Source organism: Budorcas taxicolor, chromosome 6 (assembly GCF_023091745.1).
Source record: "Budorcas taxicolor isolate Tak-1 chromosome 6, Takin1.1, whole genome shotgun sequence".
Taxonomy (NCBI): domain Eukaryota; kingdom Metazoa; phylum Chordata; class Mammalia; order Artiodactyla; family Bovidae; genus Budorcas; species Budorcas taxicolor.
In genome coordinates, this window is record NC_068915.1 from 3,067,152 (window position 1) to 3,139,240 (window position 72,089).

Consider the following 72,089-nt stretch of genomic DNA (forward strand, 5'->3'; position numbering starts at 1 on the left):
TTCTGAGGGACTGTATTTTTGTATTGAATGGCTTCTCTGGTGGAGCCAAGGCTAAAGCGTCTGCCTGCAATATGGGAGACCTGGGTTTGATCCCTGGGTCGAGAAGATCCCCTGGAAAAGGAAATTTTGCTTTGTCTGGCAGCCATGTGGTTTAGATCTGTTGCCATTTTGTTAAAACTTGATGTTCTTTCCCTGTGCCTGAGACCAGGGCTCTCAGGAACACTTATCTAGACCATCTCTAACTCCTGACACTGAGGAAAAAGAAAAAAAAGAGACTTGAAGCTAGATCTTACATTGTGTCTGTCTAAATATGTCTTGGTAATATTTTTGTATATGAGCTCTATTTATTTGGCTTAAAAAAAGGTAAGCGCTTCCAAATCAAGTAATTCTAAATTAAACAATAAATTCCCAGTTTATGTGAACTGGGAAATATTCAGTGTTAAATACCTGATATTAATGTTTGTTTGTTGACCTATTTAATATAGACATGTCTTAGAGTACTTAACATTAAGTAAAATATTTTCATTGTACCTAGGTTTAATATGAGTTAAATATTATATCTGTTACAAGTTTGTCAACAAGAAAATTACCTCATGTAAAAAAAAAAAACTTCTAAAAAATGTAAATGAGATATGAGTTTTTATATAAACTCTATTAAGAATAATTATTCTTTAAAAATATCCGTCTAAAATAGTCTCTCCAGATTGGTGTAACTTAAAATCTGACCAAATGTTCTAAACCCTTTTAATTGATCTCTTTGATAAAACTTCCTAAATAGAACTCTTTTGAAGTTCTTTTGATCTCTAGCTAACTTTGGGATGTTTCAGAGGGCCCCTGGAACATCCCAAAGAGAGATATTAAACTGTGCTTATTTGGTTGGTTAAATTACATGGAAAAGATTATCAGATGAGTAATAAATCCACTCAGGTTATAATGTATGGTAAAATTACTAATACAGATATCCTAAAAATTATATGGAGTTTTTAACATTCTGATATGTCCTGGTATTTTAATGGAAAACCTGATGACTTCACAAAAGTTAGCAAAAGGACTGAATGAACCAGTGAATATGCTTATAACTTTTATGGTTTCTATCTGAAAAATTATGGGGTTAAATCTTATGTTTTCAGGGAGTAGGGGAAATCTTCCTCTCAAACTAATTATGACAATACTTTGGTAAAATTAAACGTTATAAACAAAACAGTTATATTTTCTATCTGACTCTTCCAAAAATTGGAAGTTCTTAGGTTTCCAGTAAGTTTATCAAATGAGTTAGGAAGGTGATCTCATGGATACAAAAATCTCAAGAAATTTTTGAGACCTTAAAAAGGGAAGAATTCACCTAGATTTGTTAGGCAAAATCTGTGATAAGCCTCTGGTGTGAGTTTCCCAGCCCTGTTTCATTTTAAAAGTTTAGTCTGAGACTCTATAAATGTTTCAGCAAAATAAAAAGCCTATAATCAATTATGGTTATAAAAGTCATCAGACCAAAATCAGTGAGAACAGACCTATTTTGCAAACAAACTAGCTTTAATTTGGTTATATTTCATAAAAATAAGGGTAACTTTAAGGAGAAAAAGATATTTCAAAATGTTAAATACCAGTTTGTTAATGGAGGTCTGCATCTAGTAAGACTCATCTCTTAGATAATTCTTTGCTGTTATGTGATGTTAATGTAAAATTTAATTGAATTCTTGAAGAACACCCTAAGTTTGTTTCTGAAGCTTATCAGTAATCTATCTTTGGATGAAGATCAGATGCCTCATGACCTGCAACCAGGACTGGAAAAAGACATAATTTAAGGGACTGTCTCCAACATGAATGGAAGGGCTTTTATATCAGGAGAAACTACACTACACCAGGATGAGAAGACGACGACATCAGAGGTAGACAGCTTCCCCAAGATGCTGGACCTGATTCGTATGATCATTTATGTTTTCTTGGCTTCTTAGACCTTTGCATATAAGTTAAATGCTTTTCTATCATACGCCTGATCCTATGCTAGTTTCAAAAATCAATCCAATTGTTGGGTTTGTGGCCAATTACCTGTGTCTAGTTCTGGGTTACCTTGGTAAATTTCTCTATTACCAGACTCTAACTGGTTGGCCCTGAGAAAATTTACTTAAAAAATTAAATCATGCTAAAGATAATCAGTCTAGTGACACTAGAAAACTGGGCTATGTTCCTTATAGATGGTGCCAATATATAATTTCCCTGGAAGATAAAGATTCTACAGGGCAGACTAAGTCAGATAACCTGAAGATATACTGGGCTACATCTAATGGAAGTTCTTAACATAAGTCTTACTTGTGACTTTACTAATACTGCTGGCTATGTTATTTGTATTTCACCTGTTTTACACAATTGCTGTTTCTTACACTGTATGTGTGTGAGGCCTCTAATAGAATAATATATAGTCCCATATGAGATCGATGATGATAACAGTGTAACTCTAGATATGGCAAGAAGCAACAAGAGGGAATATTTTCCTGGACCAAAAAGCTAGTAAGACAGGTGCTCCAGAGAATTTTAGATACTGTTTTATGGCCTAGTCCAGTAACAGCACATTGAGTGGCCTGTTTACCTGAGAATGGACACTCTCAGCCCCATGGGATAAAATGGTCATGAAGTGCCTCCCTCATAATCGTGGTCAAGTTTATGAGCAAAAAGGGGCTCTGCCAACTGAAGACTGACACTCACAATCTGCATCTACAAAGATTAAATCATGGCTGCTGCAACTGCTGACTTTCAACGCCCCTGAAAGGAGTTCAGGGTGAAAATCAGGAATGAGGCACTCTGCTCTGAGAAAAACTGGCAGAACAGGCCTTCAGATAGTTAGATCTTTTCAGGAGAAGATTTTATGAGTCCCAATTCTTGCATCTTCTCATACCTAGAGAAACACTGACGTCATTAACAGTGAAATCTGCTTTGGCTATTAAGGAAAAGTTTACAATTAAAAGTCAAAATAGAGTAGCTATGGTTCAGATATCCTGGGAAATAACTAGGTGATGCTATAGGTGTACTTTCAGATTAGACCTTGTATTGCTAAACACTTGAGTTTTCTGAGTCATGTCAGGCTTGGATGCCACCATTTTCAAAACAATGTCTGCTGGCAGCTAGTAACCTTACTTTTTATAAAACTAGGCAACTGGCTACATGGCTACAAGTCTCCCTGAAGTGCCAGGTCCAGACTGGGTTTCAGACCTATTCTTCTAAAAAGAAATGAGATTAGGATTTTAATCATATAAGACTCAGATCTAAACTTGGAACTCAGAAATACTTCCAATTCAGTGTCTATACTCCAAGCTGGGGCAGTCCTATGCCCCATTTTGACAGGAAGTTATCACAGTCATAGTTGCCTAGTTCCCTAAAATTAAAAATGAGCGGGATTCTGTGGGGCTCTGGAGTGCAGATCTGTTCTGTGTTCTCCATTTCTTATCTGTAGGATATAGACTTTGTTCAGCCTCCTTGGCCTTCCCTGAATTCCAAAGCATGGATTCAAACAATTGCTAATCAGGGAAGGGAGGGGATACAAAAACAGAAACAATCAAAGGTTGGTACAGCCTCTAGACAGAGTCTTGGTTTCTACTCAAAGAAATATGCATAACAATGTCTTTGAGCCCCCACCCAGGTAGAAGATGGTAACTTCAGACTGAACACAAGATTCCTGGAGCACAGCTCTGTTGCCTCACCACCAACCCATCAGAAGGGGTCACAAAGCCTGCAACCCTCACCCCAAATGTTGCCTTCTGTTTCCGGGGACCAGAGATGACCATCCTGTTAGGTCTCCTGTTTGGCCCTTGTCTATTTCATCTCTGAGAGGGGCCAACTAAATTGCTGTTACTACGAGGGTAAAAGCTGGTTTCAGATGTGGAAAACCCCAACTTACATCAGGTAGAGAGAGACTTCTGCTCTATTAGGCAGGCCTACGCCCATGCACAGCAGGAAGAAGTTACAGAAGAAAGAGACCTCTGCCCCAATTCCCAAAAAGTATCTTGAGTATGAAGTCTCTCAGAGGGCCTATGTGCTGCTTTAGGGGAAGAACGTTGTTTTTATGTGAATCACTCAGGGGTAGTCAAGGAGTCCCTGGCCAAGATAAGAAAAGGGCTGAGTCAAAAAAAAAAAAAAAAAGAGAGAAATGTCTCAAAATTGGTTTGAATTCTGGTTCAACTCATCCCCCTGGTTCACAATTCTCATATCCTCCTTGGTGGGGCCCCTGATTATCTTGTTACTGCTACTCACCCTCAGGCCATGCTTACTAAACTAAGTAGTGGCCTTCATTAAAAACTGCATCAACACGGTGCAGCTCATGGTACTCAGATCCCAATATGCGGCCCTACCAACAGTCCCCTTAGCAGGAGACAATATAGAGCTGATCTCAGACCCTGATTGGGTCTGTCCTGGATCCTAGAGAAGGGAATGAAGAATCAAAGCTACTCCATTTTGTAAGTTTCCGGGAAAAGAGCCTTTGGAAATCCCCTGACCTCACCCCACCACCTGCGAACCAATCAGAACCCTTGGCCAGCCCGGGAAATTCGAGTCAAGCCCGGGAAAGGAGAACCAGTCAGAACTCAACACCTAACCCTTCACCAGAAGGTGACCAATCAGACCCAGAGACCCGTTTTTTGAATTTTTCACGCGATAATACCCTATATAAGCAATGTAACCCAGAGCTCAGGGCTCCTCCCTATAGCTGCTGCGTTGATATCGGTGGGAGCCCCAGCTTGAGCTTGGTAATAAAAACTCTCTTGCTTTTGCATTGGATATTGGCTCCCTGGTGGTCATTGAGAGATTTTGTGACTTGGGCATAACACTCACTTCCACTGTATAATCATAAGGGATTTGATTTAGGTCGTGCCTGAATGGTCTAGCAGTTTTCCCTGCTTTCTTCAATTTAAGTCTGAATTTGGTAATAGGGAGTTCATGATCTGAGCCACAGTCAGCTCCTGGTCTTGTTTTTGTTGATTGTATAGAGCTCCTCCATCTTTTGCTGCAAAGAATATAATCAATCTGATTTTGGTGTTGACCATCTGGTGATGCCCATGTAAAGAGTCTTCTCTTGTGTTGTTGGAAAAGGGTGTTTGCTATGACCAGTGCATTTTCTTGGCAAAACTCTATTAGTCTTTGTCCTGCTTCATTCCGCATTCCAAGGCCAAATTTGCCTGTTACTCCAGGTGCTTCTTCACTTCCTACATCACAAAACTCATTATCTTGTTCCATGTCCTTCATGTTTATTAGTAATGCCAACTTCTTGCCAGTTTACTCAGTTAGACAGTTTAGAGTACTTGATTCTTCTGATGCTCTGGATTTCCTTTACTCTATTTCACTGACTGTGTCATTCATTAAGACTTTCAACACTCAATTCCTGGAAAAATTCAAGACTTTTTTGGCTAACTGGAGGATCCCTCTGACCCAAATTTGTTCTCTGCTTAAAATTATACTGTATAGATCTGCAAGATCATTGTCACTGAAGCATCATTTTATTCATATCCATGTATTATTCTATTTTCCATGGGATTTTGTACACTAAACATGTATATGACACATGCTATTCTTTTGTATAAAACTTTAATTAAAAATATTCATATGAACTAAATGAGATACTTGAGTCTTGACTGTGTGGATTGAAAGGTTGTTCTTGAATCATGATGCTGGGATTCTTGGCCCCTGGAGGAGAAGAATTCAATCCGGGGCCAGAGACAAGGCTTGATCACTCAGAGCTTTTGTGTAATAAAGTTTCATTAAAGTATAAAGGAGATGGAGAAAGCTTCTGACATAGGCATCAGAAGGGGGCAGAAAGAGTACCCCCCTGCTAGTCCTCAGCTGGATGTTATATAGTCACTAGCAGTCTGTCAGTCAAAGAAAGGAATGTCTTAAAACTCAGAATGGCACCAGGCCCCTAACCCATAAGATGCATTTTGTGATAATCTTGGCACAAAATCGTTCAACTTGGGCCGTAAAATGATTAACTTGAATCTTGAAGAAGGACAGATCACCATACAAATAGTTTCATTTACATAGATTAGAGGAAAAATATCTGAGTATAACATACTGGTTTGTCAAGTAGGTTCTGAGCCAAAAGGCGAACGACTTGAAGACAGAGTTTGGGGTAAATGCATAGTACATTAGCATAGCTTAAGATAAACATTTCCATAAGAAAAAGGCATTGGTTAACTTCAGGTGAAACCAGGTGTCACTATGGCAACACAGAATTTTAAGAGAAACCTCTTTTTAAATTTGTATAGAGAAGGAAAAAATATCCCTAGTTTGTTTGCTCCTGCAGCTTGAGAGAGAGAAAAATGTCTGACACTTGCAGGCTATTTCCTCAGTTTGGAGACCCCTGGCCTTCCTGCCTGTTACCTTCTTAGGATCACAACAAACTGTGTAAAATTCTTAAAGAGATGGGAGTACCAGACCACATTACTTGCCTCATGGGAAACCAGTATGCAGCTCAAGAAGCATCAGTTAGAACCAGACATGGAACAACAGCCTGGTTCAAAATTGGGAAAGGAGAACTTCAAGGCTGTATTATTTAACTATTATTTAATTATTCACCCTGCTTATTTAACTGATATGCAGAGTACCTCATGCAAAATGCCTGGCTGGATGAATCACAAGCTGGAATCAAGACTGCCAGGAGAAATATCAATAACCTCAGATATGCAGATGACACCACCCTAGATGGCAGAAAGCAAAGAGGAACTAAAGAGCCTCTTGATGAGGGTGAAAGAGAAGAATGAAAAAGCTGGCTTAAGAGTCAGCATTCAAAAAACTAAGATCTTGGCATCCAGTTCTATCACTTCATAGGAAATAAATGGGGAAAAGTTGGAAACAGCAACGGATTTTATTTTATTGGGCTCCAAAATCACTGCAGATAGTGACTGCAGCCATGAAATTTAAAGATGCTTGTTCCTTGGAAGAAAAGCTATGAGGAAACTTGACAGCATATTAAAAAGCAGAGACATCAATCACTCTGCCCATAAAGGTCCATTTAGTCAAAGCATTGGTTTTTCCAGTAGTCATGAATGGATGTGAGAGTTGGACAATAACAGAAGGCTGAGAGGGGAAGAATTGATTGCTTTTGAACTCTGGTGCTGGAGAAGACTCTTGAGAGTCTCTAGGACTGCAAGGAGATCAAACCAATCAATCCTAAAGGAAATCAACCCAGAATTTTCATTGGAAGGACTGATGCTGAAGCTGAAGCTTCAATACTCTGGCCACCTGATGTGAAAAGCTGACTCATTGGAAAAGACTCTGATGCTGGCAAAGACTGAGTGCAGAGGAGAAAGGGGAGATAGTGATGAGATGGTTGGATGGTATCACTGACTCAATGGACATGAGTTTGAGCAAACTCCAGGAGACAGTGAAGGCCAGGGCAGCCTGGCCTGCTGGAGTCTATGTGGTTGCAAAGAGCTTAGGAACGACTGAGCAACTGAACAACAAAATTGAGATAGTGTTCTTACCTCCATTTTAAGGAGGATAAGGAAAATGAAATTTAGTTATGTCAGGCTTTCTTTCCCAAATCAGTTACACCAGCATGGCAATGGTAGAGCTAAGATTCATACAGGTCAATTCAGCTGGACATACTGAGCTTAATTTGTGCTTAATCACTGTATTAGCAAGTAGTACCTCGACTTTAAATTCCTGCTTCTACTTGGAAGACTTCTATGATACATCATGTCAGTCTTTAACTTTCTATCACTGCTGAACTAGCAAATTTTATTCCGCATTTCAAATATCTCTATCTCCTGTGCATGGACCTTTTTATTTCAATTAAATGGTAAATGCCTTAAAACTAGCGGCAATGTATTATTCTTGTCATAATTTCTATGAAGGTCTGGCACTGTGGAGGTCACATAATGAGACTGTGTAAATACTGATAGTGTCTTAGGCATAGTCCTTGACACATATGCATGCTTATTAAATGGTCACAATGATTACTATTTATTATTATCTGAGGGGCTAATGCCTCAAATTTAAATTCTAACAGGAAAACAAGAAAATTTTTACCTCTTCTTCAATCCTAAGAACTTCTTGCTTGCCTTCCTTAAGACCTAGAGTCATGGTTTCTCAAGCCATTACTCATTTCAGTCCCATTTCACCCTTTCTACAAAAGCGTCAACTAAAACACTAACAGGCAGCAACATGTTTCCCTCACGATTCAGTTCAGTTCAGTCGCTCAGTCGTGTCCGACTCTTTGGGACCCCATGAATTGCAGCACGAACTGAATTGCAGCACGCCAGGCCTCCCTGTCCATCACCAACTCCCGGAGTTCACTCAAACTCACGTCCATCGAGTCAGTGATGCCATCCAGCCATCTCATCCTCTGTTGTCCCCTTCTCCCCAATCCCTCCCAGCATCAGGGTCTTTTCCAATGAGTCAACTCTTCACATGAGGTGGCCAAAGTACTGGAGCTTCAGCTTTAGCATCATTCCTTCCAAAGAAATCCCAGACCTGATCTCCTTCAAAATGGACTGGTTGGATCTCCTTGCAGTCCAGGGGACGCTCAAGAGTCTTCAACACCACAGTTCAAACGCATCAATTCTTCGGTGCTCAGCCTTCTTCACAGTCCAACTCTCACATCCATACATGACCACTGGAAAAACCATAGCCTTGACTAGATGGACCTTTGTTGGCAAAGTAATGTCTCTGCTTTTGAATATGTTATCTAGGTTGATCATAACTTTTCTTCCAAGGAGTAAGCGTCTTTTAATTTCATGGCCCCCACGATTAGTGCTCTTTAAATTGGGAGCGCTTCGGAGAAAACAAACAAAAACATGAGTTGTAATTTTGAGGATGGATGGTCATTGTGTTTGTTGCCTATCCACTGCTGTAACTCCATTTAACTTTATAAAAGTTTCCTGTAAGTGCTGGTTCAAGGCTTCCTGACTCAAGTTTCCAATGTGCAGGGCCTCGCCCCATCAGGCGTCTTCCCAGTCTTGCCATCCCTCCTTCCCATCTCATCCTCCGTGTAACTGCCCCAGATCTAGCAGCAAGAAAGTCTCTCAGTCTGGCCTCTCACAGTGAGCTTCCCAGGATGCAGGGAAAGCAGCGGCTTTAGGACCGCTCGGCTCCGTGCGCAAACGCCTTCGGACCGCCCCGCTCCAGGGATCGCCGTTGCGTCCCGTTACGTCACACGCTGCCCGGAAGTGCCGCTGCGTCTGCTGCGGGGGCGTGTCTCCGGACGGCCCCGCGTGGGATTATCGGAGCGGCGTGTGAAGCGGGCCTGTGCTTCGTTTCCGCGGCCGCTGTCGGCGAGCGTCCGAAGTTTGCGCCATGGAGGTGGTGGAGGCCGCCGCCGCTCAGCTGCAGACGCTGAAATTCGGGGGCGCCGGCGTCGGAATTAGCCAGGAGGTGGCCGCTCCGGCCCCGGACCCCGCTCCGGTCGCAGCGCCGCCGGCGGACCAGGGGGCCCCGGAGTCTGCGGGCGAACCGTCGCCTCAGCTCCTGCCGCCGTCGCTCCCGGGGCCGCCTGCGGGAGGGAGCGGCCTGGAGACGTCGGACTCGGACTCCGACTCAGATTCGGACTCGGACAGGTCGTGCCCCCGGCGATCGGGCGCGCGGGGGAGGCTCTGGTAGCGGGAGGCCTGGGCCGAGGAGGCGGGAGGGCCCGGGAGCCGGGGCGCGTCCCTTGCCGCGTCTGCAGTGTCCCCGGGAGGGAGCGAGGCCGTCGGGGCCCCTCCTCTAACGCTGAGGGTCCGAGAGCCCTCTATGGACAGTTTGTGGTTTTCAGTTAGAACGTAGAACACCTGAGACTGGGGGCTTATCCCGTGACCACTCGACGTGGTATGGCCGTGGGGGTTATAATTTAGTTTGTGGCAAATCTTTTTCTCAAGTTTAGTGTGTCCTCTTGCTGGTTGAACCAGATAAATGGGGCATCAGATAAAGGATTTTGTCTCTTTTCAGACTGACTCCTGACAGTTTTGTTAGTTCGTAGAATTTCTCTGGTGATGAATTTTTCATGAAATTAGAGGAAAGTGATTCAACTATTACTACATGCTTTGCGTAGCTTTTTTCAGGCTTCTCCAGCCCTACCTTCTGTCTTTTATATAGGAAAGTTCTGTGGTGGGAGGCGAGTTCACTGAACCACGCTGAACCTTGTCTGCAAGTGTTTCGGTGTGTTTTATGCCATGCTGTGTCGGTGAACAGTATACACACGGTCCTTGCTTCACATTCTGGTGAGAGGGACGAAAAATGAAGTAAAAAAAAAAAAAAGTGAGTTGTTGAAAATTACAAGGAAGGAACAAGCAAGGCACTTGTAGTAGAACCCAACCAGGTGGGACCCTCTGGCCATGTTAGTTTTCATTCTAACTGCTAGAGAAATTTGAAGAATTTTAAGCAGGTGATTTTCATGCTCAAGTTAGCATTTTAATGTTTTACTCTGTGGAGAAGGAACTGAACTGTGTTCAAGAGTGAAAGCAGAGTGGTTGGCTTAGTATGGAAGCAATAGGAAAGATGTTGTATTAGTCCACCGTGTGACGGTGTTTGGATTGAATATTTTGCAACTTCCCCCATTTGGATCGCTAATAGTTGTGGTAGTGGCCTATGGAAGAGGGGCATCAACTGAGTGCATGGCGGTGCTGTTTACTGAGATGGGGAGAAAACTTTCTGGGATAGGGGCTGTAAACCAATAAGAATGTTAAATTTAGGCAGTTAATTTGAGATTTCACTGTCAACAAATTGGTGATGTCAGGGAAGCAGTAGAAGGACAATTCTGGTATGGAAATGTAAATTTGAACATCAGATTACAGGTAAAACTTAATTTTTTTAAATATGTATTTTTAAATTTATTTACTTTTAATTGAAGGACAGTTGCTTTATTTACAATGTTGTGTTGGCTGGTTTCCGCCGTAAATTGACATGAATCAGACATAGGTATACATTTGTCCCCTCCCTCTTGAACCTCCTTCCCACCCTATCCCACCCTCTGTACTTCAAACTTTTTATTGTGGACATTTTCAGACACAGAGTAGTATAATCACTGTACACATAGCCATCACCAAGTTTCACAGTTTCCGTTATTTCCTAGCTTTGTTTAGTTATTTTTGGCTGTGTTGTGCAGGCATGGCTTTCCTCTAGTTAGGCCAGGTTGAGGGGTCACTGCTCTTGATTGTGGTAGGTGGGCTTCTCATTGTGGTGGCCTCCCTGTGGAGCGTGGACTCTAGGTGTGCAAGCTAAGTAGTTGTACACCGGGTTTAGTTGCTCCACAGCATGTGGAATCCTCCTGGACAGGGGATTAAACTCATGTCCCCTTCATTGGCAGGTGGATTCCCAATCACTGGAGCACCAGGGAAGTCCCCTTAACTTTGTTTTACCTAGCATTTCTAACTTTTAACTTGATAGTTTTAAAACCAGTCTCAGATCGCATGCCACCTTCCCTGTAAATTCTTTACCGTGCATTTCTGATAAAATACTTTTTACATAACAACCATGTCATTATCAGCTGTAGTAGAATGAATCCTAATTCCTTAACATCAGCTAATAGCACTCTGTATTTAGATTTTTCTAGTGGAATAGGAGTCATGTTTACCAATTTCATCATTGACTGAGCATGCAATACTTTGATACAATTCCAAGGTTTCTACCTCCAGTGACTGGATTCAGGACTAAACAGTGAAATACAAGAGAAACTGAAAGAAACAGAATTAGTAGGGAGAATGCACTGTTTTTAACTTGTGAGTGTATAGGTCATTAATTTGGCAGTTGTTATTAAGAGTTTAGGGATATCAAGACTGAAGATTTAGCAGTTATCTGTGCATTGGTAATGGTTGAGCTCATTGGAGGTTATACATGGAAAGAGTACCAGAGAGAAGAGGAGTATGGGACTTGTAGAAACAGCACATAAAAGGAGCTGAAGTGGGTACCGGCGAACAGTTCAAGCTAAGAGGATAGTTTTTGGCTCTGAGAATTGTTGCGGAAGTCAAGGGCTAAAGGGGTTTTCAGAGAGTGAAGTGTTCAGCATGAATGGTAACTTGGAAAAGTTTCCGAATTGAAGGCTGAGAAGAAAGTCTCTTTGCTTAATTGATCTGGTCCTTGTTGGTGACTAATAAGACAGGTGCCTGGCCCAGAATTCTCTTCGGTCAGTGATTTGTCACATGCTTCAGACTGATGTATCACGTAAGAGACAGTTGTAAAAAGAGGGTTTGGGTTAGAGGAGGGGTTTTGTGATCAGTTGATTAGAGTGCTTTCCAAACACCATAGTCAATTTCAAAATGCTAGCCTTTGAATTATACCAGCAATCGTAAACATCTAGTAAAGCAGATACTTTCTAGTTGAATAATCATATTTTAATACCATTGTAATAATGCTTTTGATTTGTTTTCAACTTTTTCTTCTCTATAGTGAAACAGATTCCGATAGTTCAAGCTCCTCCTCTTCCTCATCATCATCCTCATCGTCTTCCTCTCGTATGTCCCTTCCTCCAGTTCTGTCAGATGGAGAAGATGACTTACTAGTTGAGAAGGAAAATAAGAATTTTCCTCTTAAAACAAAAGATGAGTTACTTCTTAGTGTAAGTACTTAGATTTGTTACTAAACTTAATTTATATGTTCTAAAATATTTTATGATACTGATATGATTTCATTTGGCCTGTATCTGCTCCATGAATTTGAAGACCACTGTCAACTTTTACTGGTCATACTTTTGTCATGCCTTGGCTTTCTTAAGTGAAAGAAAGAATTGATTCTCAATAATTTCTCAGGTTGCTTCTAATGCTAACATTTGATAATGTGCTGGGCATCTAGTTTAGCTTGCTGCCTTTCATTCTTATCTTCCCTAAAGATTGTAAGATGTACAATTCTTTTTTTGGAAAGGGGTCCAAAACTCAGAGAAACTTTAGTTCAGTAGCAGTTGAAACTGTTTTTTTAATCAATTGCATTTGGAGAAATAGAAAGTAAAATTAGATCAGTTACACTGTTGAGGATTTCTGTTTACTGCAAGTTTTTGGGGTGTTTTCATTATTACAGTTGGAGAAAACTTGTTTATTGTGGATAGATATTTATTAGCATTTGAACGCATGGTTATTTCCTCTTAGACTGTATGCTCTTCCTAGGAGGTTAATGATAGTGTTGTTGAAGCCGTATGGTATAAGAGGAAAGTCTTCTCAGACTTTCACAGTATGGGCTGTATTGCCATATGGTTTTTTTTTTTTTTCACTCCCATGTGTGCTTTTAGTTATTGTTAATGTTTTTGAGAAATTTAATGGTCCTTAATTATAGTTATAAAATGCTTAAACCAGTGAAGTAGTAAAGCAAGATTTGAGAGAAATTTTTAAAGTCTAGAGACATTCAGGAACCTTTTCATGACCATACTGGATCGATTATTTCCTTTTTCTCTACTCGCAATAAGGAATTTTCTATCTCTGTTATGCCTTGTGTATTGAGAACCCTGGAATTTGTGTGCGAGTTCATCAGTGATTTATGTTTTCATACTGCCGACCTTAATCTCAGTGTTTTTTTTACACAGAGGCTCTCCCAACTTATGATTATTTTCTGAAGTTATTGGCAGATTTGTTTGGTCTTATCCCTGTAATAGGTATTTAATAATTTCTTTTGCTAAATGGGATAAATCTTAACAGGGAGAGCACTGACTTAGGACTCATACTGTGTCTATCACTTAGGACTTGAATTATGTCAGGTTATCTATAACAAGTTTCTTCTCTGTGCTTCAGTTTTCATCTCCTTAAAATGAATAAAATATCTTCTTTTAGGCTTATTTAGAAGGTTAAATGGAGGAGGAAATGTCACAGTTCAGTTGAGTCACTAAATCGTGTCCGACTCTTTGTGACCCCATGAATCGCAGCATGCCAGGCCTCCCTGTCCATCACCAACTTCCGGAGTTTACTCAAACTCACGTCCATTGAGTCGGTGATGCCATCCAGCCATCTCATCCTCTGTTGTCCCCTTCTCCTCCTGCCCCCAATCCTTCGCAGCACCAGGATCTTTTCCAATGAGTCAAGTCTTTGCATGAGGTGGCCAAAGTACTGGAGTTTCAGCTTTAGCATCATTCCTTCCAATGAACACCCAGGGCTGATCTCCTTCAGAATGGACTGGTTGGATCTCCTTGCAGTCCAAGGACTCTCAAGAGTCTTCTCCAACACCACAGTTCAAAAGCATCAATTCTTCGGCACTCAGCCTTCATCACAGTCCAACTCTCACATCCATACATGACCACTGGGAAAGCCATAGCCTTGACTAGATGGACCTTTGTTGGAAAAGTAATGTCTCTGCTTTTGAATATGCTGTCTAGGTTGGTCATAACTTTCCTTGCAAGAAGTAAGCATCTTTTAATTTCATGGCTGCAGTCACCATCGGCAGTGATTTTGGAGCCCCCAAAAATAAAGTCTGACACTGTTTCCCTATCTATCTCCCATGAAGTGATGGGACTGGATGCCATGATCTTAGTTTTCTGAATGTTGAGCTTTAAGCCAACTTTTTCACTCTCCACTTTCACTTTCATCAAGAGGCTTTTTAGTTCCTCTTCACTTTCTGCATTATGGGTGATGTCATCTGCATATGTGAGGTTACTGATATTTCTCCCAGCAATCTTGATTCCAGCTTGTGCTGCTTCAAGCCCAGCGTTTCTCATGATGTACTCTGCATATAAGTTAAATAAGCAGGGTGGCAATATACAGCCTTGATGCACTCCTGTTCCTGTTTGGAACCAGTCTGTTGTTCCATGTCCAGTTCTAACTGTTGCTTCCTGACCTGTGTACAGGTTTCTCAAGAAGCAGGTCAGGTGGTCTGGTATTCCTATCTCTCTCAGAATTTTCCACAGTTTCTTGTGATCCACACGGTCAAAGGCTTTGGCATAGTCAATAAAGCAGAAATACACCACTCCAGTATTCTTGCCTAGAGAATCCCAGGGACAGAAGAACCTGGTGGGCTTCTGTCCATAGTGTCGCACAGAGTTGGACACGACTGAAGTGACTTAGCATGCATGCATACATTGGAGAAGGAAATGGCAACCCACTCCAGTATTCTTGCCTGGAGAATCCCAGGGACAGAGGAGCCTGGTGGGCTGCTGTCTGTGGGGTCGCATAGAGTCGGACACGACTGAAGTGATTTAGCAGCAGCGTCCCTGTATCTTAATCACTTTTCTACTTAAATCTCTCTTAGAATATAAGAATCAATAAATAAAGGATCATATTATTTTAGTGTGTACATGTGTTTCATTTTATTATTTATCCAACTAGATCTGAAATTCTTCCCTTGGGAATTCCTTGAAATTTAATGCAAAATCTTAGTCAATTTATTTAGGTATTTTTCTGGATAGAGTGCCCATATTTTCATCAGAAAGTCAAAAAGAGTCTGTGTCCACATTTTTGAGGACTGGTTCATAGCTGATCTTCATGGCTCATGTAGTGCCCAACAGAGTGCTTTTCAGATATCTGGCTGTCAGTCAAGAGTAATATGTGACTTGTGGAATGGGTGAATGAGTGGGCATGTGACATTCACTCATGTTTAAACTATTACAACATGTCTGCCATGTGCCAGGTGCTGGAAACAAGACCCATCTGGTTTCTAGTCTAAATACACCTACTGGAGAGGCAGACAGTAAATGATGGGAAGAAGTGCTGAAAGTGCTATTGAATTGTGTGAATGTATGCTTAGCTCATATCAAAATTCCTTTTTTGCTGGGAAAATATATTAGTTTTTAAAACTTGAAATAGTGAGAGGGTCTCTTCCTTTTTGTGCTAGTTCTGAAGGATCTTTGGGAAGGATAGAAGGGGCAATTGTAGTCTTTTTTTTTTTTTTTCTCTTTTAAATTTTGGATTCTTAACTAGCTCCTCACACTATTTTATATTCTTAGGATTAGAAAGCAAATGTACTAGAAGTTCCTACTCCTACATATGGTACTGGAGATATGTAGAGGAATGATTTCTCTGGTCTGCTGTAAATCTTTTAGGGCTCTAGAAGGGTATATGAGGACTCCTTCGGGACTTGTGCTCTCAAGGTCAAGGGAAGAGAATGACTTGGCCCTGAATCTCAAGAATGGTGTGGCTACAAGTACTCGTTGCGTTTAGGATCTGCTCTTTGTTGTTCAGGAGATGTTTCTGCACGTGGCTGGTGGCTTGGCCCCTGATATTCCTGAATGAACGTCATGGACAGAACTTGGATTGGTGTACTGGGAGCCTGATTTATGGGTCTGAACAAATAATTGAAGCTAGTGAGATGGGTATTCTGATGGGTATTCTGATTGCCTGGACATGAGTTGCACGGTCACTCCTATACTCTTGTGTGGAGAGTGTGTAGGAAAGTGTAAATGAGAGAAAGCAAATGGGCGAGTGTGAGGGTCAGAGTCTGTGATAAGTGACAGAAAGGGAGTGTGAAAGTGTGTGAATTTTGAAGAGTATGGGTAGTTTCAACCCCGTACAAACCACAGGGGTGCATTCATGGGAAGGGGAGGCTTAGAACATGGCAGCTGTTGTTCAGTCAGTAATAATATTTATCTTCTGTGGAGGGAAAGAGGGAAATACGTGGAAGCAGTTAATCACATATGACATAGGTTGGACTCTTGGAGCTGCAACAGAGACCAGATTACATCAGGAAAAGGGGGATTTACTGTAAACTTACTTGGCTAGAAAAGCCATTGGGAACCAAGGTAGCTATTGAGGATGGCTGTGCTGTTTCTTTTATGTGCTTCTTGACATTCTCATAGCTCTGAGTGTCTTTTTATTTTCTGACTCACTTTTGTTTGCCTGTAGATTCAATCATTTTACCTCTAGTTTGCACTTGGGTTTCTTGTTCCTGGCTCTGTAGAAAATTTGATACGTTCTACTTTCACTTTCTCCATGAACTGGCTATTCATGCCATATTCTTTGCTGACTTTTGAGACAGCCCTATTACTTAGCTTTGAATTTGTCTTTTCAGATGACAGTTCATGCTTCCTGGGAAGCACCCCCTCCTTTGTTACATAAAGTAGCTCTACTGCTGCTGCTAAGTTGCTTTAGTTGTGTCCAACTCTGTGCGACCCCATAGACGGCAGCCCACCAGGCTTCCTCATCCCTGGGATTCTCCAGGCAAGAACACTGGAGTGGGTTGCCATTTCCTTCTCCAATGCATGAAAGTGAAAAGTAGCTCTAGCTGGTATTGAATGTGCCTTTGTTCAGGTCTGCTGTTGTGTTTCTTCTAAGGCATCAGGGCTGTGCAGTGGAACTGTTGGCTGTGTGTAGTCTACTAATTTCCTAATGAAATTCTGAGGAAGACCAGTGAAATATCCTGTGTTGTCTTTGCAAAAAGGTGTACATAAATTCAAATGGGTCAAATATTTAGTACCAGTTTCAGAGTTTGTGATGCATCTATGAGATCTTTAGAACAAAGACCAGCTTTACTGGTTTTATGGCCTAACTCTTCATAAAGTTTCTCATATTCTGTACTGTTTCCTATTGTTGAGGCATTTGTTGTCATTCAGATGCTAAGTCACATCCCACTCTTTGTGACCCCATGGACTGTAGCATGCTAGGCTCCCTTGTCCTTCTCTATCTCCTAGAGTTTGCTCAAATTCATGTCCATTGAGTTGGTGATGCTATCTAACCATCTCATCCTCTTTTGCCCACTTTCCTCCTGACCTCAGTCTTTCCCAGCATCAGGGCCTTTTTCAGTGAGTCAGCTCTTCTCATCAGGTGGCCAAAGTATTGGAGCTTCAGCTTCAGCATCAGTCCTTCCAGTGAATATTCAGGGTTGATTTTCTTTAGGATTCACTGTTTTCATCTCCTTGGCGTCTTAAGAGACTTTGAAGAGTCTGCTCCAGCACCACAATTCGAAAGCATCAAATAATTCTTTGCCACTCAGTCTTCCTTATGGTCCAGCTTACATCCATACATGACTACTGGAAAAACCATAGCTTTGACTACATGGACCTTTGTCAGTGAAGTGATGTCTTTGCTTTTTAATATGCTGTGGAGGTTCCTCATAGCTTTTCTTCCAAGGAACAAGCGTCGTTTAACTTCATGGCTGTACTCACCATTTGCAGTGATTTTGGAGCCCTGCAAGATAAAATTTGTCATTGTTTCCAGTTTTTCCCTATTTGCCATGAAGTGAGCGGATCGGATGCCATGATCTTTGTTTTTTGAATACTAAGATTTAAGCCAGCTTTTTCACTCTCCTTTTTCAGTCATCAAGAGGCTTTTTAGTTCCTCTTTGCTTTCTGCCATTAAAGTGGTATCACCTGCATATCTGAGGTTGTTAATATTTCTCCAGGCAATCTTGATTCCAGCTTGTGATTCATCTAGCCTGATATTTCACATAATGTAAGTAGGGTGATACCATACAACCTTGACATACTACTTTCCCAATGTTGAACCAGTCTGTTGTTTTGTTCCATGTTGAGTTCTACCTGCATATCTGAGGTTGTTAATATTTCTCCAGGCAATCTTGATTCCAGCTTGTGATTCATCTAGCCTGATATTTCACATAATGTAAGTAGGGTGATACCATACAACCTTGACATACTACTTTCCCAATGTTGAACCAGTCTGTTGTTTTGTTCCATGTTGAGTTCTAACTGTTGTTTCTTGATCTACAGTTTTCTCAGGAGACAATTAAGTTGGTCTGGTATTCCTGTCTCTTTTAAGAATTTTCCAGTTTGTTGTGATCCACACAGTCCAAGGCTTTAGCATAGTCAGTGAAGCAGAAATAGATTTTTTTCTCATATTCTGTTGCTTTTACCAATTTGGTCTTTGATTCCTCTGCCTTTTCTAAATCCACGTTGTACATCTGAAAGTTCTCAAGTACTGTTGAAGCCTAGCTTGAAGGATTTTGAGCATTAACTTACTAGCATGTGAAATGGGCACAACTGTATGGTACTTTGAATGTTCTTTGGCATTGCCTTTCTTTGAAATTGAAATGGAAACTGACCATTTCCAGTCCTGGGGTCACTGCTAAGTTTTTGAAATTTGTTGACATACTGAGTGTAGCACTTTAACAGCATCATCTTTTAGGATTTTAAATAGCTCAATTGGGATTCCATAACCTTCAGTAGCTTTGTAGTGATGCTTCCTCAGGCCCACTTGACTTCACACTCCAAGTGTCTGGCTCTAGGTGATTGACCACAGCATTGTGGTTATCCAGGTCATTAAGACCTTTTTGTGTAGTTCTTCTATGTATTTTTGCCACGTCTTTTTAATATCTTCTGCTTGTCTTAGGTCTGTATTGTTTCTGTCCTTCATTGTGCTCATGTTTGCATGAAATCAAGATTGCCAGGAAAAATACCAATAACCTCAGATGCAGATGACACCACCCTTACGGCAGAAAGTGAAGAGGAACTAAAAAGCCTCTTGATGAAAGTGAAAGTGGAGAGTGAAAAAGTTGGCTTAAAGCTCAACATTCAGAAAATTAAGATCATGGCATCCGGTCCCATCACTTCATGGGAAATAGATAGGGAAACAGTGGAAACAGTGTCAGACTTTATTTTTTGGGGCTCCAAAATCACTGCAGATGGTGATTGCAGCCATGAAATTAAAAGACGCTTACTCCTTGGAAGAAAAGTTATGACCAACCTAGATAGCATATTCAAAAGCAGAGACACTAGTTTGCCGACTAAGGTCCATCTAGGCAAGGCTGTGGTTTTTCCTGTGGTCATGTATGGATGTGAGAGTTGGACTGTGAAGAAGGCTGAGTGTTGAAGAATTGATGCTTTTGAACTATGGTGTTGGAGAACACTCTTGAGAGTCCCTTGGACTGCAAGGAGATCCAACCAGTCCATTCTGAAGGAGATCAGGTCTGGGATTTCTTTGGAAGGAATGATGCTAAAACTGAAACTCCAGTACTTTGGCCACCTCATGTGAAGAGTTGACTCATTGGAAGACTCTGATGCTGGGAGGGATTGGGGGCAGGAGGAGAAGGGGATGTCTGAGGATGAGATGGCTGGATGGCATCACTGACTCGATGGACGTGAGTCTGAGTGAACTCCGGGAGTTGGTGATGGACAGGGAGGCCTGGCGTGCTGCGATTCATGGGGTCACAAAGAGTCGGACACGACTGAGCGACTGAACTGAACTGAACTTGCATGAAATGTTCTCTTTTTATCTCCAAATTTCTTGAAGAGATCGCTAGTCTTTCCCATTCTGTTGTTTTCTTCTTTGTTTTCGTTGTTCATTTAAGAAGACTCTCTTATCTCTTCTTACTGTGCTCTGGACTCCATTCAGTGGGGTATATCTTTCCTCATCTCACATCTCTTCTTTTCTCAGCTATTTGTAAGGCCTCCCCAGACAGCCATTTTGCTTTTTTGCATTTCTTTTCCATGGGGATGGTCTTGATCCCTGTCTCCTGTACAGTGTCACAAACCTCCATCCATAGTTCATCAGGCACTCTGTCTATCAGATCTAATCACTTAAATCTATTTCTCACTTCCACTGTATAATCATAAGGGATTTGATTTAGGTCATACCTGAATGGTCTAGTGGTTTTCTCCACTTTCTTCAATTTAAGTCTGAATTTGGCAATAACGACTTCATGATCTGAGCCACAGTCAGCTCCCGGTCTTGTTTTTGCTAAAAACCTCAACTGGAGATTCTGTAGAGGAAAATGAGTACCTGAGATAAACTCATCTAAAATGCTCTGTATGATTTAGATTTTCCTGTCTTTTTTAACAGTTCTCCAGAAGTCATTTTTTTTCTCCCAGACTTAACCTTAATACACCATTAATAGAATCTTTGTACTTTCCTTAATCCCTTCTTAGGGAAAAACTTCTCTTGGGAGAGTCACTTGTGATCATTTGACAAAGGTGAACAGAAAGCTCTGTTTATTTTATTTAAAACCTAAGGTCTGCTTTCTTAGGTTTTTCTTCAAACATCCTCTCCACTTCAATATCCAGTTTCTGTAGCAACTGACAAACAGTTAGCACCTGGGTCAGAATGTAAAGAAATTTGGTTTTAACCTAGACAGATAAGAAGATAATCAGGTAACAGCTTCACAGCTTCTTGAGCTGGAACTTACTACCTCATTTCAAGGAATTATGCATTTTGTCTTGAAGAGACCAGAAATTTTTCTTCCTTTCACACAACCTCAGGTAAGTTAGCTGTTCCTCTGTTAAACTGTTAATCATAGTCAAATTAATTAACTAACCACATTAAGACAGATCAGAGAACTCTTCTGTGGAGAAATCAGAGCCTGTAGAGTTAATTCTCTTCAAGTGGAATGTCTCTGGGAGTTATTTTATATTGTCTCTTTTAGGATGATCTCTTGTTCAAGTTGATTGGAAAAATCTAGAGTGGTATTTAGGTCTGTGTTATGGGTTAGGGTGTAGATACTAGATCTCTTGAATCACTTAGGTGGGGAGATGTTGGATAGGGGAGAAATGTTCAGACACTAGAAAGGACGACATCCAAGAGATGAAAAATAATTAATGTTACATCTCAGAAACAGATATAGCATACTACATAGAAACCATCCTTTTTTAAAACAAAAAAAAAAGTTAAGTCCTTGAAGCTGGAGAAAGATTACTGCTTTTTTGTATTACAGGAACTACCTTCTGTTGAAGAACTCACTATTGTTCTGCCTGAAGATATTGAATTAAAGCCTCTTGGGATGGTTTCAAGTATTATTGAACAATTAGGTATGTATGTATTTTTATTAATAATTATAATTTATATCCAAGTATATACTAATAATCAAAGACTTATGGTTAGGGAATTTTCTCCAAAATATGTAATAATATTTCATTTTATAACTGTTAGGTTTGAACAGATAAATTCAGTTTTTACTTACATAAAGTGAAAGTGAAGTCGCTCAGTTGTGTCCTACTCTTTACGACCCCATAGACTGTAGCCTACCAGGCTCCTCTGTCCGTGGGATTTTCTAGGCAATAGTACTGAAGTGGATTGCGTTTTCCTTCTCCAGGGGATCTTCCCAACCCAGGGCTCGAACCCGGGTCTCCTGCATTGTAGACAGACGCTTTATCATCTGAGCCACCAGGGAAGTAGTACATAAATACAATGTTTTTTTTAAAAATTTAAAGTGCTTTTACTGACCTAGAAATTTCTCCAAAATTTATTTGAATGATACATCTGTTTTCTGTTGCTGTTACGTTACTACATATTTAATGGTTTAAAACAACACATTTATTACTTTACAGTACTGTGGGCCAGAAGTGTGATGGGTCCCACTGGGTAAAATCAAGGGGTCCTTCAGGGCCAAGTTGCTCTCTGGAGGCTCTGAGGGAGAATGCATTTCTTGATCTTTTCCAGTATTTGGAGATCTCTCTTCCTTTGCTCATGGCCCCCTACCTTCATTTTCAAAATCCATAATGTAGCTTTTCTCTGACCTTATCTATCATCATATCCCCCTCTGATGGATCAGCACAGACTGGGAAGATTCTCTGCTTCTAAGGACTCGTTAGATTGGGTGTACCCACTGTTAACTGGGGTAATTTTGTACTGTAAGGTGCTTAGCCTTATTCTTATCCTCAAAGTCTCTCTTTTTAATATAAAATATCATTTACAGGTTCAGGGATTTGGGTGTGTGGATATCTTTTTTTGTGGGTAGAGAGCTGTTACTCTGCCTGCTGCCTTTGATTTTATCTTACAAACAAGTAAATTAGAAAGTTCTAGGATTTAACACTGACATTAATGCCATGAAATACGAACCCGTTGGAGTACATGGGAACTAAATTTTACAGATTTCTTTAAGCCCCAAGATATGATGTTAGTACAGGAGAGACTTTGAAATTAATGTTGCTACTATTAACTCTAGTAAGTGACACCAAAAAATAGGACTGCAAGTTGACAAAGTCATAGGATTTTTGAACTGAGAAAAAGGCCTAAATGGTCCACCAGTCCTTAGTTTATGACTTAAGGGACATAGAAGAATTTGAGTCACTTGCTCCTGTGATCTGTTGGATAATCAGTCAGTGGTAGAAATGAAAATTTATCTTTTGATCTTTTTATTTATTTATTTTTAACACCAAAAACATTTTGTACTGAGGTATAGCCAGTTAACAGATGAACAGGGAAGGGACTCAGCCATTCATATACCTGTATCCATTCTCCCCCAAACCCCACTCCCACCCAGGCTGCCACATAACATTGAGCAGAGTTCCATGTGCTCTACAGTAGATCTTTGTTATCCATTTTAAATATAGCAGTATGTTCATGACCTTCCCAAAGTCCCTAACTATCCCTTCTCCCCAGGCAATCAGAAGTTTTTTTCTAAGTCTGTAAGTCTCTTTCTGTTTTATAAGTAAGTTCATTTGTATGATTTATTTTTAAATTCCTCATCTAAGGGATGCCATATGATATTTCTCCTTCTCTGACTTCACTCAGTATGACACTCTCTAGGTCCATCCAAGTTGCTGCAAATGACATTATTTTGTTCTTTTTAATGGTTGAGTAATATTCCATTAAACAGCCTTATCCATTTCTCTGTGAATGAACATTTAGGTTGCTTCCATGTCTTGGCTTTTGTAAACAGTGCTTCAGTGAACATTGGGATGCATGCATCTTTTTGGGCCATGGTTGTCTCTGAATATATGGCCAGAGTGGAATTGCAGGGTCATTGAAACCATGATTAAAAACCTCCCAACAAACAAAAGTCCAGGACATGACAGCTTCACAGGTGAATTTTATAAAACATTGAGAGAAGAGTTAAAACACCTATCCTTCTGAAACTGTTCTTTTCATCTTTTTTTAAATTGTCTTATTATTTTAAAAAATAAGTCTTACTTACAATTTGGGAGATTATTAATGAAAATTCCAATTAAATGAAACTTTTTTATAAAGATCATAATTACTAAAACTCTACATGATTCTTGAGTCATTATGTTTACTATCTTATGGTATTTAATAATATGCAAAGATAAATCAGAAAGGTAATTTCTTGATTACATAGTATGAATCAACTGTTCATTGGACTTGATGTGTGTAGAAAAAGTTTAGGTCATAATGTTCATTCTCAAGGGAAAGAAAAGTAAATTATGTGATACATATGAAATAATGCTTTCTAATGATACTATTTTGACTAACACATCCTAATAGACTAACAAAATTCTCACCCTGGTGGGAATAAAGATTAATGAATCAAACAGAGCATGTGCTGCCATTGAATATGCTTGTTACACACTCCGTTTTGAAAACTTGAAACGTAACATTATTTGGACCTTTTACAAAAAAGAAAATAACATTAAATATCAGTCAGCTAGGTTGTGGTGATAGTTCTGTGTGGGTTTCACCATCTGATCATGTTAAAATCTCTTATGTACTCTTTTCTTCAGTTCACAGTCTCTCAGTCGTGTCCGACTCTTTGTGACCCCATGGACTGCAGCACGCCAGGCTTCCCTGTCCATCACCAATTGCTGGAGCTTACTCAAACCCATGGCCATTGAGTCGGTGATCCCATCCAAGCATCTCATCTTCTGTTGTCTCCTCCTGCACTCAATCTTTCCCAGCATCAGGGTCTTTTCCAGTAAGTCAGTTCTTTGCATCAGGTGGCCAAAGTATCAGAGTTTCAGCTTCAACATCAGTCCTTCCAGTGAACACCCAGGACTCATCTCCTTTAAGGTGGACTGGTTGGATCTCCTTGCAGTTCAAGGGACTCTCAAGAGTCTTCTCCAACAACACAGTTAGAAGCATGAATTCTTTAGCACTCAGCTTTCTTTATAGTCCAACTCTCATATCCATACAGTTCAGTTCATTTCAGTTGCTCAGTCATGTCCAACTCTTTGCGACCCCATGAATCATAGCATGCCAGGCCTCCCTGTCCATCACCAACTCCTGGTGTTTACCCACACTCAGGTGCATCAAGTTGGTGATGCCATCCAGCATCTCATCCTCTGTTGTCCCCTTCTCCTCCTGCCCCTAATCCCTCCCAGCATCAGAGTCTTTTCCAATGAGTCAACTCTTCACATGATGTGGCCAAAGTACTGGAGCTTCAGCTTTAGCATCATTCCTTCCAATGAACACCCAGGACTGATCTCCTTTAGAATGGACTGGTTATACCTCCTTGCAGTCCAAGGGACTCTCAGGAGTCTTCTCCAACACCACAGTTCAAAAGCATCAATTCTTCAGTGCTCAGCTTTCTTCACAGTCCAACTCAAATCCATACATGACCACTGGAAAAACCGTAGCCTTGACTAGATGGACCTTTGTTGGCAAAGTAATGTCTCTGCTTTTGAATATGCTATCTAGGTTGGTCATAACTTTTCTTCCAAGGAGTAAGTGTCTTCTAATTTCACGGCTGCAGTCACCATCTGCAGTGATTTTGGAGCCCCCCAAAATAAAGTCTGACACTGTTTCCATTGTTTCCCCATCTATGTGCCATGAAGTGATGGGACCAGATGCCATGATCTTCGTTTTCTGAATGTTGAGCTTTAAGTCAACTTTTTCACTCTCCTCTTACTTTCATCAAGAGGCTCTTCTTCACTTTCTGCCATAAGTGTGATGTCATCTGCCTATCCAAGGTTATTGATATTTCTCCTGGCAGTCTTGCTTCCAGCTTGTGCTTCATCCAGCACAGTGTTTCTCATGTTGTACTCTGCGTGTAAGTAAAATAGGCAGGGTGGCAATATACAGTCTTGACGTACTCCTTTTCTGATTTGGAACCAGTCTGTTGTTCCATGTCCAGTTCTAACTGTTGCTCCTTGACCTGCATACAGATTTCTCAGAAGACAGGTCAGGTAGTCTGGTATTCCCATCTCTTTAAGAATTTTCCACAGTTTGTTCTGATCCACACAGTCAAAGGCTTTTATGTAGTCAATAAAGCAGAAGATGTTTTTCTGCAATTCTCTTTCTTTTTCGATCATCCAGCAGATGTTGCCAATTTGATCTCTGATTCCTCTGCCTTTTCTAAATCCTCCTCAAACATCTGGAAGTTCATGGTTCATGTACTGTTGAAGCCTGGCTTCAGGACTTTTGAGCATTACTTTGCTAGCCTGTGAGATGAGTGCAGTTGTGTGGCATTGCCTTTCTTTGGGATTGGTAATGAAAACTGACCTTTTCCAGTCCTGTGGCCACTGCTGAGTTTTCCAAATTTGCTGGCATATTGAGTGCAGCACTTTCGCAGTATCATCTTTTAAGATTTGAAATAGCTCAACTATTGAAATCACCTCCACTAGCTTTGTTCATAGTGATGCTTCCTAAGGCCCATTTAACTTCACTTTCCAGGATGTCTTGCTCTAGGTGAGTGTTCACACCATAATGGTTATCTGGGTCATGAAGAATTTTTTATAAAATTCTTCTGTGTATTCTTGGCCACCTCTTCTTTATATCTTTGCTTCTGTTAGGTCCATGCCATTTCTGTCCTTTATTGTGCCCATCTTTGCATGAAATGTTCGCTTGGTATCTCCAGTTTTCTTCAAGCGATCTCTAGCCTTTCCCATTTTATTTTTTTTCCTCTGTTTCTTTGCATTGATCACTGAGAAAGGCTTATCTCTCCTGGCTCTTCTTTGGAACTCTGCATTCAAATGGGTATATCTTTCCTTTTCTCCTTTGCCTTTTGCATCTTTTATTTTCTCAGCTATTTGTAAGTCCTCCTGGGACAACCATTTTGCCTTTTTGCATTTCTTTTTTTGGGGTTGGTCTTGATCATTGTGTCCTGTGCAATGTCACGAACCTCTGTCCATAGTTCTTCAGGCACTTTTACCTTTCTATCAAATGTGAGGGTTTTGAATTAGGTAGTTTTTAATTTTCATGTAATTTGACTCTGGGAAATTCTGTCATTATTCAGTATCAGTCTTTGTCATCTTTATTCCAAAAGCAGATCTAGCTCAAAAATTGTTGCCCATTCCTTAGTGCATGTTCCAACTTAGAAGTAGTAAATCTTGAAATTAATTGGGATGCAATTGAAAGTCTTGAATGGATTTTAATAATCAACTAATATTTCATTTTCCAAGTGGAGATGGCATTATCTGTGTAATGTGATGGAGTATTTTTTTATAGGTTTAATTTTCTAAGAATCTAGTGTGTATGTGTGTCTGTGTGAATGTATATGTGTGTTTGTTTTCATTTTGCTGTTGTAGATTGTTAGTTTGACACTTATGGCACTTAACAAGAACAGGAGAATGTGCTAGAATGGGGGGATACTGCTTTTTGTCTTTTTATTTATTTATTTTAATTGGAAGGTAATTGCAATGTTGTAGCGGTTTTTGCCATGCATCTACATGAATCAGCCATGGGTGTACATGTGTCCCCTGTCCTGAATCCCCTTCCCGCCTCCCTCCCCATCCCATCCCTCAGGGTCATCCCAGTGCACCTGGGAGCCACATTACTGGGAGCTCTATCATTCTCTTTATCTGTTCAGAGGAAAATATTTTTGTGAAGTCTTTAACTTTTTCATATATCGGTATGTAATCAGTACTTTTCAGAAAAGGATTTCTAGGGTGAGAAAGAAGACTAATTTCTTCTAAAACAGGAGTTATGTGACTAAATGTGATTATTATTTCTTGGATAAAAATTGCTTGAGAAAATGTACACAGCTTGACTTTGTTGACTTTTGACTAATGGGTAATTCCAGCTTTCTGTGAGATTTTGTACTTTAATCTTTTTTCCTAGAATTGTAGCTTTCGTATAAAAGAAAATAATGTAGAATATATTTCTTTACGCTACTTGTTTATCTAGGAGGAATGGTTATTTCATTTTAAATTATGTGGAGATTAAAGCCTAAATTCTGATTTGAATTCTGCATTATCTTCTGATTAAATCTTGAAATAATCTGTTTTGTTTTATTTTCAGTAATAATTGAATCTATGACTAACGTACCTCCAGTTAATGAGGAGACTGTAATTTTTAAAACTGATCGACAGACAGCAGGAAAGGTTTGTAAAACAATACTCAAATTCCACTAATTACCCTTTTTCTTTGTTGATTGGATTTTCTGACTTTAGTATCTTAAGTGTATTAGTTTTAGTATGTGAGCAATCTAGACCTTTCAAATTTTAGTACATTCTTGATTTTCTTCAGTAATTTGTGTCTGTCTGTAAATTGGTTTAATTTGTTGTATAGAATTTTTTCCCTGACATTTGTCAGGTTCTTTGCCAGTCAGATTCTTTGCCAGGCAGTGGGTCTGTATTTTGAATAAGACACAGTTCTTCTAGGTACTCAGTTGGGTGCAAGAGACTTTCCAATGCATAATAATAGTTCATAAACCTTTTTGCTTTTTGTGGCCTTTTGAATAGTGGCTCTAGAAACTTTTTAGACTTTGTCTTCCTCACTTGGAAGCTGAGAGTGGAATCTTTCAAATGGAAAAAGTTTTTGGTGACACCAGTAAAGTGTCACTATAAGCACTTTCTGGAGGATTGTGAATATGTACTTAATCATAAGATTAAGTCCCTTTTAACATCCTTACATGCAGGGGAAAACCCTGCATGCTGCATGTCTGCATTTTACCCAACAGATACATAATTCTGAGTGGCCATCGGAGGACAGAAAATCTTCCAAGATGAAGAGTATAAATATCAACCAAGTATTCTCTTTCTGGCAGCAGGGGCAGAGTTTTATTCACCTTGGGATATTCCACTGTGTATAGTTAGAGTCCTTTGTAGATTATATGGGCTAAGTAAATAAATATTGAGTTGATAACAATTGAGAAACCAGATGTTGTCTCTGGAGAACTTTTTGGGGTTTAGTTTTTCCTATTCCTAGATAAGCAACAGTTGACATCTTTTTTATTTTAAGAAATAGAATTAATTTGTGTTTAATCAGAAAAAAGCATTTATTTTGAATTATATTGTTAGAGCAACTCACATAATTTTCCCTCTTCTGTGCCTTTTCCTGCTGTTCCGTTCTGACAGATTAGAAAGGGATCCGGCTTTTATGAGGGCCCTGCCGCCCTGTACTGCCTAGTTTTTAGGTTGACAGACTAATTTACCAAAATGAATGAGTCTCTTAGAACTGGACAGCAATCAATGACAGAATTAATTGGAGTCCAGAGCTAAGGCTTTTTGGCAATTTTTGAAAAAGTTTGTGAAGAGAAGAAAGACTTTAATACCTGAAGGGTGGTGTTGACTTTTCTCCCTTTCAAATTCCTAGGCTTAATACTTTTGTTTCAAGTATGGGTCTCCGTATTTTTGGTTCAGAGGAAGTACTGAAATACAGAATAAACTCTATTTACTGCTGATACCTTTGTAAGGGGCCAGGGAGAGTCTAGGGGCTTAGCCTGGGAAGCTGTTGAAAGAGAGGAGTGGAGGTGAGTGGAGATGGCTGGGGAGGGGAGCTCTTGAGCACAGGGAAGCTGTTTTACCTCTTGGGGAGACCAGGAAGAAGAGGCTAGGGAAATGTACTTCCTGCTTTTCTGACTGAATTAAAACTGATTATTTCCATGATTCTTTTTATTTATGACATCCTTCCTTTTCCCTCTCCTTTTCAGTAACAGTAATAATCAGCTACAGTGTCAGATACCTTCTGTGTCTTTTTAAATTCACTGAAACTGTAAGGAAATAGAATTATCTTCATTTATTCAGAAATCACAATAGCTAACAAGGAGCAAAATGCAATGTATAACACAGGTGATCTGATTTTTTTTTTGCCTCCCTCCCATCTCCTTCCTTGTTTCCCACTGATTTAAAGGAGGGCAACTTCAGATTTGAAATTCTGCCTTTTGCACTTTAATCCTAGAAATGATTGGTTCCTGTTGATAATTAATGAGTGAATTCCATTTTTAATGTTGAATTCTTATATTAGAGAATTTTTAAAACGTTAACAACTTATGCCACCTATAAGTTGGATTTCTTGATCATTGTATCTACGTTTAGTTTTGAGCATTTGTTTGAGCGTTTGTTGTTTTTATTGTTTTTTTGTTTTACTTTTTAACAAATGAGGACTTTTCAGTCAATCAGCAACTGAGGATATAATAAAATAGGTACTTTCATTGCAGTTGATTTAAATTGTTATTTGGAACATTTTTTAATAATTTGCATCAAGAGTTTTAGTAGTAATCATACTTTTGGCTTTGATAGTTCCATCCCTTATGAACTAGTTTTCAGGAATTCTGAAGTACAGAGATTTATAGATAAAGGTGTTCATTATGGCATCATTTCTGAACAAATTGGGAGCTTGTCTCAGTATTCTACAATATAAGATATGTTAAATTCTGCTAGATCTATAAAGGAGTGTTAAATAGCCACAGAAACTATATTATGAAAAATATATTTAACATGAAAAAAACTAAAACTTGAGGCTTTAAAAGGGAGCAGTAGATCAGTGGAACAGGACAGAAAGCTGGAAAGTGAGCTCACGCACTTATGGTCAGTTAATTTACAATGGAAGAGGCAAGAATAGGCAATGAAGAAAAGACAGTCTCTTTAGTAAGTGGAAAATCTGGACAGCTATATGTAAAGATTGAAATTAGAACATTCTCTAACACCATGTTGCTAAAGTAAAGTCAGAATGGATTGAAGACCTAAATACAAGCCAAGATATGATGAAACTTTTAAAGGAAAACATGGGCAGAACCCTCTTTGACATAAATTACAGCAGTGTTTTTTTTAGCCCTGTCTCTTAGAGTAATGGAAGGAAAGACAAAAATAAACAAAAGGGACTTGATTAAACTTAAAAGCTTTTACACATTAAAGAAAACTGTAGACAAAACAAAAAGCCTATAGACTGGAAGAAAATATTTGCAATTTATGCTACCAATGGGATTAATTTCCAAAATACACAAATAGCTCATACAAGTCAATATCAAACAACCCAATCAAAGGTGAGCAGAAGACCTAAATAGACATTTTTCTAAAGACATACAGATGGCTAAGAGGCACATGAAAAGATGCTCAGTATCTCTAATTATTGGAGAAATTCAGGTCAGCATATACACAATGGAATATTACTCAGCTATTAAAAAGAATGCATTTGAATCAGTTTTAATGAGGTGGATGAAACGAGCCTATTACACAGAGTGAGATAAGTCAGAAAAACACCAATACAGTATATTAACACATATATAGGATTTAGAAAGATGGTAATGATAACCCTATATACGAAACAGCAAGAGAGATACAGATGTAAAGAACAGACTTTTGGACCCTGTGGGAGAGGGAGAGGGTGGGATGATTTGAGAGGGTAGCGTGAAACATGTATATTATCATATGTGAAACAGATCGCCAGCCCAGGTTCAATGCATGAGACAGGGTGCTCAGGGCTGGTGCACTGGGATGACCCTGAGGGATGGGATAGGGAGGGAGATGGGAGGGGGGGTTCAGGATAGGGAACACATGTACACCTGTGGCTGATTCATGTGGCTGTATGGCAAAAACTTCCACAATATTGTAAAATAAGTAGCCTCCAATTGAAATAATAATAAAAAAAAATGTAGTGAGGTATTGCCTCATAGCAGTCAGAATGGCCATCACTAGAAAGTCTATAGATAATAAACCCTGGTGAGGGTGTGGAGTAAAAAGAACTGTCTTTTACTGTTGGTGGGAATGTAAATTGGTGCAGCCACTATGGACAGTGGTATGGAGGTTCCTTAAAAATCTGTAGAGTTGGTGTATGATCCGGCAGTCTTATTTCTGAGTGTATATCCAGAGAAAACTATAATTTGCAAAGGTACATGTACGCCAGAGTTCATAGCAGCGCTATTTACAGTGGCCAAAACATGGAAGCCACGTACGTGTCCATTGATAGATAACTGGAATCTGAAAAATCACAGACAAACACACAGTATTGCTTCTGTTTTATGTTTTAGATTTTTTTGGTCAGGAGGCTTGTGGGATCTTAACTTCCCAAACAGGGGTTCAACCTGAACCCTCTGCATTGGAAGGTGAAGGCTTAACCACTGGACTGTCAAGGAAGTCCAATAGTACGAACTTTTGAAGTCCTTATTTTACTGTCAAAGGAGAACTTTATGTTTCTTCTCTTTTATAGATATTTGAGATATTTGGACCTGTTGCACATCCATTTTATGTATTACGGTTTAATTCTTCAGAGCATATTGAAAATAAAGGCATTAAAATAAAGGACACTATGTATTTTGCTCCATCAATGAAAGACTTCACCCAGTATATATTCACAGAGAAGCTTAAACAGTAAGTACTTTATTGACATGTTACTTCTTTGCTTATCTAGTGTTTGTGTTTTAGGAGTAATTCTTAGTGATGTAGTTTCTTGCAGTTAAGATGATATCTGTCTTCCCAAGAGCTCATTTGTCTTCCTGGTAACATCTCTGAAAGCTACAGTTGTTATCAGGTTTTACAAGGTAGAGATCATTTGTATTTTTTGACCAAAATGACATGATCAACTGGCAAGAGCACATTTGGGCCGTATACATTCTCTGAATTTTAATTCATTATCTTTTCCATTATATACTTTCCTGCATGTATGTGCTACAACTTTTCCATTGTAAAGAAGATTTATTTGGATTGCATTCATAAGCTTCATTATTTAATGCAACTTTATAATTCTTAAAAAGAAAAAAGAAAATGAGTAAATTTTAGGTTGTTTATAAATTGTACATTTATAGAAGAACATATTTATGTGTTGTGTATCAAGCTGCAATTAACAGAGTTGACTTAATCAGCAAACCAGTGGTCTCCATCCTATCTGTAAATGTATGATATCCTTTGGTGTGTACCTGGTGATATTTCTTGTTTCCACTGATGAACTGTATATTTGTCAGGTAAAAATTTGTTGCCAGATGTTAGCTGTAGAGCTATTTTTATTAGATTTGTTATTATAATTACATAATTTTTGCACAAACCAGTGGCATATGAATTAAAATAGAATAACTTTTTCTGTAAATATAAATTGAATGCTTTGGAAAGATGTAATAAATATGAACCAATAAAATGTTGCCCAGTTAGGAGTGGAGAAAAATACTGCAAAGGATTAGGGAAGAGACCTTAAATCTGAAAAGACTTTGTTCTCAGTTTGACACAAAAGTCCCTTTGAATAGTTGGAAACTTGAAATACAGGGGAAGCATTAGGAATTTGGTTTTTGCAGAAGATATCGTGAGTAGTAACTTCGGTGCTTGTCAAGCCACAGTACCAGTCCCAGCTGGGAGAAGGCCTCTTTACCACTTACATACTAAATTCTGTCTGAGTTTTAATATTTGGAAATCTCTGAAATGAGATGAATATTTTGTTCCTGATAATTTGTTAAACTCATGTTTAAGAAAACACAGAAGTACCTACAGGAACTGAAGTTGTTCTTCAGGCTATGTAAGATTAATTTTTCTAAATAACCATTAACATGAAAGGTGAATTAAATATAGCAAAGTTATAAAAATTTTAATGTGCTTTAAAATCAATCCTTAAATAATTAGCATTTTGTTCTGTTTGAATATTAAGTTGTTGCTTTGGATATTCCATATATTAGCTTTTAAGGGGTAAAATATTTTAGCTTAAAATAGATAGGTTGATGAGATTTTTCTGAAGGTGTTTTTAGATAGATTTAGTAGCAGTCTTTGTTCTGATTTGCAAGAACAAGAATTTTTGTCTTTTTTTGCAAAGAAAGAATAAGAAACTAAAGAATCGGGACATTGAGCCCACTCTGCAGAAGCCCCGCCTGAAAAAGTCCATTCTGTTCTAGACTGCATTTTTTCTGTTGGTCAAGGGAACTCCTTTCCTTTGAGGTGGAGAAGTTGAACTTATCTCCAGCTTACCTGCTTTTAGTTGGGTTATTTTAGTCTTAGCTCCCCATGAACTTACTCTTGTTAAAGGTGCTGTTGGAAATGTTGCTTGTTCTTTTGTTCAGTAGTTTTTGATTTTCTGTGGTAATGTCCCAGGTAGGGAACTTTTCCCATTTCTGTCTTTAGAAGATTTCATTCTTAGCTCACTGCAGGCCTTGAGATGGTATCCATGCAAAAAGGAGCCCTGGAGCTATGATAAATGCATGGGTAGAAGATAATAATTAGAAATGGAAAAAGTCATTGATAAGGCCTTATGTATAACAACAGAATTCCAAATTAAAACAGTAGAGTAGACTCAGAAAAAAAGATTTCATGTTGTGCGAGCTCACAGACATCTGTAAATTGATTTTAATGGATTAATGGATTAATTCATTCTTGGGAGTTTCATTTATTTTTGAGATTTGGTGTCAAGCAAAGAGGACATCTACTCCTAATACTTTGTAATATTTTAATGTAATTGAATAACAAATATTGTCAAACTGTGAAATTGGGATCAAACACACAATTAAAAATGAGCTGTCAGAAATTATAACAGATCTATATGCTTTTGTTGGTCATAGAGTATAAAACTTTTCACCAGAAAAAGTTAGTGTCCTATTGGATCTTTACAGCTCCTTCTTCCCAAACTCTAGATGCCTTTGTCTCACCCTCTGCTCTGAGAGTCACTCTCGGAGCAAACCTTGCTTACTCATGGAGGGTCATTGATAATTCTCAGGTGAATCGAGGAAGAATCATTTCATGTTGTGATCTCTGTTGTTGAACCTGTAAAGTCTTACACAAGGAAATACCCCGTATTCCCTTTTCGTGTCCTTGGCACCTCGAACGTCTGATTGTGGTCTTGGATAGGTATTTACTTAAGGAGGTTTATGAGCTGAGCTCAGGTATTACGAGGGTATCAGTCAGAGTCAGAGCACCTGGAGCTGCTGAAGAATTGCAGAACCACTTTGGCCTGCACAGTGTGGTGTCGGCTTCTCATTCTGATTCTCCACTCGTAATATATATGTGTGCTCTTCCCACGTCTTCTTAAATAAAGAACAGAGAAATGAGCCTTTATTCTTTTCTCTTATTGTCTTATATATTGCAAATTAAGATTGAGCTTAGGTCTTTTGCTTTTTTATTTTCCATGCTATTAGGTCATAAGCACTTAACAGAATCTTAATAAGTGCTTTGACCCTTTGACCTTTGTTTGTTCCCCTAGGGATAGGGGATCAGATGCATCATGGAAGAATGATCAAGAACCACCACCAGAGGTAAGTGTCTTTTCACACAGTATTTGAGAAAGGAACAGGACTCAGTCTTATATATCCCTCATTCCTGACCTGAAGGATGTCCTCGAAACTGCTCACTAGTCACACTTGCCTTCAGCCAGCCCGCGTGCTCTCCCCTCCCTCCGATGCCTTTTATGCCTCACAATTAATGTTTATGGTCATTTCAGAAAAAAAATTTTCAATCACATTTTAATTACTATCAGATTACCATTTTCCTTATAGTGTCCTGTTTTTATCAATTTTGTTGATACCTGGTAAAGGCAAAATTATCATTATTTAAAACAATTTTTTTTAGTTTAGTAAATTCACCACATGGGACGTGAAGACGTTTATTGGTGGTACTTTTAATAAGCTACTTTTCTTTTGGAGGTAGAAAATAATCACAGTCTACCTACTTCTCCATTTTTTACAGTATACTCACCTTCCTAAAAAGAGTGTTCTTTTTCTTGTCAGCAATAATATTTTACATTTCAAAGTAGCTTGATATATATGGTCTTTATTAAAACATGAAAATTACAGCAATGAGTATATACATTCTTAAAAATAGCATGAATTTATACTTTTGCATTTTTATTTTATAAAACAAAAATATAATTATAAGAGAATTTTTTATGCACTCAGAAGTTCTGATGAAGTTTCTCAGTTTTGTAAATTCTTGATATTTATAGATTTAACTTTGGTCATTGTAAATTCTCAAGCAGTGCTAAAGGTTCATGATCTGTGTTAATTTGTGATTTTGCTGAAGCTGTGTGAGTCAGTGAATGCCCACTTAGAGGATTACTTAATCAGAAGCAATCCTGTTTTAGCATGCTCATTGCCACGGCGTTATGCCTTCTGATTTGTGTCATGTGTACATGTATTAACTTTCAGGGTCACTTAAATAAGTGCTTTATTCTCTTTACCTCTGATAATGTACCATTGAATTGGTAAATGCATATGACATAAATCTATTTTTTCATGTAAGGCCTTGGATTTCAGTGATGATGAAAAGGAAAAAGAAGCCAAACAGAGGAAAAAATCTCAGATTCAAGGTCGGAAAAAATTCAGATCTGAATTTAATGAACCTGGTGAGTTAAATGTAGAAAATGTGCATACATGTTAAGTCTCATCTGTTGTGTCCGACTTTTGTGACCCCAGGGACTGGAATCTGTTAGACTCCTCTGTCCATAGGATTCTCCAGGAAAGAATACTAGAGTGGGTTGCCATGCCCTCCTCAACGTTCAGTCCTCTGTTGTCCCCTTCTCTTCTTGCCTTCAATCTTTCCCAGCCTTAGGGTCTTTTCCAATGAGTCAGTTTTTTACATCAGGTGGCCAAAGTATTGGAGTTTCAGCATCAGCTTCAGTCCTTCCAATGAATATTCAGGACTGATCTCCTTTAGGATGGACTGGTTGGATCTCCTTGCAGTCCAAGGGACTCTCAAGAGTCTTCTCCAACACCATAGCTCAAAAGCATCAATTCTTCAGTGCTCACCGTTCTTTATAGTCCAACTCTCATATCCATACGTGACTACTGGAAAAACCATAACCTTGACTAGACGGACCTTTGTTGGCAAAGGGATGTCTCTGCTTTTTAATATACTGTCATAGCTTTTCTTCCAGGGAGCAAGCATCTTTTAATTTCATAGCTGCAGTCACCATCTGCAGTGATTTTGGAGCCCCCAAAAATAAAGTGTCACTGTTTCCACTGTTTTCCCATCTATTTGCCATGAAGTGGTGGTACCAGATGCCATGATCTTAGTTTTCTTAATGTTGAGCTTTAAGCCAGCTTTTTCACTCTCCTCTTTCACTTTCATCAAGAGGCTCTTCAGTTCTTTTCTTTCTACCAGAAGGGTGGTGTCATCTGTATATTTGAGGTTATTGATATTTCTCCCAGCAGTCTTGATTACAGCTTGTGCTTCATCCAGTCCAGCATTTTTCATGATGTACTCTGCATATAAGTTAAATAAGCATGGTGACAGTATACAACCTTGATGTACGCCTTTCCCTATTTGGAACCAATCTGTTGTTCCATGTCCAGTTCTAACCGTTGCTTCTTGACAGGTTAGGTGGTCTGGTAATCCCATCTTTTAAAGAATTTTCCACAGTTTTTTGTGATCCACACAGTCAAAGGCTTTGGCATAGTCAATAAAGCAGAAGTAGATATTTTTCTGGAACTGTCTTGCTTTTTCGATGATCCACCGGATGTTGGCAATTTGATCTCTGTTTCCTCTGCCTTTTCTAAATCCAGCTTGAACATCTGGAAGTTCACAGTTCACGTACTGTTGAAGCCTGGCTTGGAGAATTTTGAGCATTACTTTGCTAGCATGTGAAATGAGTGCAGTTCTGTGGTAGTTTGAGCAATCTTTGGCACTTCTCAATGTAGTATATAGTATTTTTAATCTTCATTTACATCTGTATAAATTGCTCAGTAATAAAACTGAGGGAGCTATCTAGGAGTTTTCTTGTACTTTCTGGCATCTGCCAGCATTGGAGGCATCACATAGCATGGGGTGGGGTGTGGTAGGAGAGGCACAAGGGACACTTGGGTGGTTTTCAAGCGTGAGGGTGTAAAAAACGGCCCCTTGGGGTAAAAAGTAGAAGAATCATTTGTGCTTATCAGTCCTTTTTTTTTTTTTTTTCCAAGAAACCTGTTTGCTTCCATTTTTAGAATTAAATGATAGGGTACTTAAGGTAAAATCAAGGTGTTTTGTTAGCTGTTGACACCAATGCAATCACAGAAGAAGGTCTTCATGTTGCCTTGTTATATCCACACCCACTTCCTTTCTTCTTCCGTTTCCTCAGCTCCTGACAGCCACTCATCTGTGTGCCATTTCTGTGATATATTTTGTCTTGTCAAGAATCGTTTATATAAATTATCAGTTGGGTTTTGTTACTGAGCATATTTTTCTGGAGATCATCTAGATTGTTGTATGTATTAAGTTTGTTTGTTTTCATTCCAGGGTGGTGTTCTGTGGTATGAATATACCGCAGGTGTTTTAACCATTCATCCATTTAAGGACATTTGTGTTGTTTACAGTTTTGGGTTTTATGAATAAAGCTGCTTTATACATTTGTGCACAGATTTTTATGTAAACACAAATTTTCACATTTCTCTGGGATAAATGTCCAAGAGTACATTTGGATTATATAATACAGTTGACAAGTGAGCAGCTTTGGGGTAAGGGGCACTGACATCTCCCTCCCTTCCATGCAGTTGAAAATCTGAATGACTTAAAGTTGGCCCTCTGTACCCATCATTATACATCCATAGATTCAGCCAACCATGGATTATATAGTATGTTTTTATTGAGAAAAATCTGCTTAAAGGTGGACCTATGCAGTTCAAACCTGTGTTATTTAAGGGCCCACTGTAGTTGCATGTTTAGTTTCTTGAGAGCCTGTCATATTGGTTTTTTTTGTGTGTGGCTTTACCACTTTACATTCTTATCCCTAGTTGCCCAGTTTGTCTGCATTCTCACAAGCATTTGTCATTGTCATCATTTTTTATTTTAGCCATTCTAATATGTAGGGCTTCCCTGGTGGCTCAGAGGTTAAAGCGTCTGCCTCCAATACAGGAGACCTGGGTTCGATCCCTGGGTTGGGAAGATCCCCTGGAGAAGGAAGTGGCAACCCACTCCAGTATTCTTGCCTGGAGAATCCCATGGACGGAGGAGCCTGGTGGGCTACAGTCCACAGGGTTGCAAAGAGTCGGACACGACTGAGCGACTTAACTTAATAAGTATGTAATGATACGTAGTTGTGATTTTAACTTGCATTTTCCCAATGGCTAGTGATACTGACCAGCTTTCCATGTGCTCATTTGCTATCTATATCCCTTCAGTGCTTTTTTGTTCATATTGTGCCCACTTTCTAATTGTATTTCTGCTTTACTCTTGAGTTAATGAGAGTTTATATTTAATTGCTAATATTTCTTTAGCTTGAGTTTTCATCATTATAAAGGAGCTTTGCAGAATGAAATTTTTTGTTTTGATGAAGCCCAATTTATCTGCTTTTCTTTGATGGAGTCTGAGAATTCCTTTCCTAGACTTACATTCCAAAGATTTTATCTTTTTTATTTCCTAAAAGTTTTCATAATTATTTTTAGCCATTTTAATTCCTTTGTCTTTCCATATGACTTTTGAAATCAGCTTCCCTATATTGACAGAAAGTCTTGCTTAGATTTTGATAGAAATTGGATTGAACCTGTGTATTGGTTCGGAGAGAACTGATACCTTAACTGGATTGAGTCTTCCATTCCACAAACATGGTATACATCTCCATTAATTTAGATTTTTTAAAAATTTCTTCACCAGCATTATGTAGTTTTCAGAATGCAAGTTCTGTACATCTTTTTGTTAGATATATACCTGAGTATTTCAGTTTGGGGGAAATCATTGTAACTGCTTTTGCATTTTTAATTTGTGTTCATGTGTTCATTTCAAGAATACAGAAATAATTACTGTTTGTATGTTTAGCTTGTATCTTGTGACTTTGCTGAACTCATTAGTTCTAGTTTTTCTCCTGAGATTTCAGTGTAGACAGTATGTCAGTGGCAAATAGAAATAGTGTTTGTCTTTTCCCTCCCAATCTGTATGGTTTTTTGGCTCTCTTTCGTTTCCGAACTGGTTGTAACGTCTGGCACTATATTCAGTAAATATGTTTTATTCCTGATCATAGAAGGAAACATTCAGTATTTTACCATTAAGTATAATATTAGGTATAGGGTTACTGTAGGTGTTCTTTATCAAGTTGAGGAAGTTTCTGTCTAGTCTTCTGTCTAGTCTTCCTAAACGTTTTTTAAGAAATCATGAATAATAATTTTGACAATTATTTTGACATGACCCCTTCATTAACTTGTTAATAAAGTAGATTACATTGGTTTTAGAATATTGAATGAGCATCACTGGAATAAACTAGTTAGCCATGGTATGTAATTCTTTGTAAATATTGCTGAATTTTGCTTATATCTTAATAAGGATTTTTATGTTTATATTCATGAGAGGTATTGGTCTAGTTTTCTTTCAGACTATTTTAAACTGGTTTTATTGTCAGCAGAGTAGCTTCATAAAAATGAATTGAGATTTTCTTTTTTGGTATACTTGAAAACATTATGTAGACTTGCTGTTAATTTTTTTATATTTAGTAAAAAAATCTCCAGTGAACCACTTCAGACTAGAGATAGCTTTTTGGAGAAACTTAACTACAAGTTCAGTTTACTTAATAGTTTACTTACTTTTCCATGTTGGATAGGTTATAGTAGGTTTTATTTTTCAAGGAGTTGGTCCATTTCATCTAATTTGTCAAATTATGTATGTAGAGTTGGTTTGCAAGATTGTCTTCATTTTGATGTCTTTGATATTGATCATTTGTGGCTTGTATTTTTTCAGTTTTGCTTAGAAGGTAGCAAATTATATTGATTTTTCACAGAGCCAGTTCTTTGTTATTGATTTTAATTTATTATTTTTCTATTAACATTTGCATTCTTTTAACTCTTTATCATTAACTTTCTACTGCTTGCTTTGAGTTTATTTTGTTTTGGTTTTTATAGGTTCTTAAGGTGGGAGTTTATGTTATTAAAGACTTTACTCCTTGAATCTGTTCCATGGATACGCATACATTTTATTTATTGTGATTTAGCTTAATGTTTCTTTGTTTATATTCCTCTTGACACAGTCTCTTGGACAAATGGGTTATTTAGAAGAGTACTATTTAGTATTTTCTCTATCCTTAATGATTTTCTGTCTAGTTATCTTGTCAGTTGTTCAGAGAGAGCATGTGGTTGGTGCATACACATTTAAGATGGCTAAATCTTCTTGGTAGGTGACCCCTTTATAATAAAATGTCCCTATTCTGAAGCTTATTTTATCTGATATTAGTATAATTAGTTATATTGCATATTGTAGCTTGTTCCATTTTCTTACATTCAATGTGACTATCACTTGAAATAAGCTTTTTACAGACTATAGTTGTTTTCTAATCCACTCTGCTAACTACTGTGTTTTGATTGGTATATTTAGACCATTTATATTTAATGTAATTATTTTTGATATGTTTGGGCTTAAATCTGCCCTTTTCTGTATTCTTTCTAATTTTTATTTCTCTGTTGTCTTTCTTCTGCCTTCCTGTGGTTGTAAATTGTTTTAGAATTCTCTTTGCATTTGTCTACAGTGTTGATTGTGTGAATATAGCTTTTTCAGTGGTTGGTTTAGGTCTTTAATTATCACAATCTACTGTTGTTGTTTTACCAGCTAGAGTGCAATCTATGACCATGAATTTTAAATCATAACTAGGCTCAAACATAACTTTATTAGTCAAAATTGCAACTGTTACAATGAACACATTTTCCCAACTAGAAGAAACAAGTTTGTTTATTCCTGTAACATAAAAATCTGTCCTTTGGGATTCAGCAAACTCTTGGAAAGCATTTTCTGCCTTGTGCTATGGAAGCATTTTCCATGCAAAAAGTTGTTGAGCTACTTGAAGAAGTGGTCCTCAGTTGGCGAGAGGTTTTGTGAATATGGTAGATGAGGCAAAACTTCATAGCCCAATTCATTCAACTTTTGAAGCATTGGTTGTGTGACATGTGGTTGGACATTGTCGTGGATAAAAATTGGGCCCTTTCTGTTGACCAGTCCTGGCTGCTAATGTTGCGCTTTTCAGTGCATCAGTTCGATTTGCTGAGCATACTTCTCAGATGTAATGATTTCACTGAGATTCAGAAAGTTGTAGTGGATTAGACCGACAGCTGACCACCAAACAGTGACCATGACCTTTTTTTGGTGCAGGTTTGGCTTTGGGAAGTGCTTTGGAGCTTCTTGGTCCAGCCACTGAGCTGATCGTTGCCAGCTATTGCGTAAAATCCACTTTTCATCGCATGTCACAATCTGAGAAATGGTTTGTTGTTGTTGCATAGAATTAAAGAAGATAACACTTCAAAACAATGATTTTTTTGATTTTCAGTCAACTCGTGAGGCAGCCACTTACTGAGCTTTTTCAACTTTCCAATTTGCTCCAGATGGCAAATGACCATGGAATGGTTGATACTGAGTTCTTTGGCAACTTCTTATACAGTTGTTAAGAGGATCAGCTTTGATGATCCTCGGTCATTGTCAGCTTCCAGTAGCCAGCCACTACACTTTTCATCTTCAAACCTCCTTTGCAAAACTCCTTGAACCACCACTGCACTGTCCATTAGTAGTTGTTGGGCCAAATGCATTGCTGATGTTGCGAGTTGTCTCCACTGCTTTATGACCCATTTTGATCTCGAATAATAAGATTGCTTGTATTTGCTTTTTGTGAAACATTTCTCCAGTCTAAATATAAAATAAACAGCAAATAATAAGTCATTAGGGAAAAAAACATAAAGTGAGAAATATGCATTTAATGATATATAACATAATCACATTTATTTAAGAATGTATTCCAATGTGAAATGGTAAAAGTTCAACAGTCCAAACCACAGTCACCTTTGCACCCACCTACTATGTTGTTTTGTTCTTTCGGGGAAAGGAAGGAGGTTGCATTATTACTCTTTACGTCCAGGTGAGTATAAGAGTTAAGCTTTTCTTTTTAGCTTCAGTTGACATCTGAGCCTGGGGCTGTCTCATTACTGCTGGGCACAGGCAGGCCTCCTCTTGTGTCTGCTGAATTGTAAGAGTGCCTCATTACTGCTCCTGACACTATTGGGGCTGGCCTTGTTATGCTGGGCAGTGATGAATGTCCTCACTCTCCTGGGTTTTCTCTGACTCCACCGCAAATGCAAGAAGTGGAGGAAGGCTTTTAGGGAGTTATTGCCAGTAGAGACAAAAGTCTATGTTCCCCATGTGATCTGCATTGTCATTGAGGGGACGTACTGACTGGCTCCCTACTCAGCCTCTTTGACCACCTTTGAGCGTGTGAGTGGAAGTGGTGTCCAGTTTTCTCTGTGGTGTTTGGCTGAAATCAAGTGGTTATTGTCTAAAAGTTTTGTCTTGATAAACTCCTGATCCTCTGACCTTTAGGATTCATTTAAAGTTGATCATTTTAAGCCTTACAAAATTATAACTACTGTAAGATATACTGGAAGTTAAATAAGGCATTCTTGAAATTTTAAACACTGTTTTTTGATGTATGAAAATTAATTTTAATTTTGTCTTTATGCTCTTTCCTTCAAAGGTGAAGATTTTGCAGAAGTACATCACAATTGGAATGTTCATAGCTCTGTTTCAGAGCATTCCAAAGGATATCACAACAGAGAATTCACAAGAGGATTTTCCCAGGGTAGATATCCTCGATCTTGCCCTGGCAGGCCCCCCCCTTCACAGTTTTATAACACAGAACACATGGTCCCTCAGGACACTTCAGGATTTGCGCCACAGATACAGGATAGCCCCATGATGCCACAGTATCCCTTCCCTCCTCCAGGGTTTGACATGCATAATTTCTCCCTCCCTCCTCCTCCACCCCCGCCACCTGCCTCTGCAAACATGGGCTGGGCTGCCCCTGCTGTGGCCCCTCACCCAATAATCCCCCTGCCCTACTCCCTAGCCCCACCTCCTCCCCCCCCACCCCTGCCTCCACCCTCCTCTTCTGGAGATGGTAATTCTGCTCATTTTGGACCTTACTATTAGGTTGATGTATGCATTGCTGAGAAATGTGGACTTTTATATACACACATGCATATATATGTGAAAGCATTTTTTAAAAAGAGATTATAGAGCTAGATTTTTAAAGCATTGTAAATTAAAAATTAGTTCCTTCAGTTGTAGGTTGATATATATTGTAACCTTTATGAAAATTTAATGTTAAACTTGTGGCGGGGAATCTAATTATGTAATATTTAATTAATACTTTGAACCTTGCCTAATTAAATAGTATGCCTCAATCTAATAATCTGGGGCACCTTTCATCATGGATTAAAATATATTGACCATACTGATTATATTCTTGGTATATCTGAAAATAAAATGTTAAGTCCTATTGAGAGCCTTTAAAATAAACTATTTTTATAAATATATTTCAAAAATTGACTCTGGTTGTAAATGCAGTTTACCAATAAATTAAAATGTACTTTTTTTTTCTTAAAGCAGGTGAAAGGTACAGAGAAGGAAAGCGTTATTATATCTTGGCAGAAGTCATGTGTATAATTAAAGTTACTATTTATTTATTTTGCATTGACAGGCTTTCCATTATCTGTGCAGATTTCCATTCAGGCATGATCCAGTAAACTTGACTGTTTAACTGCTTAAAGAGACACACAGAGTATTCACAGTAAAATGCATTATTCATTCACAGTAATGTGCATTTACCAACAGCAAGGAGACTTGTGTGTCCATATGGATTTCCCAGATTCTTAGATGCCTGGCACAGATTAAGTGCTTAATAAAAAAATAAAATCTATTAAATGTAGACTTTTAATTAAATAACCAGTGAATGTTATTTCACATGATTATGTACTCATGAAACATAAGTGTAAGGAAATCTTAGAATTTTAGTGATAGAAGAGGCTTTAGAAGTAGCCTAGAAGAGTCCTAATTTAATAACCTTGGAGCAGCCTAAGGACTCCAGAGACATCAAGTCACTAAGGTTGCCAGTGAGGCAGCAAGAAGATAAACTGAATTCTGATCTTCAGACCTGTACTTTATATTAAATTGGTGTTTTCCAATCTTTCATTCCTTGGCAGTGTTAGAAAAATAATACTTGTTTGCTGGTTTAGGGTAATCTGGTAATTTATCACAAGCATGTGGATTCTAGTTGCAGGTCCCCATTTTCTTGCCCCTCCCCGCCTCCGCCACCTCCGAGGGCTGAGGAGACTCTCTTCAGGGTTCTTGGGTTGTGAGATTAGAGGTTCCTGCTTTGGTGGTAACACTGGCTTAAACATGTGTTGTATTTCATGTTTCTTTTTTGAAATGTTATTGCAGCTTCTGTTTAGGAGTTGCCTTTATAGAACAGGCACAGTATTACAGCATAGTAAAGACACAGTCTTCTTTTGGTTGATGAAATATTTTAAGAATTACATGAGGCTATATCTAAAAGCACCAAGGAAACCCTATAATGGAAAGAGTGAGATGTTGCCATCTAGTTACAACAAGTTAGTTAGCTGTTATAATCATCAAGGCATGTAAAAAAATCTTTAGACTTCTGTTCAAAAGTAGACTGTAGATATTGACAATATCTCTTTAATACCTGAAGAAACTTAGAGCTGAGTGATACCATTTGATTTTTGCTTTCAATTAAGCTGCTACCTTAAGCACTTAGGTCCAACTTGCCTTCCTCCCTATACTTATTTCAAGGCCTTTGAATTTCAGAAATGACCTAAGCTTTGAATGATTTATTGAAAGTACACATTCTTGGGTTTTATCCCAAGATTCAAATTCAGTAGATCTGAGATAAGATCTAGGAAACCACTTTTAACAGGTACCCCCAGGTGATGAATTTCAGGATTTATCCTTAGTCTGTGTGGATTTCAGGGTACATGTCTATTACAACTTCTATGCCCTTCACCCTGGGATTGAAGGGAATTCTGTTTAGGGTGGTAGTGAGGGTGTGGAGGGAGTTGTGGAAGAAGAGAGAAATAAAACTAGCTGCTTGTTAATTGTTCATGACATCTCACTCACTTGGTTCTCAGTTATATATATATATTTTTAGCTGTACACATTTTTGGAGTTTAAGAGAAGGAACCCAAGTTTGGAAAAAAATATTACAGTTTTCATCATCTTAATCTTAGGGTGCTGCTTTTAAAATCATATGGTTCTAAATCCTTAAATTACTAGCCAATATAAATACTTAGAATATTCTTCACATGCCATTTGTCATCTGAAATAAGTTGTTCTTTTTCTACAATGAAATAGATTGTCGTTCACATGATAGCATGCAGATAATGCTTTTGCATGTCTGTGTGTGTTGGTTGCTCAGTCTTGTCTGACTCTGCAACACATGGGCAGTAGCCTGCCAGGCTCCTCTGTCTGGGATTCTCCAGGCAAGAATACTGGAGTGGGTTGCCATTTCCTTCTCCAAGGGATTTCCCTGACCCAGGATTGAACCCAAATCTCCTGCATTGCAGGCAGATTCTTTACCATCTGAGCCATCAGGGAAGCCTTTTGCATGTCTAGTTATAAATAATGATAAAATGAAACTAAAATTATAGTCTAAGCTAATGTGTTTATTTTATTAGATGAGTAATTGTCTTTCTCCTCCTCCTTTCTTTAATGGAAAAGATAGTGAAGTCCTTGGTAACTGGATGACTTGTTCTCATGTTAGAAATAAAGACTGAAAGAACTGGGTTGCGACTCATGTAGACCTAGAATAGGAGGTACTGTACAGAACTTTGCAAAACACATTTCTCAGAAGCCTTATGGTTAAGTCATAACGTTAAGTTCTAAAATGCCCCCATCCTGCTGTGTAACTGAATGATTAGTAGGCCCTAGTTGTCATACCAGTTGGATACACTGGCGGAGCCTGTGTACAGGAGTCTCAGCTTTGCAAACGTTGAAGACTGTGCTCTTCCCTCTTTCCCTTCCCCTCTTCCCACCCATTTGTTCTGACTTGTTACTCCCCGCCCTCCACCCCTGCCTCGCCTTGTGCTACTCTTCTTTCTCCTTGCTTGTTTAGAGTTGGTGAAAGTCAAGTACGTTTCAAGACAGGAAAAGAGTAGAGGGACTCTACTGGAGGTCCAGTCGTTAAGACTGCCTTCCAGTGCTGGGGGTGTGGGTTCATTCCCTGTTCAGAGAGCTGAAATCCCACATACCCGCAGCCAAAAAGCTAAGAACATAACACAGTGATGTAACAAATTCAATAAACTTAAGTAAATAATGAGTAGAATCTTGAGTTCCAATCTATAATTTAATACTATTTGATTAAAAAAAAGAAATGGTATTTAAAATCTGCATATGCTAAAAATCTTAGTGTTTCTTAAGAACAAGTTTTCTTAAGGATTTGGGGAGGGAGAAAATCTTGGACATAATGTATCATTTAGGGATATTCTATTTCAGCAATAATTGGCATTTGCTTTCAATACTATGAATTTAAATATTTTAAGACATATGATAAACCGGTTTAATGATCCTGTTGTTGAGATATGATTCTTTTTCCATCTGTGCTACCAGGGAAACTCAAGGGAAAATAAGTATGTTGTTAAACACTAGGTCTTTTTAAGAAAGGAATTAAAAACTAGATGAATGTTCTGTAGAGTCAGTTTGTATATCATGACAATATGTGTTCATAAAATCTTTCTGACATTGCCTATTTGATTCCAATGAATAAACTCTCAGGTCTATATAAAAAAAAATAGACAATAGAATGAATGCAAGCTGGAAAATAAAATGATTATGAGAAATTGTCCAGTTATGTTGCAGGTACTCTGATTTAATACAGTCTATATTTATGACAATACATTCAGGGTAAAAGCAACAGCAGTACACATTTGTGTCCTTTTCTGCAGATAAATTGCCCTTATTCCAAAAGCCTTACTCATCAATCTGACCCAGCCAGATCCTAAATTTATGTAGCGATTATGTTCCAGAAAACCATGGAAACATTTACTATACTGTTCTGAAATTAAAATTGAGAAATACCTTCTTAATACCACCTATCAGGCCAAAGTACTTGTTTTGAGCTACTAGTAGTGATAAAATTATCTCTCATCTTTGACTCTGCACTCTAGACATGTACAATTACTTAGTGTTCTGGAAATGAGGTACACAGTTGTGTATCAAATGGTAAAATAATGAAAATAGCCAATGAAAAGTTTCTTCTGCACATTCAATACTTATATTTTACATGTGTACTTACAAATATATACATTTGAAAGCTAGTGTAAAAGCTTGATTATTATGCATATATTAGTTCAGTACCTTTTATTTCTACTCATAAGGTTGATGAAATGGGAATAAATGTTACATTGACTTATTTTGTAGTTAGTTGCACTGTAACATCCCCCAGAAAGAGCAACTGTCGTGATATGGTAAAAGCCTATTATTTGCATTGAACATACAAGGGCTAAACATTGTTTCTAACACAAAATATGGCCCGAATAGTGGGACAGATACAAAGGAATGAAACTTTTTAGCAGAGAATCCCTATTAAAATGTGATGTATAGATGGTGGTGGTCTGTAATGTTTAGATGGTAGAAGTGAACTAATATGTTCTCAGTATCTATAGCCACTGGCAGAACCATTGGTGCAGCTCTTGGAACCTTTCACGTGTGCTCCTGTAACACATGGGAGGGGTGCTCTTCCCCATCGCACCACTCTCCAAATGTCTGCTTGACCATGCATCATGCAGTGCTTCATGTCAGGACATGGCAGTGTCAGCCTCGGGTGTGCCAGCTGTCTTAGTGGCTGATTCATTCAAAGCAAATGATTAATTTTCTTTAATAGCAGTTTGGTTTTTGATGAACTGTAATTCCTGGTGGTTGTTCAGTCACTAAGTCGTGTCCAACTCTGCAACCCTGGGGTCTGCAGCACACCAGGCTTCCCTGTCCATTATCTCCCAAAGTTTGCTCAAACTCATGTTCGTTAAGTTGGTGGTGCTATCGAACCATGTTATCCTCTGTTGACCGCTTCTCCTGCCCTTAGTCTTTCACAGGATCAGGGTCTTTTCCAGTGAGTTGGCTTTTTGCATCAGGTGACCAGAACATTGGAGCATCAGTCCTTCCAATGAGTATTCAGGGTTGATTTCCTTTATGATTGATTGATTTGATCTCCTTGCTGTCTAAGGAACTCTCTAGGGTCTTTTGCAGCACCATAGTTCAAAAGCATCAATTCTTTGGCACTCAGTCTTTATGGTTCGACTTTCACATTCCTACATGACTACTGGAAAAATCATAGCTTTGACTGTACAGACCTTTGTCAGCTAAGTGATGTCTCTGCTTTTTAATAATTCCTGGTACTATATATTTATTGCCAGTATCATAATTTCAAAATAAATTCTGTCCAGCAAAATTAGGGGTTTAAAATACAAGGGCAGAAGAAAATAATCTATAGGCATGAACTAACTATAGAAAATCTATAGGCATTCAGATACTGTTTGAAATCTATGAAATTGCCTACAAAATTCATTTGGTTCAATCTAATGTATGGACTCTAGAATGTGTTACTTCCCACATTTATTTTTCTCCAGTGAGCATCTCCCTGTCCCATACCCTACAGGACACATTTTAGAAACACTGTCACAGATGTTCACTGGGGAAGCTCATGATGGAGCACATTTCTCAGATGTACCTGGTCTTGGTAAGACGATTTATTGAAGTTACATCTGATCCTGGAGTCTGGCAGTAATGTTAAATACTTTGTATTAGGCTAGGAAATCACTATTTAATATAGACTCTTTGATTCTTAACCTGTTCACACCCCCTGTCCCCTACACTGTACTGCTGCTGCTAAGTCACTTCAGTCATGTCCGACTGTGCGACCCTATAGACAGCAGCCCACCAGGCTCCCCTGTCCCTGGGATTCTCCAGGCAAGAACACTGGAGTGGGTTGTCATTTCCTTCAGTGCATGAAAGTGAAAGTGAAGTTGCTCAATCGTGTCCGTCTCTTAGCAACCCCATGGATTGCAGCCCACCAGGCTCCTCCGTCCATAGGATTTTCCAGGCAAGAATACTGGAGTGGGGTGCCATTGCCTTCACCACAGTGTAGAACAGGTCAAAAATTACTGACCAGTCACGGTTGGTTACTATGTAGCTATACAAAAGGGGGGGAAAAAAAAGATAAAGAACTTAGGATCTAAAGTACCTTTCTACTTTTACATATAAAGATTTTTAAACTTCCAAAAAAGAAAACCAAAACGGATGAAAAGCTCCCTATGTACTAATATAAAAAGATCAAGATACATTAAGTGAAAATAGCAATTTAATGGTCGTTAGTGTGTAGAATACGCTCACATATCTATATGGGAAGAACAGGAAGACGATATATGCGTATGTCTGTACATACACACATGCACACTTATTTGCCTGCATATGCACAGAATCTCTTAAGGAGAAAAAAGCATTGGTTCCCTCTAAAGAGAGGAATGAGATAGCCAAGTCAGAGATGAGAGAATTTTCACTAAGCTATTTTGTTGTATTTATGAATATTGTATTATATACATATACATTAACTTTTCATAAATAAAATTTATATTTACATATTAAAAAAAGAGCAGGGTACCAGCAGAGTTTTTGACACCAGAAAACAGAGGCATTGAGTCCTCAGTAAGGCAGATTCTCAAGTCTGCAGGATCAGCATTTATGTAAATTCAGATGTGTTAGTACCGGTAAAGCCTGGGACATTTACATTTTTCTAGAAGAGAAGCTTTCCTCTCTTTTTAAATTAATTTTTTTGTTGAAGGATAATTGCCCTACAGAATTTTGTTGTTTTCTGTCAAACCTCAACATATATCCCCTCCCTTTTGAAACCCCTTCCCTTGTCCCTTCCTATCCCACCCCACTGGATTGATACAGAGCCCCTGTTGGAGTTTCCTGAGCCATACAGCAAATTCCCCTTGGCTATCTATTTTACATATGGTAATGTAAGTTTTCATGTTACTTTTTTGATACATCTCACCCTCTCCCCATGTCTGTCTCCCTCTCCCCATGTCTATAAGTCTGTTCTTTATGTCTGTTTCTCCATTGCTGCCTTGTTAATAAATTCATCAATACCGTTTTTCTAGATTTTGTATATATGTGTTAGAATATGGTATTTATTTTTCTCTTTCTGACTCACTTCACTCTGTATAATAGGTTCTAGGTTCATCTGCCTCATTAGCAATGCCTCAAAGGCATTCCTTTTTATGGTTGAGTATTTGTCCATTGTGTATAGGTACCACAAATTCTTTATCTTTTCATCTGTTGATGGACATCTAGGTTGCTTCCATGTTCTGACTACTGCAAATGGTGCTGTAATGAACAATGGGATTCAGGAGTCTTTTTCAATTTTGATTTCCTCAGAGTATATGCCTAGGAGTAGTATTGCTGGGTAATATGGTGGTTTTATTCCTGTTTTTTTAAGGAATATCTATACCATTTTCCATAGTAGCTTTATTAATTTACATTCCCACCAACAGTGCAAGATCATTTCCTTTTCTCCACACCCTCTCCAGCATCTATTGTTTGTAGATTTTCTGATGATGGCTATTCTGACTGGTGTGACGTGATATCTCATTGTACTTTTGATTTGCATTTCTCTAATAATGATGAATGTTGAGCATCTTTTCACGTGTTTGTTAGCCACCTGTATGTCTTCTTTGGAGAAATGTCTGTTTAGGTCTTTTTCCCCACTTTTTGATTGGGTTGTTTGTTTTTCTGGTAGTGAGTTGTATGAGGTGCTTATATATTTTGTAAATTAATCCTTTGTCAGTTGTTTCATTTGGTGTTATTTTCTCCCATTCTGAGGGTTGTCTTTTCACCTCACTTGTAGTTTGCTTTGCTGTGCAGAAGCTTTTAAGCTTAATCAGACCCCACTTGTTTACTTTTGTTTTTATTTCTGTTACTCTAGTAGGTGAGTCATAGAAGATCTTGTTTTGATTTATATCATCAAGTGTTCTGCCTGTGTTCTCCTCTAGGAGTTTTATAGTTTCTGGTCTTACATTTAGGTCTTTAATCTGTTTTGAGTTTATCTTTGTGTATGGTGTTAGGAAATGTTCTAATTTCATTCCTTTACATGGAGCTGTCCATTTTTCAAAGCACCATTTATTGAAGAGGCTGTCTTTGCCCCATTGTGTATTCTTGCTTCCTTTGTCAAAAATAAAGTACCCATAGGTGCATGGGTTTATTTCTGGGTTTTCTATCTTGTTCCATTGGTCCATATTTCTGTTTTTGTGCCAGTACCATACTATCTTGATGACTGTAGTTTTGTGGTATAATCTGAAGTCAAGAAGGTTGATTCCTCCAGCTTAATTCTTTTTTCTCAAGACTGCTTTGGCTATACAGGATCTTTTGTGTTTCCATATGAATTGTGGAATTTTTGGTTCTAGTTCTGTGAAAAATGTCATTGTTAATTTGATAGGGATCTCATTGACTCTATAGATTGCATTTGGTAGTATAGTCATTTTCACAATATTGATTCTTCCTCCCCAGGAACATGGAATATCTCTGCATCTGTTTATATCATCTTTGATTTCTTTCATTAGTGTCTTATAATTTTCTGTGTACAGTTATTTTGTCTCCTTAGGTAAGTTTATTCCTAGATATTCTTTTTTGTTGCAATGGTGAATGAAATTGATTCCTTAATTTCTCTTTCTGATTTTTCATTGTTAGTATATAGAAATGCAAGTGATTTCTGTGTATTGATTTTGTATCCTGCGACTTCGTTAAATTCATTGATTAGCTCTAGTAATTTTCTGATACTATCTTTATGGTTTTCTATGTAAGGTATCATGTCATCTGCAAACAGTGAGAGCTTTACTTCTTCTTTTCCAATCTGGATTCCTTTTATTTCTTTTTCTTCTCTGATTGCTGTAGCTAGGACTTCCAGAACTATATTGAATAATAGTGGTGAAAGTGGACACTCTTGTCTTGTTCCTGATCTTAGGGGGAATGCTTTCAGTTTTTCACCATTGAATATAATGTTTGCTATAGGCTTATAGATGGCCTTTAGTATGTTGAGGTAGGTTCATTCTATGCCCATTTTTTGAAGCGTTTTAATCATAAATGGGTGCTGAATTTTGTGAAAGGCTTTTCTGCATTTATTGAGATTATCATATGGTTTTTATCTTTCAGTTTGTTAATAAGGTGTATCACATTGATTGATTTGCATTTATTGAAGAATCCTTGCACCCCTGGAATAAATCCAACTTGATCATGGTGTATGAACTTTTTGATGTGTTGCTGAATTCTGTTAGCTAAATTTGTTTGTTGAAGATTTTTGCATCTATGTTCATTAGTGATATTGGCCTATAGTTTTCTTTTTGTGTGTTGTCTTTGTTTGATTTTGGTATCAGGGTGCTGGTGGCCTCATAGAATGAGTTTGGAAGTGTTCCTTCCTCTGCAAATTTTTGAAAGAGTTTGAGAAAGATAGGCATTAGCTCTTCTCTAAATGTTCATCTGGTACTGGACTTTTGTTTTATGGAAGATTTTTGATCACAGCTTCAATTTCACTGCTTATAATTGAGTTGTCCATAATTTCTATATCTTCCTGGTTCAGTCTTGGAAGACGGGACTTTTCTAAGAATCTGTCCATTTATTCCAGGTTATCCATTTTATTGCCATACAGTTGTTCTTAATATTCTCTTATAAACCTTTGTATTTCTGCATTGTCTGTTGTAACCTCTCCTTTTTCATTTTTAATTTTGCTGATTTGAGTCTTCTTTTTTTTTCTTGATGAGTCAGGCTAAAGGTTTGTCACTTTTGTTTATCTTCTCAAAGAACCAGCTTTTAGTTTTACTAATCTTTACTATTGTTTCTTTCATTTCTTTTTCATTTACTTCTGCTGGGACCTTTATGACTTCTTTCCCTCTACTAACTTTGGGGTTTTTTCCTTCCTTTTCCAGTTATTTTAGATGTAAAGCTAGGCTATCTATTCGATGTTTTTCTTATGTCTTGAAGTAGGATTATATTGCTATAAACTACCCTCTTAGAACTGCTTTTGCTGCATCCCATAGGTTTTGTGTTGTCGTGTTTTCATTGTCATTTGTTTCTAGAGATTTCTAAATTTCCCTTTGATTTCTTCAGTAACCTGTTGATTATTTAGAAAAGTATTGTTTAATCTCCATGTGTTTGTGTTTCTTACAGTTTTTTTTCTTGTAATTGATATCTAGTCTCATAGTGTTGTGATTGGAGAAGATGCTTGATACAATTCAGTTTTCTTAAATTTACTGAGGTTTGATTTGTGACTCAAGATGTGGGCTCTCCTGGAGAATGTTCCATGTGCACTTGAGAAGAAGGTGTATTCTTCTGCATTTGGATGGAATGTCCTGAAGATATCAATGAGATCTCATCTAATGTATCATTTAAGACTTGTGTTTCCTTATTAATTTTCTGTTTTGATGATCTGTCCATTGGTGTGAGTGGTGTGTTAAAGTCTCCTACTATTATTGTGTTACTGTCAATTTCTCCTTTTATGTCTGTTAGTGTTTGTCTTCGGAGAAGGCAATGGCAACCCACTCCAGTAAATCCCATGGATGGAGGAGCCTCGTAGGCTGCAGTTCATGGGATCGCTAAGAGTTGGACACGACTGAGCGACTTCACTTTGACTTTTCACTTTCATGCATTGGAGAAGGAAATGGCAACCCACTCCAGTGTTCTTGCCTGGAGAATCCCAGGGATAGGGGAGCCTGGTGGGCTGCTGTCTAAGGGGTCGCACAAAATCGGATACAACTGAAGGGACTTAGCAGCAGCAGTGTTTCTTATGTATTAAGGTGCTCCTATGTTGGGTGCATAGATGTTTACAATTGTTACGTCTTCCTCTTGGATTTATCCCTAGATTATATGACGTAGTGTCCTTCCTTATCTGTTGTAATATTCTTTATTTTAAGGTCTATTTTGTCTGATATGAGAATTGCTACTCCCAGCATTCTTTTGCTTCCCATTTGCATGGAATATATTTTTCCATCCTCTCACCTTCAGCCTATATGTGTCTGTAGATCTTTTTTCTTCTCTTGTATTTCTTGACTATGTAAGTCCCTTTAACATTTGTTGTAATACTAGTTTGGTTGTACTGAGTTCTCTTTGGCTTGTCTGAAAAGCTTTTGATTTCTTTATCAATTTTGAATGAGATTCTTGCTGGGGAAAGTTATCTTGGTTTTAGATTTTTCCCTTTCAGTACTTTAAATATATCCTGTCATTCTCTTCTGGCCTGCAGAGTTTCTGCTGAAAGATCAGAACGTTTCTGTTAAACGTATGGGGTTTCCCTTGTATGTTACTTGTTGTTTTTCCCTTGCTGCTTTTAATATTCTTTCTTTGTGTTTAGTCTTTGTTAGTTTGATTAGTATGTGTCTTGGTGTGTTTTTCCTTGGGTTTATCTTGTATGGGACTCTGCACCTCTTGGACTTGATTGACTATTTACGTTTCCATGTTGGGGATATTTTCAACAGCTATAATCTCTTCAAAAGTTTTTTCATACCCTTTCTTTTTCTCTTCTTCTGGGACCCCTATAATTCGAATGTTGGTATGTTTGACATTGTCCCAGAGGTCTCTGAGACTCTCCTCAGTTCTTTTCATTCTTTTTACTTTTTTCTGCTCTTCAGAAGTTATTTCCACCATTTTAACTTCCCGCTCACCGATTTGTTCTTCTGCTTCAGATATTCTGCTATTGATTCCTTCCAGAGTAGTTTTTAATTTCAGTAATTGTATTGTTTGCCTCTGTATGTTTATTCTTTAATTCTTCTAGGTCTTTGTTAATTGATTCTTGCATTTTCTCCATTTTTTTTTTTCCAAGGTTTTTGATCATCTTTACTATCATTATTCTGAATTCTTTTTTAGGTAGTTTGCCTAGATCCTTTTCTTCTTCTTTTTTTTTTACTTCTGTGTTTCTAAATTGTTCCTTCATTTGTGTAACATTTCTCTGCCTTTTCATTATTATTATGTTTTGTTTTGTTTTGTTTTTAAACTTACTGTGTTTGAGGTCACCTTTTCCCAGGCTTCAAGGTTGAATTCTTTCTTCCTTTTAGTTTCTGCCCTCTGAAAGTTGGTCCAGTGGTTTGTGTAAGTGTTATATAGGATGAGATTTGTGTTGAGTTTTTTTGTTTGTTTGCTTGTTTTTCATCTAAAGGGCAGGGCTGAGTGAGGTGCTAATCCTGTCTGCTGATGATTGGGTTTGTATTTTTGTTTTGTTGTTTAGATGAGGCGTCCTGCACAGGATGCTACTGGTGGTTGGGTGATGCTGGGTCTTATTTTCAAGTGGTTTCCTTTATGTGACTCCTCACTATTTGATACTAAGTTCTCTGGTAGTCTAGGATCTTGGAGTCAGTGCTTCCACTCCAAAGGCTTGGGGCTTGATCTCTGATCAGGAACGAAGATTCCACAAGTGGTTTGTTATGGCATTAAGTGAGATTAAAACAAATATCCAAAAATGAGAAACCAAAGATAAGCCTCAGACAAATGGCAGTTACAAAATCAGGCAAATAATAATTAAAACAATAGAATATACATATGCACCCATAAGCAAAGTCAAAACACTCTAACAAAGTACAGTAGATTGACCTTGTAAACAAAGGGAAACCAAAGATTATATCTACCAGTTAAGAACAAAACTAAAGGTGCCAACTGGGGAATAAAGCAATGAAAATAAAACCAACAAATATGTTGAGAGGAAAGGAGAGAATGAAAAGAAAGGAAAATATGCAAATTTAAATAGAGGTAGATAAAGATTTATATACATTGAAGATTAACTGCAAGGGGAAAAGAACAGTAGGAAAAGCAAACTAATAAATGTAGAAAAGATAATAATAGGTTTTAAAGATTAAAAAAAGAGAGAAAAAAAAAAAAACTCCACAGAACTGCAGAAGCCCAAAGTAGAGGCAGAGGTTTATAACAACAATAAAAAATGTGACTAAGAAGAAAAAGCTCAAAAGCTTAATAGATTTCGTAGTGCCAATAAAATCATCAACCACAACAGAGGGGGGAAAGAAAAGAAAAAAATCCACAAGAATGTACAGAACAAGTGAAAACATAAGAATAATAGATGTTTTTCTTGAGTCACTGCTGTCAGAATCCTTTCCCTTGCTGGGAGTCATAGTCCCCCTCACCTCCCTAGGATGCCCCCCAACACTGTGCTGATCTGTGGACCAGCTGTGGGGGCAGCTCAGATTCTAATCTGGTCCTACTCCTGTGTGTTCTTGCCTCCAATGTCCACAGCTCTCAGAACTAGTGCCTTTTCTTTTGTGGGAGCTCTCAATGTCCTTTTATATATTCCATAGACACAGAGTCTGCCTACTTGATCGTGTGGATTTAATCTGCAGCTTGTACAGCTGGTGGGAAGGTTTTGGGTCTTATTCCTTAGCCACACTGCCCCTGGGTTTCCATTGTTTTATTTCCCCCTCTGCATGTGGGTCATCCACTGGGGTTTGGTCCTGAGGCTGCCCTGGAAGACTTGTGTTTGCCTCTGTTCAGGCCAGGTATGGAGGTGGTGCAGCTGCTTGGGTTGCAGGGGTTCTGGCAGCACCAGGTATTCAGGTGAATTGGTGGCTAGGGCAGCAGGAAATATAGTGCTCTAGAAGGGTATGGCAAACAGTATTGGCCAATATGCTCCAGTATTCTTAACTAGAGAATCCCCCTTACAGAGAAGCCTGACAGGGCCATAGTCTACAGGGTCACAAAGAGTTGGACACGACCAAAGTGACCCTGCATGTATAGACACAAGACGTTTTTGTGCCTGTGGCAGCTCTGCCCCAGCAAGAGTTGAGCGTGAAGGTGGCGCAGCTGCTTAGCTTGCAGGGACCCTGACAGTGCCAAGTGTGCAGTGACATGGCCTGCCTCCACTGCAGGAGTTATGGCCCTATCTGAGTCTTTTCTCGAGCCTCTTGTAGCTGACAATCAGAAGGCCTCTTTGGCCAGTCTTTCTCCATAGCTCTGCCTGTTCAGACAGTTCTTTCCTTTTGTTTTTAAAGAGAGGGGACTGCAGAGAGTCTCAAGTTTTTCTCCGTTTACAGCAAGTATATATAACAAATGATTTTCAGATTTGATAGTTCACAAGTCCTTTAAAAAAAAATTTATGAACTCCCAAAGCTGTACGCACAGTTTACATTGGGAGACATTGAATTATGAAGCTAAAATCTCTTTCTACAAAAATGCTTCTGGTTTACTATAGAATTTTTATATCCACAAAACTCTATCTGTGGATATATTCAAATTAAAAAAAACGTTGGCCTCAACAATGTTGGATTTCAAATGGCTTTATAGGCAAAATTTCCAAATAATTGTAGCCAGGAAAAAAGGAAATATTTAATGGTCTTACACATCTAGATAATGTCTTCCCAATGTTTCTGCCCAATTGTAAATTTATAATTTAGACTGAACAGGAAGTCATCCTTACACTAAAAGAAAGGAGAATCACCTACAGCTTAACAAATTTTATTGTCAGTCTCCATTTTAAAAAGCTCTCTCCAGGCATACTGTGATGAGGAGTGATATTTGGGTGTTTACAAAATCTAAGAACATTCTACAAAGACAAAAAATGCCTGTGCACAAGAACAATAAAACAATAGTTCATGTGGTAACTAAACAGCTGGTGTCTAGAGAAGACAAAGTTTTAATTGATCAAGTTGCTGCTGGCAGAAAACATTACGGTGGAAGTAAAGATTAAAGACTTTGCATTAGGCAGTTATTGTAAATTGACTGGAGAGTTTGCAGGAAAAAAGAGATGAACTCAGGGCTTTAAATTCTAGTCCTTCAACCTGAGTAAGGACCAAGAAAATTGTTCTTATCCTGGTGTAAACAAAGACAAAGCCAGCTCCCTTCACAAAGCTATCTCCTGATAACTGAAGTGCTGGGATTTCTGGAAACCAGACCTAGGACTGATCCTGTGGTTGCCTGAATTTAAAAATACAACACTGTGAGTGAACCTCAGAAACATATTGTAGGGACTTTTCTCATGGTCCAGTGGTTAAGACTTTGCTTTTAATGCAGGGCGAGTAGATTTGATTCCTGGTCAAAGAGCTAAGATCCTGCATGCCTTGAGGCCAAAAAACCAAAACATAAAACAAACGGTATTGTAACAAATTCAATAAAGACTTTAGAAAACATTGGCCCACATCTAAAAAATTAAAAAGAAAAACAAAAACAGTAAAGCAAAACTGCCATATACAAAAAGAGTAAAAGTACATTGATCCCACTTAAGAAAAGATGAAAAAGACAAAGTTAAAACCATCTAATCTAATCTTTAGACTTTGGAGATACAAGCTTTGGTAGCATAGCTATTAAAAATGAAAAAAAAAAAAAAGCAAGGAAATAATTATGAATGTTAGGAAAGTAAATGTCATTTACAGTGAGGAAGGGAATAACTGTTGGGGAAGGGCAAGGTGGGGGGCCTCCTATGGTGCTGACTATGCCTTGTTTATTCCTCCAGCTAGAGTTATGTGGGTGATTGCTCTGATAATTCATTTGGCTGTACATTTATGTTCTATGAAATTCCAGATGTGTGTATTATTCTTCAAAGTTAAAAGGATTAAACAACCCTGTATGGCTTCACATCCCATTCAGAGAAAAAAGACAAGGTCCTGAAATGACCTGCAAGTCCCTAATGATCTGGCCCCCCTCTTAAATTGTTTCTCAGTTCTTCCTTTTTTCTCATTCTGTTCCTGAAGCTGCACATGAATGTGACTGGAGAAAACCAAACTATCATGCTGAAATTCCTCACTTAAAATTTCTCAGTACTACCCCTAAAATGCACCCTTAGAGCTGCCTGGAAATGCACCATATTTCCCAAGACCATTCACCAATCCTACCTAGGTGGCAATTTTACAACACTCAGTCTCCAAGCCCTCCACTTCCCTCACCCCGTATTTCGCTGTCCTTCTGGATACCGATTTTGAATGCCTCTGTACTGAGAAAATGGAAAAAATTCTTTGTGGTGGACATACAGATGTATTATCCACATCACCCCTTCAAGAAGAGTCATTGAGACTTCCCCAATGGTCCAGCGACTTAAGATGCCACACTCCCAATATTGAAAGCCCAGTTTTGATAACTGGTTAAGGAACTAGATCCTACATGCTGCAACTAAGAGTTTGCAACTAAAGATCTCGTGTGAAGATCAAAGATCCCATGTGGCACAACTAGGACCTGACACAGCAAGGGAAGGAAGAGAGGGAGGGAGGGAGGGAAGAGGGAAGAAAGAAAAGGAAAAGTTGGGGGAAGTGGGTAGCAGCAATGTAAAGACAGTTCAGTTCAGTCACTCAGTCATGTCCAACTTTTTGAAATCCCATGGACTGCAGCATGCCAGGCCTCCCTGTCCATCACCAACTTCCAGAGCTTACTCAAACTCATGTCCATCGAGTCGGTGATACCATCCAACCATCTCATCCTCTGTCATCCCCTTCTCCTCCCGCCTTCAATCTTTCCCAGCATCAGGGTCTTTACCAATGAGTCAGCTCTTCACATCATGTGGCCAAAGAATTGGAGTTTGAGCTTCAACATCAGTCCTTCACCAAGGGACAAATCCAAAGTTGTCTTTGGAATTGATGCGGCTTTGCCAGGGATGCACTGTACTTTGAATTTTCCTGTAAGCCAATCCTGTTCCCTCCCACTTCTCTCCATAACTGTTGATCCCTCTATTCAACACTCCAAACTCCAACTTAATTTTCTTCCTGAGGACTGTCTGTGACACAGAGCATCCAGACTCCCATCACCATGTCCGTCTACTGCACTGCTTCTGTTGCAAAGTCCTATGACAGTCTTCTTTAAGTAGAGCTCTTATTTAAAACAATCACATCATTTGTGCTCTGTTGCTTACTCAAAAATCACTCCAGCAATTCTCTCCTCTCCCCTCTGACATCATCAATCTTTCCTTATTGAAAAAATTGCAATTATTTGTCCCATCCTATAATTAAAAAAAAAAAAAAATCATTCTTTTGGCCCACTTCATCAGTTACTGCTCTATTTCTCTGCTCTCTTTTGTAAAAAAAAAAAAAAGATTTTAAACATGATTTATAATCCCAGTCCCCAATTCTTCTCTCATCTCTCTTTAATTTATTCTAATCAGGATTTTGCTCCCACTGATACTCCCACTCTTGTTAAAGCCATTCCATGCCTCCCACAATGCCAGCTCTACTGTGGTCTGGCCTCAGCCTTCATACTTCACTACTTTTCATGGTTGATAATTTTCTGCTTTTTGAAACTTAATCCAGTGGCTTCTAGAATGCCAGGTTCTCTTGTTTACGCTACATCATTGGCCACTGTCTTTCTCGAATGGGGCACCTGTTCCACAATTGGCCTGGATGAAAGCACACGGTGTCTGGGAAATGTGCTCTGCGGTCAGTCTCTTTTCCTGGTTTGCTCTTTGCTCTGAGTCTTATAGGGCAGAGTGACAGAGCTCTGTGCTTGATGCATTTCTATTCTCCAGTTATACTTATCTCTCCCCCAGACTTCCTCCATGTTGGAATTTCATAGAGTTCCTGACATTTCCACTTGGACGACTAATGAGCACCTTAAAGTGTCCTTAACGCACCACTTCTGAGTTCTTTGTTCTCAGTTGCTCCGCTAGAAGGGTCTGCTTTCTCAGTGGTGACAACTGTATCCTTCCAGTGAATCAGACACCTGATTCAAAACAAGACAAAGAGAAAATCAATACGGATTGCATGTTTTACTTTATGCTCAGAGATGGAGAGGGAAGGATGGTTAAGGTAGAGAAGTAAGCTACTTTCCAATTTTCTAGGATAAATTATCTGGGTTTCACATACTTCAAATGGGTTGACAACTTGGCAAGACCAAAGTAATTAACTCTTCTACATCCCTTTCCACTGATAATCTTTCCTCCCTCCTTTGACTAAGGTGTTACCAAACTTGGGTCTGACTGCTTGACACTTGAAAAGCAGCATATGAGAGAGAGAAATGTTGGTAGAAAGTAAAGTTGCTTTTAATCAGAATGCTGGCATCTGGGAGATGGTGGACTCGGTGTTCCCCATAATCATCTCTGAAGATTCCATTCGGCCATGAAGGTTTATAAAAGGAAACAGGCAAGAGATCCCAGCTAATCGTTGAGATGGAGGTCAGAGTCATCATCATCCCCCACAGTGTGCTATCTTGTTCACACAAGATTACTGAAGGGGAAACTGGAGAAGACATTTGGTCATCTGTTAAATACTTATTCTTCAGTTCTACTTCTTTTATCTACAGAAAGAACCAACAAGATAGGCAAGGTATTGTGTGCTCCAAAGATTTGAAAGGTGCTTGGACTGGAGATGAGTAGAGCATGGGGTCCCTGGTTTAATGTTAGTGACAAAAGGGCTTCTTCAGAGAGCTACTTACAAGGATATTCATCTATTTGTTCAGCATCAAATCAATTTTTCTGCTTTCTATCTAGAAGAATATATTCTACCTCTGTCATTGAAAAGTAAAATAAATAAAGGATAGGTGTCCAGTAGAGTCCCATCCAGAAATCTACCCCCAAAGGAGAGATTTTTGCAAAATCCACTTAGATAAGGAGTTTTCTGAAAAGCCTTTAAAGAGTTATTCCTAGCCTTAACTAGTCATTCTATTTATTGTAAAAGGGAGAAACACATTCAGGCAGCCTTTAATCCATTTTCTGAATACAAATAGTTCCTGGAGCTGCATGGTCCCTGGGAATACAGATATAAATACCTTGTTATAACGTGGTTAGAGCTTGACATTGGTGGGTTCAAAATATCTACACTAGAGTTTAACTTGATGGAAACAAAAAGAGGAAAGCACATATATAGTGATATCATATGGTATCAGTCTCTCTTTCTGACTACTTCACTGAGAATGATAGTGTTTGGAATATGACACAAATGAACCTGTCTATAAACCAGAAACAGACTCACAGACACAGAGAACAGACTTGTAGTTGCCAAGGGGGGCAGAGAGGGGGGAGAAGGAGTGGGAGTTTAGGCTTAGCAGATGTAAACTATGACATAAGATGGATCAACAGCAAGGTCCTACCATGTGTAGCACAGGGAACTGTATTCAAGAGTATCCTGTGATAAACCATCATGGAAAAGAATACAAAGAAAAGTGTATATAAATGTATAACTGAGTCACTTTGCTATGCAGCAGAAATTAATACACTATTGTAAATCAAATGTACTTCAATAAAATAAATTTAAAAGAAGGGGAAAAAGCAAAAGTAAAACTAAAATTCAGTTTGAAATCTGTAGAAATGCATTGAAATAAATTTGTACCACTTTTGCTTTATCTTGTTTCCAGAGCTGAAAAAAAGAGTCAAAAACCTTTCAGGTTCCTTTTAAAGTTAAGAGCCTCCCACTCTCAGAGGCTGGCAATGACCTTTAAACAAATGTTGAGTGTGAGTGATCCCAAGGGACACCTTTCTGTGTCAGTTGATGTCAGGTTTCCGATCCCCATGGAGAAGCTCTCTCCTTCCTACAGTGGATCCCGTTGTTGCCACAGAAACAAGTTGTGGCAGGTTTTTCTTAGTTCTATGAGGCCAGTCATTATGACTTTGTGCCCTCATAGTTATACCTGTGTTCTTCTCTAAGTCCGTAAATGTTATTTCCTTTATTAGGATAGGAAAATACATTAAATAAATAGACTCACAGTGAGGATTTTTTCTTCCTAGAAAAATAGAAATGCTATGGACAGTAGAAACAAAAGAATTTTAATGAATTCAGAGTGAATATTTCCAACTTCATTTCCTCCTTCCACCAAATGAGTAAGTGTCAGTTGTAGGCTGACATTTGACAGAGGAGCCTGGTGGGCTGCAGTCCGTGGGGTCGCTAAGAGTTGGACACGACTGAGGGACTTCACTTTGACTTTTCACTTTCATGCATTGGAGAAGGAAATGGCAACCCACTCCAGTATTCTTGCCTGGAGAATCCCAGGGATGGGGGAGCCTGGTGGGCTGCCGTCTATGGGGTCTCACAGAGTTGGACATGACTGAAGTGACTTACCAGCAGCAGCAGCAGCAGCAGTCAGGTTGTATAAGCTTTTTAAGTATGAAAATATTTTAAGCACTTCATTTTTGGCATAGTTGTGACTTTTATATTGGGGTAGAGTATATGAGGGTAAGAGGTCATGGAGGGAGAAGAATGACATAGAAGCTATTGCCTCTAGTCATCTTCTCTCAGCCTTTTTGAGATCAAGTCTCTACTTGAGCAAAAAGAAGTTGGGAGAAAAGTATCAAAACCTTGTCTGGTGGAGCTATTTTAATGAAGAGCTTGTTTCTGCTCCAAGCAGAAATGACTCAGAATGTGAGAGCATGGAGCTTTCTAAAGAAGTTATTGCCCACATACAGTGAAAATTTGGGGACAAAAAGGAGGGAATGAAGAACTATGTGCCCATGAGCCTAATTTCATTAAGGAGCTGTAACCCAAGAGAAAGCCCTCTGCTTGTGAGGCTCTCTCCTGAGAAGAGAGGGGCTCGACAGATGAGCAGGATGGTCACTCAGCTCCTTTAGTTGCACCTGCTTCCTCCAGCACATGGTGTGCACAAAGAATGTTGAATAAATGAAGGATTAATTCAAAGAATATATTTTCACCTGCTACTTCAGTTCAGTGCATTTTAAGAACAATATCTCACTACACTTTAAAATTTTATACTCCTAATTGTTATAAGTGTGAATCACAATAAAGGAAAATATAAACAAAACACATTATTTTTGTCTTAATTATAAACATTTGTTGATTTATCAACTAACATGATGGAAGAAAACTTTGTAAGTTAAAACATGCAGATTAGTGTAAAATTTTAGCAATTATTAAAGTATGATGACTTTCTCATATTGAATTCAGTGTTCAATATTTGAATATTATTTTCTTTTTAGGAAATGGTGGGGGATCTTATTAACTGATAAAGGGGAAATGAGAGATGCTTTCTAAGCACTAACCTGTTAGAGTTTCAGAAAAGACAGGGTAAGCTATTAGATGATGAGCTTGAGTAAATATGGGAAATAAAAAATGTGCTATTATCTAAGTATCTTCATCTACTTCTTCCCCTCTTTCCATACTCTTTCCCAGTCCTCCCCTTCCTGTCAGCAGTTACACTGAAAACAGAATAGAATGACTCAAGATCTCCAAGGGCAACTCCAAGGACCTCTTTAACCTCTCAGAGAGCCCAGAGAGTTTATTTCCTCACTAACCTACCAAAGTATGCAAATATGTGGTATGCAGGAAAAAATAAATATTTTCTGTATCCTGACACTCAAGTGAGCTATAATCTTTGAAATGTACACACTGCAACATACACAGAGTATCTAGAAAATGGTACCTATTTCTGATATTTCAGTTCCCATTTATTAGGAATTATCAAAGGGAGAAACATCACCCCCAACGGGATAAAACTTGATTCTTGGAAAGTGAAAAAATCTTACTCTTTTTATGTACTGAAAAGTTGTTGCTGAGCTGTGAAAGATGCTGGGATTCTTCACCTCCAGCGGAGAGGAGATTCAATCCGGGGCCAGTGATGAGGCTTGATCGTTCTGAACTTTTGTGTAATAAAGTTTTATTAAAGTATAAAAGAGAGAAAGCTTCTGACATAGACATCAGAAGGGGGCAGAAAGAGTGCCCCCCTGCTAGCCTTTAGCAGTATTTTATATATACCTATGAGCAAACTGTTTGTTAGAGAAAGGAGATGTCTCAAAACTCAGAGTGGCACCAGGCACCCCACCCACAACATGCATTTTGAGATAACTTTGGCACAAGATGAATCATCCCAGGCCATAAAACAATTGACATGAGTCTTGAAGAAAGGCAGATTTCCAAGAAAATATATAGTTTTATTAACATAGATTAGGAGAACAATGTATGAGTAAAACATACTGGTTCCTTGAGCCATTATCAGTTCTGAGTCTTAAGCGGAACTGACTTTAAGAGAGTCTAGGGTAAATACATAGTTCATTAACATAGCTTAAGAAAAACATTTTCAGAGGAAAAATGCATTGGTTAGCTCGAGATTTGAGAGAAGTTACATTTAGGTGGAACCAGGTGTCGTCATAGCAACACAAAATTTTAAGAGAAACCTCCTTCTAATTTTGTATAGAGAAGGAAAAAAAAAAAATCTGACATTTGTAGTTTTTTTCCTCCTGCTGTTTAAAAGAGAGATAAAAAGTGTCTGACACTTGCAGCCTAGTTCCTCCGTTTGGAGACCCTTAGCCTTCCTGCCTGTTACCCTCTCAGTACAAAGCAGATATACCTACAGTAATTATGTATTAAATATATATAATTATAATTAGATACACAATATATCTGTATTAAAATTTCATGCTGGAAAGATTAGTTAAAAATGTCTAAAAAGCAGGAACGCCCTGGCAGTCCATTGGTTAGGACTCACGCTTTCACTGCTGTGGCCCTGGTCAGGGAAGTAAGATCCAACAGTGTGCTCACTGAATTAAAAAAAAAAAAAAAAAAGTCTAAAAAGGCTCCTTCCAGGGGAACTATTTTAAAAAGTCTAAAAAATACCCCCACTAAGGGAACTATGTGAAAGTGACTCAGCCATGTCCAACTGACTCTTTGTGACCCCATGAACGATGCAGTCCATGGAATTCTCCAGACCAAAATACTGGAGTGGGTAGCCTTTCCCTTCTCCAGGGCATCTTCCCAACCCAGGGATTGAACCCAGGTCTCCCACATTGCAGGCAGATTCTATAACAACTGAACTACCAGGGAAGCCCTAATGAAATGGGGATTGGGGCAGGGGAGTGAAGAAACACTATTGTGCATCATACATTTTGTTAATTAAAGGTTATTATTGTCTCCCCAGTTGGCTAATGGAGCAAATGGTAGAGAAGTATGGAAAACAGTTTTTTAAATAGTTGAGCCAGTGCAGGGCTTTTAGGTAAAAGCTTATTTGTAAGATATGCCTGGGTCTGGGACTGGTGTGAGGTCGCTCTTATCTGAATTGGAGTCAGTTTATTCCTGCAAGATGGCCTAAACTTGAAAGAGAAAGAGACCTGGAGGGAAGATGCCCTGGGGAGAACACAACCCATCCCATCTTGTCTTACAGTGATGGAGCAGCGGGAGACTCCTACCCCAACACCATTGCTCCGAGCACACAGAAGCAGAGGGCTCTGTTGCAGGGCCCGTGGTTGCCACTAACAGCAAGGTGGCCCAGTGAGCACCAAGCCTGGCTGTTTCTCTCAAGAGAGTCTGGAGAAATAATTCTGAAGTGTGATATTCTTCACAATAATTGGAAAAGGATGGAGAATTTTAACATGCAGAACGAAAAATCAAAGTGAGTTTTGCCTAATTCACCAAGGATGAATTAACAGATTTTTATTTGGGAATTGCTTGTTAACTAGATAATCACCTGACATACAGTGTTTAAAATATCCATTTCTATCTATATTGTTCTCTAAATTTCTCAGGAAATCTTTTTACTTCAACTGGTTTTTCTAAATTAATTTTTTATTTGAAATAAATTATTCCACTTTGAAACTGATATCATATTGGCTGATACTATATTGCGATGAGGAACACAGGCAGAAGAAATGGGAAAAACGAAATTTAAAAAAGGAATGAAAAAGAGAAAGAAATGAATGTTTAGTCTTCACGTTATTTCAGTAATCTTCTTTAACCTTAGTTTTCATTACAATGGAAAATGGTAACTCAAGTCTAGTGCCACCCAGGACACCTTCTTACCATAATGGAAATGGGCTACATGGCACTGGAAGTATGGCTGGTGGCACCCAGGAATTCCATCTAAATGTATTTAATTTTAATTAGTTTACATTTGAATTTATATACTTGCTTGGGGCTAGTGCTACCATATTGGTCAATGCCACCCCAGGAATATGAGTATGTTTAGTATATTTAATTTACACAGTCAAACTACTTACTTTGAAGCACTCTAATAAGGACACTGACAAATCACTGCAAGTTTTCCTCACTACAGGCTAACACCTAGTTTTCTTCTAGGAGAACTGTCAGTAGTAAAGCCCTGGTTCACAGTCCACAAGCAGAGGCTTCCCATGGGATTAGTTGATAGGGAAGCATGGATTCATGGTGCATTTCTTAAATAAAAAATTGAAATCCTTTAAATGGTTAAGCTTAATATTAAAAACATTGCATTATATTGAAATGAAATATGCAATTAATTTAGAACAAAATGTTAACAAATACACATTTCATGCATAATGTGGCATCTTGTTCATTATAATTTTTCTTATTCTCAACCATTACTTAAGCTTATTTCTCAGTAGGAATGAAATGAAGACTCATTCAGTGACAGAACCTAGCAGACAATGATTAAACACTGAAAAATATGCATGTACCCCACATCTACTAAAAGATTTTAAATACATATCAGATACAAATATACATGTATTTTATTTATAAAATTAAATATAATAGTTTGGTCAAAGGTAAGCATATTTTTAGTTTTTTGTTTAATTTCCCTGCTTTACTGAGATGTAGTTGACAGATAACATTGTGTAAGTCTAAGGTGTACAGTGCATTGATTTGATGCATTTAGCTACTGGGAAAAGATTACCACCATGGCACTAGTTAACACCTCCATCCCATCATATAATTACCATTTGTGTGTGTGTGGTGAGAACAATTAAGGTCTACTGTCTTAGCACATTAGAGGACAGTAGTTCTTGGGAGTTCCTGGCTGTCTAGCAGTTAGGACTTGGCACTTTCATTGCTATGGCCCTGTGGTTCCTTGGTATCCCTGAGGGGGGGTTGTCTAGGACTTTCATGGAGCCTGAAATCCACGGGTGCTCAAAATGGTTCTTATATGTAACCTAAGTACCTCTTCCCCCCATATACTTTAAATCGTCTCTGGATTTTACTTATAACACCTAATACAATGTAAACCATAACTATGCTTCAATATGATTAAAAAGTAAAAAAGATGTGATCATTTCTAACAATTTGATAGCCATTATAAAAGTCTATCTTTTAAATTCCATATATATGCATTAATAAACTGTATTGATGTTTTAAACTCTAAATACAAAATGAGAGACTATTCACATTGTTCAAATATTAAATAACTGGTTAAGAATCGTGTTCAAAAGTTTCAACTTGTGATTAAATCCCTTGTTTTGCTATAATTTTCATTTTGTGATCTAATTATAAGTAATATTAAGTATTTAAAATTATACACCAGGCATCATGTTAAATGCTAATTTTTAGATGTTATCTCAGTAAATGTCTATATAACAGCTATTACTATCTGAATTATACCTGAGAGTAGAGTAAACCACCCTTCAAAGTGATTAACTTACAAGGTCCACTGACAGCAAATGGCAGAGCTGAGCTTTGCATCAGACCCTGCCTCAGTCCAGAGCACAAGGCTCACATCTTAAATCTCAGCACCAACTGCCTCTTAAAATTTGTCTAATACACACAGGACAGGAACAATAATAGGAACACTGGAAAATAGTGATTGTAAAGGAAGGGGCTAATGATGTCTTGGTGTAACACTGTAAGTATGACCTGGGATAACACCGGAAAGAAGGATTTGTAGTAAGCCTAATAATTATAATTTTAAGTGCTGGCCTTCTTTTCTATATTTTTTAACGTAAAATGTCCTAATGCATGAAAAGACTGAACAAATTGTTGAATTGTGGCTTTATTAACACAACTTTGTTAAGTTGGGTTTATCTTAATGCCAAATAGGAGGTTGTCTACTCGTTTATAGTAAATCACTGAGAATTTCACAAGACTTCACTACTAAGGTTGGAAAGACATTCCACTGGCATTCTCTTGGAACCACTGCCCTGTTTTCTTTCAGAAAGGGAAGCTTATCATTTTCAGAATTGCAAGTTGATTCTTAGTGATCATTTATTATGACTCTGGTTAATAAGTTAATGACCTTAGAGATTGGGATGGTTGTGTCTCCATAAATATAAATGTCTGTCCTTGCTACTTTAATATAGATAAGTAATTTCAGACATCTTTGTATGTCCATGTTTTGTTATCAGTAAAACTAGGAACAAAAATAAATCACATGTATGAAATATAACAGAAACAGCCCAAAATTAACTATATTTTTATGGACATCTCTATAATAGCATCTTTTTATTATTATTATTATGTAAATATACATCACTGACTCAATGGACGTGTATTTGAGCAAGCTCTGGGAGATGGTGAAGGACAGGGAAGCCTGGCATGCTGCAGTTCATGGGGTCACAGAGTCGTACATGACTGAGCGACTGAACAACAGCAAAAGATGTATTCAATTTTATTAAAAGCCCGTTTTACAAGATGTTACCAAACCCAAGTTCAGTCTGCTTGCTACATGATAGGTCAATGACCAGGAGATAAGGTGTTGAGACAGGGAGCAGCAACTTTAATCAGAGAGCCAGGTATTTGAAGAGGTGTGGACTAGCATCCCAGAGTAACATCTTACCAGGGTCTGGATGCCAGTTTCTTTTACAGAACAGACAAGAGGAGGAGGAGATGAGGAAGTAAAGTAAAAAGGCCTTAACTCTTGCAAAATATCTGCTGGCTTGGCCAGCCTCCGGGAGTGGACATGTTAATTTCTTCTTTTCTGTAGCCATTCAAGTGGGAAGAGGTTGAATGTCTCCCTGCAAACTTAACAAAGGCGATTTATCAGGCAAAGGGGCTGGGTTCTCCAAGGCAGCACATTATGTATGCTCACAGCTATAGATAGCATCCTTTTAGTGATTTTAGTAACAAAAGCAACAGGGAGCAAAGGTTAAAGTAAAAGAAATAGATCCAACAGGGAGTCAAATTCTGTTCTTCCCTGTTACAAAAATGCTAGTTACACCAGATATGGCATGAACAGAAACTGCAGTCTTAACCACACATGTCCGAGGAGCTAATAAAATCACCCAGCAAGTGTATTGTTGAAGCAGAGTAGCTGGGCCAGGCAGGGAGAAGATATATTCTAAATCTTCATCAAGATAACAATCTGGTTAGAAACAAATGTCTAAGAAACAATCAGGAAATTTCCAAGCAATACCGCTAATAACTCAAACTCTGACAATCATAACTTGGGTGTCTCTATCGAAATGCAGCAGTGCTGCCACTGATGTTTTAATAATAGAACACTCAGCCAAGACACAAGCAAACTGGAATTCTGAATAAGAGAAAGCACATGTGAGCTTCTGGAGGCTGCGGGTCATTTTCAAAGGTGGGGGACCAAGCCTGGCAGCTTTGGTCTTTCAGTGCTGAAATAGAACCTGAGATGATTCCCTTCCTCTCTGGAAGGCGAGTGCAGAGAAAAAGAAAGAGAGCCAGGCAGTGAGGCAAGAAAAGGGAAATTTATTAGAGGGAAACAATAGGATGACTGGCCCTGAAGGAGAACCAGTGTCCTCCCTTTCTGACAGGGTCTTTCTTATACCCCGCCAATGAAACATTCTCTGAAGAAATGGTTAATTATTAGCCTGTAGTTGCATCCTGTGTGATCACGTAGCTGGAGGTCTGGAATCTGGTGGTCTTGTAGCTTTGAGAAGGTAGGCACCAGAGAGAAAACAGAGTGTTGTTTGGGCAGTTTGGTCAGTCTCAAGGGTCACTGTGACTTTATTCTTTGTTTGTGAGGTCAACATAATGAGCCGTTTCAACCATGAGCCCCTATGAGGGCCCTGTCACTCTCCCTGCCCCACAATGAAACTGAAGGGGGCCCGTGGGGAGGGGCAGCCAGGGCGATTCCTCTCTCCTTCACAGTTCATCCTCTGACAGACGAAATTGGGGGAGTCCGAGTTTGAAGTCACAGCCGCGGGAAACAGCCTGGTTGGACACGTGGTGTCACCTTTTGAACCTTCCCAAACTCTTCCGGTTGGTGGTGGCTTATTTGTTCAGTGTTCCTTTCCTTACCAAAACCTACTGTTGTAAGACAACTCACACAAATGGTTACTATGGTGCTTGGCCAGGGTAGGCGGTTTCAGTCATTGTGCTTCCCCTAACATAATCGCCAAAAGGATGCTGTCGATGTGTGTGTGTGCATGCACACTCAGTCGTGTCTGACTCTTTGCGCCCCTATAGATTGTAGCCTGCCAGGCTCCTCGGTCCGTGGGATATTCTAAGCAGGAATACTGGAGTGGATTGCCATTTCCTTCTCCAGGTGATCTGCCCAACCCAGGGTCGAACTCTGTGCCTGTGTGTCTCCTGCATTGGCAGGTATGTTCTTTACCAGCTGAGCCATTGGGAGAAGACCGTCTCTAGCTGTGAGCATACATAATGGCCTGACCTAGGAAACCCTGCTTCTTTGCCTACATGTTAAGGTTCACTTCACAGGGAGACATTCTGACCCTGACCACCAGTGAATGGCTGCAGAAAAGAAGAAATTAACACATTCCCTCCCAAATGTGGCCAAGCCAAGAGATAGTTGCAAGATTTATGACCTTTTTACTTAACTTTTTTTCACTCCCCACCCCACTTTGTTCTATAATAGAAACTGGCATCCAGACCCAGATAAGATGGTACTCTGGGACATTAGTCTACCATCTTCTCGAACACCCAGCTTTCAGAATATAGTTGCTATTCCTTGCCTCAATACCTTGGCTCCAAATTACTGGCCTGTCATACAGCGAGTAGATGAAACTTGAATTCAGTAACATTAAGGCTTCTGACATGTAAATTTTGGGAAAAATCAAAATGTGGGGAATGTTAAGCCCACAACATCTTCCATCTACTTGATGACACTGTGCTGCTGGAGACTGGGGAAAAAAAAAAAAAAAGGCACAACAAAAGTTGAGAATTCTGTTTTATTTAGATTTTCTGAGGACTCACATACTTTGGCCACCTGATGCGAAGAACTGACCCCTTGGAAAAGACCCTGACGCTGGGAA

The 72,089-nt window shown here is 38.6% G+C and overlaps 1 protein-coding gene across 4 annotated transcripts; it reads left to right on the forward strand.

Annotated features, from left to right (window-relative positions):
• The first annotated feature begins 9,192 nt into the window (after positions 1-9,192).
• Positions 9,193-43,765, forward strand: NAF1 (nuclear assembly factor 1 ribonucleoprotein). 4 transcript variants are annotated; one of them, XM_052642010.1, is made up of 9 exons: positions 9,193-9,536; positions 12,343-12,511; positions 21,463-21,556; positions 27,663-27,745; positions 31,791-31,951; positions 34,752-34,803; positions 35,786-35,888; positions 41,585-41,693; positions 42,954-43,076. In XM_052642010.1, exons 1-9 carry the CDS (start codon positions 9,277-9,279, stop codon positions 42,955-42,957), a joined length of 1,035 nt encoding a protein of 344 aa, XP_052497970.1. In that variant the 5' UTR covers positions 9,193-9,276; the 3' UTR covers positions 42,958-43,076. The 4 variants fall into 4 exon arrangements, with proteins under 4 accessions (XP_052497970.1, XP_052497968.1, XP_052497966.1 ...); XM_052642008.1 differs by lacking the exon at positions 41,585-41,693 and adding an exon at positions 38,313-38,538 and having other exon boundaries at positions 42,954-43,075; XM_052642006.1 differs by lacking the exon at positions 41,585-41,693 and having other exon boundaries at positions 42,954-43,765.
• The last annotated feature ends 28,324 nt before the right edge of the window (positions 43,766-72,089 follow it).

Coding starts and splice junctions, on each gene's coding strand:
- NAF1 (XM_052642006.1), top strand. CDS start 9,277: ATGGAGGTGGTGGAGGCCGCCGCCGCTCAGCTGCAGACGCTGAAATTC. Junction 21,557..27,662: donor AAGTATTATTGAACAATTAG/GTATGTATGTAT, acceptor TTTTATTTTCAG/TAATAATTGAATCTATGACT. Junction 31,952..34,751: donor TTCACAGAGAAGCTTAAACA/GTAAGTACTTTA, acceptor TTGTTCCCCTAG/GGATAGGGGATCAGATGCAT.